Source organism: Myotis daubentonii, chromosome 12 (assembly GCF_963259705.1).
Source record: "Myotis daubentonii chromosome 12, mMyoDau2.1, whole genome shotgun sequence".
Taxonomy (NCBI): Eukaryota; Metazoa; Chordata; class Mammalia; order Chiroptera; family Vespertilionidae; genus Myotis; species Myotis daubentonii.
Window position 1 is genome coordinate 21,012,297 of NC_081851.1, and position 70,959 is coordinate 21,083,255.

Consider the following 70,959-nt stretch of genomic DNA (forward strand, 5'->3'; position numbering starts at 1 on the left):
GTCCATCTGAGGGGAGAGAGGAAAGAGCACTCCCAGGCCTCACACAGCATAGGGGGAGCGCGGTCAGGCTCCTCCAGGAACTCCTCCAGGGTGACCATCCTCTGCTCTGGGGGACCCAGGGCTGCCCCAAGGCCTGGGGCTGGGCCCCACCCCTCTACTGGATGCCTCCTGGTGGAGAGGCCCATCCTGGGTGGCGGGTACTCCTGGAGGCTGAGGGTAGTGTGGCCTGGGGTGCTGGCATCGCGGGGCGGGGCAAAGTGCTGTGTCCCTGCTGGGCATCAGGTCCTCACTGCTCTTGGGTTTGTGGTGGAGCCGGCCGAGTCGGAGGAACCTGGTGTCAGGGCGAGGGGACACAGAGGGACACACGTCAGTCTCTCACTCTCGCTCACCTACCTCCAGTGGGCTCTGTGCTGCCTCCGGCTCACAGAACACAGGGAGCCCCGCTGGGGAACCCAGAGCACACTTCTCCCAGGCTGGCACTGGGATGTCAAGGACATGCTGGGATTCTCTAGAAGTTCACAGTGGGGTTTAAAAACAAAATAACGTGGGAGGGAAGCACAGAGCTCCTGCTAAAGCTGAAATTAGCAACAGCTGTGAGGCACCATTCTCCTTAGCCCTTGGGACAGCGTAGACAGACCATCTTCTGCACCATTAACAAACTTAAACGCTGTAAAGGAATCACACTCACCCGTGTCCTCTGACCACGATGGACCAGAACTCCCAGCCCTGTCCCCATCTGGAAGCTGCAGGAACCCACACTTGGAGGATGGGTGGCTCGCCCAGGTGCCCAGAGCTGGTCAGTGAGGAGAAGGGATCTGGATCCAAATCCGTGAAAACTCTCAGGTCTGAGCCTGAAACTGCATGATGTGCCCTATGGAGGCAAACCCATCATGCTGTGAAGAACTTGCGAATTGTCTTCTTTAAATCACACAAATAACATAAAGCCCAGAGCCCAGATCCAAGGGCACTGGAAAGTGCCCAGAAGGAAAGCCGACTTACCCTTCAGGCCACGAGGTGAGCTGTCACTGGACGGATCACTAGGGCTCTCCAAGATGCCTGATCGATACCCTGAGAGGAAAGGACAATTCTTTTATTTATTTATTTATTTATTTATTTATTTATTTATTTATTGCTTACAGTATTACAAAGGGTATTACATATGTGTCCCTTTTTTTCCCCCCGCCCTTGACAATCCCCTGGCCTCCCCTACCCCCCAGTGTCTTATTCCATTGGTTATGCTTATATGCATGCATACAAGTCCTTTGGTTGATCTCTTACCCCCCTCCCTCCTGCCCCCCAACCCTCCCCGGCCTTCCCACTGCAGTTTGACAATCTGTTTAAGGCTTCTCTGCCTCTGTATCTATTATTGTTCAAAAGTTTATAATGTTCTCTATTATCCATGACTGAGTGATATCATGTGGTATTTTTCCTTCACTGACTGGCTTATTTCACTTAGCATAATGCTCTCCAGTTCCATCCAAGCCGTTGCAAATGGTAAGAGTTCCTTCTTTTTTACAGCAGCATAGTATTCCATCCTGTAGATGTACCAGAGTTTTCTAATCCATTCATCTACTGATGGGCACTTAGGCTGTTTCCAGATCCTAGCTATGGTGAATTGTGCTGCTATGAACAGAGCGGTGCATATATCCTTTCTGATTGGTGTTTCAGGTTTCTTGGGATATATTCCTAGAAGTGGGATCACAGGGACAAATGGGAGTTCCATTTTTAGTTTTTTGAGGAAACTCCATACTGTCTTCCATAGTGGCTGCACCAGTCTGCATTCCCACCAGCAGTGCACGAGTGTTCCTTTTTCTCCACATCCTCTCCAGCACTTGTCCTTTGTTGATTTGTTGATGATAGCCAGTCTGACAGGTGTGAGATGCTACCTCATTGTTGTTTTGATTTCCATCTCTCGGATGATTAGTGACTTTGAGCATGTTTTCATATGTCTCTTGGCATTCTGAATGTCCTCTTTTGAAAGGTGTCTATTTAGGTCCTTTGCCCATTTTTTGATTGGATTATCTTCCTTTTGTTAAGTTGTATGAGTTCCCTATAAATTTTGGAGATTAGGCCCTTATCAGATATGACATTGGCAAATATGTTTTCCCACGCAGTGGGTTTTCTTGTTGTTTTGTTGATGGTTTCTTTTGCTGTGCAGAAGCTCTTTGTTTTGATGTAGTCCCATTTGTTCATTTTCTCTTTAGTTTCAAGTGCCCTAGGAGCTGTATCAGTGAAGAAATTGCTTCGGCATATGTCTGAGATTTTGTTGCCTTTGGATTCTTCTAGAATTTTTATGGTTTCCTGTCGTACATTTAAGTCCTTTATCCATTTTGAGTTTATTTTTGTGTATGGTGTAAGTTGGTGGTCTAGTTTCATTTTCTTGCATATATCTGTCCAATTTTCCCAACACCATGTATTGAAGAAACCATCTTGGCTCCATTGTATGTTCTTGCATCTTTTGTCAAATATTAATTGAGCATATTGGTTTGGGCCGATTTCTGGGCTCTCTATTCTATTCCATTGATCTATATGCCTGTTCTTGTGCCAGTACCAGGCAGTTTTGAGAACAGTGGCTTTGTAATACATCTTGATGTCTGGTATTGAAATCCCACCTACTTGTTCTTTTTCAGGATTGCTGCAGCTATTCAGGGTCTTTCTTTGTTCCAGGTGAATTTTTGGAGAGTTCGATCTAGATCTATGAAGTATGCCGTTGGTATTTTAATGGGAACTGCGTTGAATTTATAGATTGCTTTGGGTAGTATGGACATTTTAATGATGTTGATTCTACCAATCCATGAACACGGTATGTTCTTCCATCTGTTTATGTCTTCCTCTATATCTTTTTTCAACGTCCTGTAGTTTTCTGAGTAGAGGTCTTTTACCTCTTTAGTTAAGTTTATTCCTAAGTAGCTTAATTTTTTTTGGTGCGATTGTAAACGGGATTGTTTTTATAATCTCTCTTTCTGAAAGTTCACTATTGGTGTATAGAAATGCCTCATATTTCTTGGGGTTAATTTTGTATCCTGCTACATTGCCAAATTCATGTATTAAGTCTAGTAGCTTTTTGATGGAGTCTCTAGGGTTTTGTATGTATAATATCATGTCATCTGCAAATAAGGACAGTTTTACTTCCTCTTTTCCAATTTGGATGCCTTTTATTTCTTCTTCTTGCCTAATTGTGATGGCTAATACTTCCAGTACTATGTTGAACAGGAGTGGTGAGAGTGGGCATCCCTGTCTTGTTCTTGTTCTTAGGGGAAATGCTGTTAGTTTTTGTCCATTGAGTATGATGTTGGCTGTGGGTTTGTCATATATGGCTTTTATTATGTTGAGGTATGATCCTTCAATTCCCACTGTGCTGAGAGTTTTTATCAAAAATGGGTGTTGGATATTGTCAAATGCTTTTTCTGCATCAATTGATATGACCATGTGGTTTTTTTCTTTCAGTTTGTTTATGTGATGTATCACGTTTATTGATTTGCGGATATTGTACCATCCTTGCATCCCTGGGGTAAATCCTACTTGGTCATGGTGTATGATCTTTCTGATATACTGCTGGATCCGATTTGCTAAGATTCTGTTGAGGATTTTGGCATCTATGTTCATGAGGTATATTGGCCTGTAATTCTCTTTCATTGTGTTGTCTTTACCTGGTTTTGGTATTAGGGTGATGCTGGCTTCATAGAATGAGCTTGGAAGTGTTCCTTCCTTTTGAATTTTTTGTAGGAGTCTGAGGAGGATAGGTTTTAGTTCTTCATTGAATGTTTGGTAAAACTCCTCTGTGAAGCCGTCTGGTCCTGGGCTTTTGTTTGATGGAAGCTTTTTGATGACTACTTCAATTTCTTCCATAGTTATTGGCCTATTGAGATTTCTGGATTCTTCCTGATTGAGTTTTGGAATGTTGTATTTTTCTAGGAATTTGTGCATTTCTTCCATGTTGTCTAGTTTGTTGGAGTAGAGCTGTCCATAGTATTTTTTAACAACCATTTTTATTTCTGTGGGGTCTGTTGTTATTTCGCCTCTATCGTTTCTGATTTTGTTTATTTGGGTCCTCTCTCTTTGCTTCTTGGTGAGTCTGGCTAGAGGTTTGTCAATCTTGTTGATCCTTTCAAAGAACCAGCTCTTGGTTTCATTGATTTTCTGTATTGTTTTTTTGGTCTCTATGTCATTTATTTCTGCTCTAATCTTTATTATCTCCTTCCTTCTGCTCACTCTGGGGTTTTCTTGTTGCTGTCTTTCTAATTCTTTGAGTTGTAGAGTTAGATGATTTACTACCATTTTTTCTTGTTTTTTGAGATAGGCCTGTAGCGCTATAAACTTCCCTCTCAGGACTGCTTTCATTGTGTCCCATAGGTTTTGGTTGTTGTGTTTTCATTGTCATTAGTTTCCAGGATATTTTTGATTTCTTCTTTGATCTCATTGGTAACCCAATCAATATTTAATAACATGCTATTCAGCTTCCAAGTGTTTGAGTATTTGGGGTTGTTTTTATTGTAGTTTATTTCTAATATTATGCCATCATGATCTGAGAAGATGCTTTTTATGATTTCAATCTTCTTGAATTTGGGGAGACGTTGCTTGTGACCCAATATGTGCTCTATGTTTGAATATGTCCCATGAGCATCAGAGTGGAATGTATATTCTGTGGCTTTGGGGTGAAGTGTTCTGAAGATGTCTATTAAGTCCATCTGATCTAGTGAGTCATTTAGGATTCCTGTTTCTTTGCTGATTGTTTGTCTAGCGGACTTATCCAGTGATGTCAGTGGTGTATTTAAGTCCCCTACTATAATTGTATTGTTGTCGATCTCTCCTTTGATATCTTCCAGGAGTTTTTTTTATGAATTTGGGTGCTCCTGCATTGGGTGCATATATGTTTACCAGAGTTGTATCTTCTTGTTGTATTGATCCCTTTAGTATGATGAATTGGCCTTCCTTATCTTTTGTTATGGCCTTCACTTTGAGGTCTATTTTGTCTGATATAAGTATTGCTACCCCAGCTTTCTTTTCCTTTCCATTTGCCTGAAAGACATTTTTTCAACCCTTACTTTCAGTCCGTGTGAGTCCCTTCTAATGAGGTGTGTCTCTTGTAGACAGCAGATGTATTGGTCATGTTTTTGTATCCATTCAGCCACTCGATGTCTTTTGGTTGGAGCATTTAGTCCGTTTACATTTAAAGTTATTATTGAAAGGTACTTGTTTGTAGCCATTTCTTTTTTAGTGTGGCTGTTTTCTTTCTGAGCTTTTTATTTCTTTTTTTACACCAGTCCCTTTAGCATTTCTTGCATTGCTGGCTTGGTGGTGATAAACTCCCTTAGCCTTTTTTTGTCTGTGAAACTTCTCATTTCCCCTTCAATTTTGAATGATAGCCTTGCTGGATAGAGTATTCTTGGATTCAGTCCTTTGCTTTGCATCACTTTGTAAATTTCAGTCCATTCTTTTCTGGCCTGATGTGTTTCTGTTGAGAAGTCATTTGATAATCTAATGGGAGATCCCTTGTATGTAACTTTCCGTCTCTCTCTTGCAGCTTGTAAGATTCTTTCTTTGTCCTAAACATTTGCCATGGTAATTATGATGTGTTTTGGTGTGGGTCTTTTCGCGTTCACCTTGTTTGGGACTCTCTGGGTTTGTGTGACTTTTTTCTTCCCCACCTCAGGGAAGTTTTCTGATATTATTTCTTCGAGTAGTTTTTCTAATCCTTGTTCCTCTTTCTGTTGTTCTGTCACCCCTATTATTCGTATGTTGTTTCGTTTTATGTTGTCCCAGAGCTCCCTTAGGCTCTCCTCCTGTCTTTTAATTTTTTTCTCCAATTGCAGTACAGTTTGGGTGTGTTTTGCTTCCTTGTCTTCTAATTCACTAATTCGGTCCTCCGCTTCTCCTAGTCTACTGTTGATACTTTCAATGGTGTTTTTTATTGCAGCTATATCGCTCTTCATTTCTTCTTGGGTCTTACTTAAGCTGTTGATTTTTTCATCTGTTTCTTCTAGCTTCTTGCATATGTTATTGATTTTTTCCTCCGTCCAGTTTATGAACTCTAGGACCCTTATTCTGAATTCTTTTTCGGTCATGTTGCATGACTCTGTATCACTTAGCTGCTTTTCTGGCGAGACCTCTTTTTCTTTCCTTTGGGGGTTTCTTTGTCTACCCATGTTTGATCTCACTGACATATCTAGAAGTTGAGTCGTTCAGTGGCTGCTCCCTGGGTGGCAGTGACTCCTCGGTCTGTGGTTGCTCTTCAGGCGGTTGCGGTAGCAGCTGCTCTTCAGTTGGCAGCAGCTCCTCTGGTGGGTGCTGTTCACAGCTGTGGTAGTTCTTCTGGCTGGTGGGGGTAGGTTTCAGGTACAGCTGCTGTTCCTCAGACAGAGGGTGTGGTGCTCAGGAGGCTGCTGTTGTTTGGATCTGCTGCATTGATTTAAAGGCACAAAATACAACACAACAAGGCACCACGTACCAGGCACCACTCTGTGTTGTTGCTGGGATTGAAAATCCCTCTATAGTCCAGACCCTGTTAACTCCCAGGGACTGATCAGATTATTTTAATCCTTGATCTCGTTCAGGGTGGAATCTGGGTGTGGTTGTGCTCCTTGCCTGGGGGCTAGGTAGGGGAGTCCCACCCTCTGGAAAGGATGGCTGCCCTGATCCTGGGCCCAGGGGTGTCTCAGGACTCAATCCACTGCCACCTCTCCCGGCCCCCCCTCTCTCCTCAGTCTCTCCCCAGATTGCACTCGTCTCCACCTTCTCCCTCTCTTCAGCACAGGTGAGTGTCTGTATCCGGAATGTCTTACAAACAGGATTCAGTGAAAATAAACAAGTAAATGCCAGCCGCGGAAACAGGGAAGGCTGACTTTCTACAAGCTCTTCTATTGCTGGCACTGCATGCTCTGGTCAGCTCTTCAGGCTGCTCCCCTGTAGGCTCAGTCCTCCGTGATCACAGAACCCAGCTCTCAAATCCCCCGGCGGTGCCAGGAATCCTGCGGATCTCCTTTCCCCAGTCAGGGGCTGTGCCTGTCCCAAGGGACGTTGCTATCTGCCACGCGGTCTCCCTCTAACCCTCTGGGCTCAGAGGTCTGGCAAACTTTCCTGCCCAGATCCCTGGTTTTTTACCTTTCCAGGGGAGCTCTGCCCTTCCCGGCTGCAAACCGTCTCACCAGCTGAGTAGTTTCGGCAATCTGGCGTGGGCGTTATTAGTTTCAGCTGCTCACTCCATTTGCTCCAGGAGACGACCTGGGACCCCTCTGCCTATATCGCTGCCATCTTGTTGAATCTCTCAGAAAGGACAATTCTTAACTGAAAGGGCCGATGACCCAGTCTAGCCCACACTAAGCCCTCCAGACTGACAACAAGGACATAACAGAGCGATTCTGTCACAGCTCAGGGGAGCACCCCCAGGAGCACAGCTCGGATTCTGGAGACGCCCCAGGAGGGGTCCTGCCTCCCCTGAGTGCCTGGCCCCGTGCACAGTGGGCATGAGCTGTACGGGATGACAGCCTGTGTTTCTGTGTCTGTGAGGTCTGGGGCTGGGCTCAAACAATTTTGTTAACAAAGGAAATTTCACGCAGAACTCCGGTACAGGCCAAACAGGGCGGCTCTGGGAAAGCGAAGGGTTGGAGGGGTGTGGAGCCCACCCTTACTACACATGGAGCTTTCTAGAACACATGGAAACACCCTGCCTAGACCAGGACAGTGGCACCTGGTGAGGGCGGGAGGCAGCACAGGGCAGAGTGTGTGCGCCACGTGTGCACAATGTAGCCTGTGCCTGCTCCAGGGCCCGCTTCCCCTCGGTGGTCCGAGGGGCGGGTGCTGGGGTCTCAGGAGGAAAGAACGTGCTGGCTTTCCATGGCTGTTTGCTGTCCTTCAGCTCCTTCTCTTTTTTGTTTCAAATTGACATCTGCTCCGAAGGGAAAAGAATCAGACCTCCCCTGTGACAAGTGTGGGGCAGCTGCCCTCCTGTCTGTGGTGTGTGCCCGCCTAAGCGTGCCTAGGGCAGCCCTCCCTGCCTCCCTAGGTTCACAGGGGGAGCACCTGCTGCAGGGAGGGCGGCACCTCCCGGTCAGGGCAGGTGGTCCCTTCCAGGCCTGCAGACCTCCCCTCCTGGTCCACGCCTCCAGCACACGCAGTCCCACGGCGCAGCCCCTCCCCCCCCCCCTCCGGTATCATCAGACTGGTCCTACTGCACAGTCACAGCTGGGGACAGGGACTCTGTGCTCGTCGTCCCTGCACACAGCTGGTGTTGAGCTGAACTGCACTGATAACCAGGGACACACTAGGAGCGGATCTGCTTCCTGCCCCACCAAGCAGTCTGCTCTGGACTCACTGGGGCACAGGGCTCCCAGGTCCCCAGCCCTGGCACGCTCCCCAAATAGCAGGCACCAGAAAAAGCCTCTTAGCAGCGGGGTTTGGGGGTGAGTCAACAAGTACTTGGTTTCCGTGAAGAGCACAGAAGCAGAATGAGCCCCCTCTTTCAGAAGGAAAAACTTGAACAAAAAAACCCACCTTCCTCTTGGAAAAGGATGTGTCATTGAAAGGCAACTGTGATACAGATCAGCGGCTCCCAAAGCCTCCGTCCATTCCAGTCCTGCTCTGCCCACCCCTTTGCCTCTGTCTCTTGATGAGAGAAGCTCGAGGAATCAGAACACTTAGGAAGACAATCCCTTTCCTCAGCGGATTCAGCATAAATCTGGCCCCTCGGTGACACTTCCAAGAACAGTGGCCAACTCCTCCTGTCGTGTTACCCTCCACCCAGTGTGAAGAGGGTGGGCTCCGCAGTGTCACACTGCCCCCCACAGAGCCTGTCTCTGCCCATAAGTTGCAGGAGCCCATGCCAGCACCATGGAGCTTTCTAGGCAATGGGAGGGTGGGAGATAGGGCTCCTCCTGCACTTATTGTTGATACTTCAGAAGCCGAAGCCAATGTAAACACTCTCAGTTTTTGTTTTAATTAAAAAGTTAGCTCCCCACCCTCCTAGGATTTTGTTCTTTGGAAATTATAAAGACCCGAAGCGACTGTTAATGGTCGAGAAGGCTGGTCTCATTCCCTGATTCCCTTCTGCCTCCATGAGATGGCAAGAGTTTCCACCAGTTTCTAAGATGAAATTTACCACTGGGAGCTGCTCTGGGCAACTCCAATCCAGGTGAGGAAAGTGAGACCTTCCTGCAATCAGTGCTGTCTGCCTGGGCCACTAGGCCTTCCTTCAGGAAAGGGCAGTCCAAGCCTCCAGAAGAGTGACTCCCCATCACGGAGGGATGGAAGCAGGAGCTGCATGCTTAGGCCCCTCGGGGAGACAGGGAAGGGGTGTTGAGGAACTGCGGGTCCCCATTCCCGCTTCAGCATAACACCTCCACTTTCACCTCCTTTGTGTGTGGGACTTGCACACAGGCCTTAGCTTGAAGGAAAAGCACTGCTGATGGAAACAGGTCTGAGAACACAGGCTGAAGGGCACCACGCACCGCCCACTCCCCGTGCTGCCTGTGGTGGGGAACTGGAGCTCCAGGGACTGCTCACAGGGGCTGTCATCTGAATTCTAGCCCGTGGAGAACATAATGCTGGTGAGTCAGCGGACCTGGAACATCCACGGGGAACCTGGGCCTTTTGCCAGACGGCCACCTCTGACTCTGGCCCAGCCCTGAGTCGTGGTCGTGTCCAGCTCCTGGAGGAGGGAGGGGTGGGTGGACCCTGCCCTTAGGGAGTACGTGCCCTGCATGTCCTATATCTCCCCATTTCTCCTGCTGGGACAGCCTCACACTCAGTACTCTCTCTGACTTAACTTTAAATCACTCTTCCGCCTGCGCAATGACTGGGACTCCAAAGGACAGAAGTGTCCTGGCCTAAGGGCCATGCAGCAAAGGCAGCTGATACTTAGTATCCTGGGAGCACCTCCACCTCCAGGGCCAGCTGCACCCAAAGCAGGGCCCTGAGAGCAATCCCCTCCCAGGGGCCTGGGCTCTCCGGCGGGGGGCGGGGGGGGTGTTGGAGGAAGGTAAAGGAAAGAACCACCACCTGAGGGAGGAGGCGGGTTCCCTAGAGAATGAGCCTGCACCAGCAGCTCCTCATCAGCAACATCAGGAATCCATGGGCCACCAGTCACTGCTCTTCCCTGAGAAGGACTAGGATGCCCTGTGCCTCAGGCCTGCCAGCTGCTCTCTGACAGCAGCCCTGGGTCCCCTCCAAAGGGACACCAGGGTCTCCATTTTGCAGACAGTTCTAGGTCCCCCTGAGCGTGAGCACTGGGCTGCCAGGAATCGCCGTGGGCAGTGCTGGGCGTGCAGTATGGGGGGCCCTGGGGCAGGCTCCGCAGGCATCTGAACAGGCCTGGGCTCTGGCTCAGGGGGGATCCAGGCTGAGGCAGCCAGAGGGTTCGCCTGGAGGGCCAGGCCTAGAGCCACACAGCCTGCTGGCAGGCCCAGGGGAGGGGGTGCTCCCGGCTCCTGCTGGAGCCCAGGCAGGGCTTCTGCTCTGCAGAGCCTGGGAGACTGGGCCGACTGCTGAGTGGCCACAAGGAACACAGAGCGAGCCCGTCCCAGCTGCACAGGGCACAGCACCCTGACACCCAACAGTCACTGGCTGCCATTTCAGTGTCTGTCCAGGAGCACAGAGGGACTGCCTCCTGCCCTGTGCTCACTCACCTCACCTTCTCCCAGGGGTGCTCCTGATTTGTAAACCAGGGGCCAGGTCCTGAAGCTGAGCCAGGGAGTGTTGAGAGCCGGGGCCCTGTCTGTCTTTGCTGGGCTTGTCAAATTACAGTTATGCTTGTCATAGCTCCCAGGGTCCAGTGGGAGGTAAGATGATGAAAAATCATAACCCCTTCTCTTCTTGTCAGTTTCTAACACCTCCGGGGCGGTCATTTCCAGCTCTTCTGCTGTCCTCAGATGCTGTCATCTCTAGGTCATAAGCAGAATGTCTTTTTAAGTTTTAAGCTGTATTTCTCCCATCTGTTGCACATTTTAAATTTCCCAGTGCTCATCCCCAGATGCTCCTTTTCATAGCATCCTGCCCTGGTTGCACCGTGCAAAGTGGTTTACTCTGCTGTCATGATGAGCATTTTAAAGCTTTTGTCTCTGCCCAATGCCTGCTGACCCTGTTGCTCTCACATTGGTTTGTCTCTGGTGTTGCAGACGCTCCTCAGGTGTCCGGGAACCCTGACCTCTCATGGGCTCCCCCTGGAACATATGACCCGACTACCCTGCTGGGAGAGTCTCCCGCTAATCAGATGCCTTGAAGAGGACCATAATTTCCCATGTAAGGTGCGAGCACGCAAGGCTACTGGCATCTGGGAGGCATCCAACCTGTCAATCCTCCCTGAATCCCCTTGTTTTTCAGTCTAGGACACCTGCCCTCCTCGCCATGGACTGGCCTCCAGGGCAGGGACCCTGTCAAGTCTCCTCCCGGAGAATAAACCTCCAATGTTGCCTGAAGTTAGCCCAAACTCTGGTTCACCTCTGTTCAGGAGCCACTTGTTGCTACCAATTTCTGAGCAGTGGTGTGGGTCCCAGGGCTCAGGCCCAGCCGTCCAGATGGCTGAGTTACCCTCCCAAAGTCGCACAGCTGTAGGCGGAGCTGAGTTCTGAACCTGTGACTGTGGGATGCCAAACCTGTCCACAGCGTCACCCACCTGCTGATCACCTCTCAGTCTGGGAGGCGCCTCCTGCCCCTGTGAGCCAGGGTCTTTGGGAAGGACCTCAGGCCGAGATGCTCATCCCTCTTGGTTCTGGAGCAACCCGTGACTCACCGTGGGTGCGGCCTGGGTGCCGGGAGGTGGAGGTGGAGCTGGAAGGAGCTGTAGTGATGGCTGAGGATGAACAGGCCCCGGAGCCCAGCTCTGATGGCCGGGGCTTGGTGGCTGGGTCAGCAGAGGCATCTCCTCGAGTGTGGTCAAGGCTGCCTCTGTGTGGGGCCACTCCCTTTGGTATTGGGTCCCCAGGGCCTGGGGCAGAGAAGGACAGTGAGAAATGAGGCTGCAAAATCCCATGCCAAGTTGGGGTGATCACCTGAGGCCTAAAAGCAGAGGCAGCAGGGCCAGGGAGCCCAGGGACAAAAGCGGGGCTGTGTGCCTCACTGTCTGTGGTCTAAGGGGGGGCCCTGGCGGCAGCCTGAGTTGGAGGCCCCAGGATGCCGGCCCTGGCTCTAACCATGGCTCACAGTGTGAATCCCCAGCAGCCGGGAGGAAATAAAGGGTGAGCTCAGGAAGCTCAAAAAAATGTTGGTAAAAGTCCAACACATTCACTACTGGCCCCCCTGCCGTGTCCCTCAATCCCTGATCACTAGTGAGTAGACCTGGCCTGTGGCTGCTCAGGACCACTCCCGACCTGGGGCCAGGCCCTCAAGGTCCGGGATGTACACCCTGCAAACGGGCTTCCCTTCTGATTTGAGAAAGAAGTTCACTGCCACCCTAATAATCATCTGTTTAAGAAGTTTTCATCTCTCATGGTGACTGCAAGAATGAGTTTTACCTTGTATGTTTGGCAATCTCTGAGTTTTCTACTGTGAACATATACTCTTGTCCAAGTTAAATAAAACCCCAATGAAAACAGCAACATTGGGAGCAAAAACAAACCTAAAAGACCTTGGACTACCTCGTAGTAGGAAAGGGGATGGCTCTCCAAATACAAATGAAAAACGAATGTGGTTGGAGTTCCTCAGAGCATCAGGACAAGGCTGTTTTGCACAGTGTCCTGCTCCAGGCAGCCGGAGGGCTATGGTCCCGGAGCCACGCCCACTGTGGGGATTCTGGGCTCTCCACTCTCCGAGGACCTGCTGCCCTTGCCCTTCAGCCACCCAGTGTCTGGACTCACGGGGAAGTTTTAAGCACCCAAGCCTTGCAATTGAAACCAAGGGGAGATTTGGATTCTGAAAGATAACCTTGATGAGAAGCAAGATTCAAGTCTGGTGGGATGAATCTGACAGGCGTCCACTGCGTGAAGTCAGAGTGAGCAGTAGCCGGAGGCGGATGCGCCAGACAGCAGCCAGGGCAGAGAGCGCGCGTTTCCAACAGCATGCTGGGCAGGCAGGCAGGGGACCAGCACACGGCAGCCCAGGAATCAGAGGGATGCATGTGACAAAGTCAGTGCCACATCAACTGACAGGAGCAGTGTGAGAATCACCCGTTTACTTTTACGGTGACCTTGTGTTTATATGATAGTGGTTTTCCATTTACGGTACGGATAACAATCTTTTAAAATAAAGTGGAAACTGCAAGTCGATTCAAGGGGAAGTATGTAAGTATCACTCAGGTGAAATAGACTTTGCAAAATCATGGAGATGGTATGAGGATGGCTGAAGACAGAAAACAATGCAGTAGCTAAAGGCTTCTGTGGACCAGCGCTCCCAGCTGACGCTGACTTTGAGCTGATGTCCTGTCTGTCCACTGCTGCCCTCACAGCAGCATCCAAGACGTCAGAGGACCTCAGCACAGTCCTAAAACGTCACTTTGGGCTGAACCCCGGCTGAGCAACATCGATCCGATTATTTGAGATGCTGAGTGGAGCAGTAAATTCTTCAAAACACAGAACACATCTAAAAATGGACTGCTCTGCAAAAGCCAAGATTCTGTGCTCTGACTCAGAAGGTGGAGACAAGGGCAGCAGATTTAAAGTTAGCGGCCCAAAAATGAGTCTGAAAAATCTCACTTGACAGGAGGTGCGCAGTTTCGGAAGCATAGCGACCGCTGATGAGTTCTGCACTGCACAGGGGCATGGTCTACAAGCCTGCAGGTGCGAGAGAGGGGGCGGCACTGGGCCCGGGGCCTCACTTAGCACAGACACCCTGGCCATGGATACCCCAAACCTCCCCTAACACTGTGCTGCGCTGGAGTCAGGTCCAGAGTCTGAGACAACTGGTCTCCTTTAAAGTCAGAATCCAGGTTGGCTACTTTAAGCTTGGCTTGGAATTTGGGTCAGGAGGAAGGGTCCACTATGGGTCATCTGGCCTTTAGCTACTGTTTTTCTGTTTGTTTTTTGAATTTCAGACATGAAGGCAGGTACATTGTGAAGACACTGATGGATTTGAAATCCCCACTGTCTGAGAAATGGAGGGGCTAGTGAGAAGCAGGTTTGATGTCAGAGGAGGTCCAGAACCTCAGGCGTTTACAGAAAGCCGGCCGGGCTGATGAAGACTTGGCCTTGTCCTCACTTCCACTTCTGCAAAAGCGACTCTTTATGTGCCGAGTTGCTAAATTGTGATCCCCCGATAACCCAAGAGAGGAAGGAAAAACAAAACAAAACAGCAAATAAATGAAATGAATAACAAATGACTGCGTTAGCTAAATGTTCTTGGGAAATCAGAGTCCTGTCCTGCCCAGGAGAGTTGGAAACAATACCCACAGCACAATCAGAATCAGGACTCGATGAACCATTACGCTCTGACCCCACTTAATTAATTTAGTGGCATCCTTGTGCCCAGACTTTACTTAGCACGTGAGGAGGATTCTATATTGCTCTAGGAGCCAATGCCTTAGACTATTTTTCAATTTCAACGTGTTAAATTATTAAATAAGAATGTTTATTGGTTTAGGACCCAGTTTTTCTTAGTCCTCCACCCTAGTGACAAGATCCCTGGCAACTTGGCTCTCACACAACTAATTCCTGCTCCTTTTCGAACACCTTGGGACACTTCCTGGTGTGCTTCTGGCTGCTGCAATGGGACAGGCCACCTGAACTGCTCACTAATAGTCCTTGTGCATCTCAAACAGCCTCTATGGAAGGATGAGTTTGAAATTCATCTTTTTCAGACCAAAATACTGTCAACGTCAAGAATTATTCCCATTTAGATCCCTATGCATCTTCTACTGCAAACCTACACTTCATGACCTTTAAATTATGGAGTCTCATCAGAGCAGACAATTGGCCTAACTTCCTGAACATGTCATGTACATGAGCGTAACTGACTTATCTGATTTCTGACTTAGGATTCAAGTTCATAGCAGGTCCACCATTATTTCTCTCTCCACAGCACCACCTGGTGGCCACAGCTCACACCACAGGAGAAGGAACCCACTACCAGTGATGGTGAACCTTTTGGGCTCTGCCTGTCAGCATTTTGAAAAACCCTAACTTAACTCTGGTGCCGTGTCACATATAGAAATTTTTTTGATATTTGCAACCATAGTAAAACAAAGACTTATATTTTTGATATTTATTTTATATATTTAAATGCCATTTAACACAGAAAAATCAACCAAAAAAATGAGTTCGCGTGTCATGGTTTCGCCATCACTGCACTATGCAATGCTGGTGCCCCAGGCTTGGTCAGCACCTTCAGGCACCAAAGCAGCCTCAACTGCAGGCAGTGCTCACAGTGTTTAAGAGTTCAGGCTCTGTAATCTGTCAGGCACAGGTTCAGATGCCAGCGCCACCCCTTATTCTCTGGGCAAGTGCTTAACCTTGTCAAGCCTCACTTTCCCAGCCCTGGAAAGGGGATAGGAATCGTACCTGCCTCACATGGCAGTTGGAACTAAAGGAGAGATGTAAAGTGTGAAACTAGCTAAAGGGTGCTGAGCCCAGAAAGAGCCCCCATTACATGGCTGCCGTTACTAATATCTACCACTGACCTGCTCATTCATGGATCCAAACAGTTGTTTCTTTATCTTTTTTTTTTAAAAAAATTTATTTTATTGCTTAAAGCCATGGTCGGCAAACCGAGGCTCTCGAGCCACATGCAGCTCCCTGCCCTTCCCCTCCAGCCCCCGAGTGTGCCTCCTCCACAAAACACCACGTGCGGGCATGCACATACAGTGCGATTGAGACTTTGTGGCCCATGCACAGAAGTCGGTTATTTTGTGAAAGAGCCTGTATTTTGTGGAAGAGCCACACCCAAGGGGCCAAAGAGCAACATGTGGCTCGTGAGCTGCGGCCCGCAGATCCGCAGTTTGCCGACCACTGGCTTAAAGTATTACAAAGAGTTCTACATGTTTCCTTTTTTCCCCATTGACCTTCCCCTGGCCTACCCTACCCCCCAGTATCTTGAGTCCATTGTTTATGCTTATATGCATGCATACAAGTCCTTCCGTTGATCCCTTACCTCCCCCACCAACCCTCCCCAGCCTTCCTGCTGTAGTTTGACAGTCTGTTCCATGCTGCTCTGCCTCTGTATCTATTTTTGTTCACCAGTTTATAATGCTCTTTATTATCCATAAATGAGTGAGATCATGTGGTATTTTTCTTTCATTGACTGGCTTATTTCACTTAGCATAATGCTCTCCAGGTCCATCCACACTGTTGCAAATGGTAAGAACTCCTCTTTTCTTTTTTTTTTTTTTTTTTTTTACAGCAGCATAGTATTCCATTGTGCAGATGTACCACAGTTTTCTAATCCATTCATCTGCTGATGGGAATTTAGGCTGTTTCTACATCTTAGCTATGGTAAATTGTGCTGCTATGAACATAGGGGTACATGTATCCTTTCTGGTTGGTGGTTTTGGTTTCTTGGGATATATTCCTAGAAGTGGGATCACTGGGTCAAATGGGAGTTCCCTTTTTAACGTTTTGAGGAAACTCCATACTGTTATCCACAGTGGCTGCACCAGTCTGCATTCCCACCAGCAGTGCACGAGTGTTCCTTTTTCTCCACATCCTCGCCAGCATTTGTCCTTTGTTGAACTGTTGATGATAGCCATTCTGACAGGTGTGAGATGATACCTCATTGTCATTTGAATTTGCATCTCTCTGATGATTAGTGACTTGGAGCATGTTTTCATATGTCTCTTGGTTTCTGAATGTCCCCTTCTGAAAAGTGTCTATTCAGGTACTTTGTCCACTTTTTATTGGATTGTTTATCTTCCTTTTGTTAAGCTGTATGAGTTCCCTGTAGATGTTGGAGATTAAACCATTATCGGTGATAACACTGGCAAATACTTTCTCCCATGCAGTGGGTTTTCATGTTGTTCTATTGATAGTTTTTTTTTGTGTGTGTGTGTGTGTGTGTGTGTGTGTGTGTTTGCTATGCAGAAGCTTTTTATTTTGATGTAGTCCCATTTGTTTATTTTCTCTTTAGTTTCTATTTCCCTAGGTGCTGTATCAGTAAAGATATTGCTACCACAAATGTCTGCTATTTTGCTGCCTATTGCTTCTTCTAAGATTTTTATGGTTTCCTATCTTAAAGTCCTTTATCCATTTTGAGTTTACTTTTGTGTATGGTGGAAGTTGGTGGTCTATTTTCATTTTTTTTGCAAGTATCTGTCCAGTTTTCCCAACACCATTTATTGAAGGGATTCTCTTGTCTCCATTGTATGCTCTTGCCTCCTTTGTCAAACATTAATTGAGCATGCTGGCTTGTGTTGATTTCTGGGTTCTCTGTTCTGTTCCACTGGTCTTTATGTTTGTTCTGGTGCCAGTACCAGGCAGTTTTGAGAACAGTGGATTTGTAGTATAGCTTGCTATCTGGTATTGTGATCCCTCCTACATTGTTCTCTCTCAAGATCGCTGCAGCTATTTGGGGTCTTTTTTTATTCCAGATGAATTTTTGGAGAGTTTGTTCTAGATCTCTGAAGTGTGCCATTGGTATTTTAATGGTGATTGCATTGAATTTATAGATTGCTTTGGGTAGTAGGGGCATTTTAATGATGTTGATTCTACCAATCCATGAACATGGTATATTCTTCCATTTGTTCATATCTTCCTCTATCTCTTTTTTTTCAATGTTGTGTTGTTTTCTGAGTACAGGTCTTTTATGTCCTCAGTTAATTTTATTCCTAAGTATCTTAATTTTTTTTTTTTTTTTTTTTGGTGAAATGGTAAATGGGGTTGTTTTTTTTTTTTTTTCGCTTCTCTTTCTGTGAGTTCATTATTAGTGTATAAAAAGGCCATAGATTTCTGGGTGTTAACTTTATATCCTGCTACTTTATCAACTTCACTTATTAGGTCCAGTAGTTTTTTAATGGAGTCTTTGGGGTTTTTTATATATAGTAAGATGTCATCTGCTAATAAGGACAGTTTTACTTCTTCTTTTCCAATTGGATGCCTTTTATTTCCTTTTCTTGTCTGATCACTATGGCTAGCACTTCCAGTACTATTTCAAACAGGAGTGGTGAGAGTGGGCATCACTGTCTTCTTCCCATTTGTAGGTGAAATGAGTTTAGTTTTTGCTCATTGAGTTTGATGTTGGCTGCAGGTTTGTCATTTAAGGCTTTTATTATGTTGAGGTATGGTCCCTTTATTCCCACTTTGCTGAGAGCTTTTATCAAGAAAGGGTGTTGGATTTTCGCAAATGCTTTTTCTGCATTGATTGATATGATTATGTGATTTTTGTCTCTCAGTTTGTTTATGTGATATATCACATTTATTTATTTGTGGATATTGTACCATCCTTGCATCCTCGGAATAAATCCAACTTCGTCATGGTGTATGATCTTTATAATGTAATGCTCAATTTGATTTGCTAGAATTTTGTTGAGGATTTTTGCATCTATGTTCATCAAGGATATTGGCCTGTAGTTCTCTTTTTTGTGGTGTCTTTATCAGGTTTTGGAATTAGGGTAATGCTTGCTTCATAGGAAGAGCTTGGAAGTGTGCCTTCCTCTTGAATTTTTTGAAATAGTCTGTGGAAGACAGGTTGAAGTTCTTTGAATGCTTGGTAGAACACCCCTGTAAAGCCATCTTGACCAGGGCTTTTGTTTGCTGGAAGATTTTTGCTCACTGCTTCAATTTATTCGGGAGTCATTGGCCTATTCAGGTTTTTTGATTCTTCTTGATTGAGTTTTGGGAGCTTGTATTTTTCAAAGAATATGTCTATTTCATCTAGGTAGTCCACTTTGTTGGAATAGAGTTGTTCAAAGTACTTTTTCATAATCATTTGTATTTCTGTGGGATTGGTTGTTACTTCATTTCTTTCATTTCTAATTTTATTTGGGCTCTCTCTCTTATCTTCTTGGTGAGCCCGGCTAGAGGTTCATCAATCTTGTTTATCCTTTCAAAGAACTAGCTTTTGGTTTTGTTGAACTTTATTATTGTTTTTTTGGTCTCTATGTCACTTATCTCCATGCTGATCTTTATTATTAGCTTCTTTCTGCTTACACTGGGATTTTCTTGTTGCTCTCCATCTAATTCTTTGAGTTGTAGGGTTAGATAATTTATTACCATTTTTTCTTGTTTTTTTGAGATAGGCCTGCAAAGCTATGAACGTCCCCCTCAAGACTGCTTTCACTGTGTCCTATAGATTTTGGATGTTGTGTTTTCATTGTCATTTGTTGCCATGATGCTTTTTACTTCTTCTTTGATCTCTTTGGTAACCCAATCATTACTAAAAAGCATTCTATTTAGCCTCCAGGTTTTGATTTTTTAATGGTTTTTATTGAGTTGATTTCTACTTTTTTGCCATTGTGATCTGAGAAGATGCTTGATATGAATTCTATCTTCTTGAATTTGAAAAAAAACTTTACCTGTGCCCCAATATGTGGTCTATCTTTGAAAATGACCCATGTGAACTTGAGAAGAATGTATTTTCTGTGGCTTTGGGGTGTAATGTTCTGAAGATGTCAATTCCATCTGATCTAGTGAGTCATTTAGGATTGCTGTTTCTTTGCTGACTTTTTGTTTAGGGGATTTGTCCAGGGTGTTAGTGGGGTACTAAAGTCCCCTACTATGACTGTATTCCTGTCAATCTCTCCCTTGATATCCTCCAGAAGTTTTGTTATGTATTTGGGTGCTCCTCTATTGAGAGCCTCTATGATTACGAGAGTTATATCTTCTTGTTGTATTGCTCCCTTTAGTATTATGAAGTGGCCTTCCTTATCTCTTGTTATGGCCTTCACTTTGAGATCTAATTTGTCTGATATAAGTATTGCTACCCCAGCTTTTTTTTTTTTTCATTTCCATTCGTCTGAAAAAACCTTTTCCAACCTTTCACCATCAGTCTGTGTGAGTTCTTTGTTCTAAGATGAGTTTCCTGTAGACAGGAGATATATGGGTCATGTTTTCTTATCCACTCAGCTACCCTATGTCTTTTGTTTGGGGCATTTGATCCATTTACATTTAAAGGTACTTGTTTGTCACCATTTTTATTCTTTATGCCTGTGTTCCTTCTTCCCTTCCTATTTCTTCTTTTTTATAGCACACCCTTTAGCATTTCTTGCATTGTTGGTTTGGGGGTAATAAACACCCTTAGTCCTTTTTTTGTCTGTAAAGATCCTGATTTCACCCTCAATTTTAATTGATAGCCTTGCTGGATACAGTATTCTTGGATTCAGACCCTTTCTTTGCATGACTTTGTATATTTCATTCCATTCCCTTCTGGCCGATGTGTTTCTGTTGGGAAATTAGTCAATAGTCTGATGGCAGATCCTTTGTAGGTAACTTTCTGTCTCTCTCTGGCAGCCTTTAAGATTCTTACTTTGTAGTTGGTGTTTGCCAATTTAATTATAATGTGTCTTGTTATCAATCTTTTGGGGTTCATCTTGTTTGGGACTGTGTGAGCTTTTTCTTACTGATATCAGGGAAGTTTTCTGTCATTATTTCTTCAAACAGATTTTCTATTCCTTGTTCAGTTTCCTCTTCTCCTGGCACCCCTATTACGCAAATGTTGTTTCTTTTTGTGTTGTCCCAAAGTTCCCTTAGGCTCTCATCCTGTTTTTTAAGTTTCTTGTATAGATGCTGCTCTGCTTGGGTATTTTTCCTATCTTGTCTTCTAGCACACTGATGTGGTCCTCCGCTTCTTCTAGTGTACTGTTGATGCTTTCTATTGAGTTCTTTATTGCAGCGATGTCATTTTTTCATTTCTTCTTGCTTCTTCTTCATTTCTTCTTGGTTCCTACACATATTGTTGAATGTGTCTTCCATCCTTTTAAGTGACCTTATGACCACTTCTCTGAATTCTTTCTCTGTCATACTGCTTGCCTTCATTTCATTTCCTTCCTTTTCTGGTTAGTCCGCCTTTCTTTTGTATGCGGGCTGTTTCTTTGTCTCCCCATGATCTCTCCTCTCAGTGCTTCTGGTTATGTAGCTCTCTGTCTCCTGCACTGACTTTCTTCAGGCAATGCCAGCTGTGTTTACTTTGCCAGTTCCAGGTGAGTGCTCTTTGATTCAGCTGTTCCTTCTGCTCTGTGACAAGGCACAGGGCTTGTCCGTGAGTTCGCACATTTGTCTCCCTCAGAGAAAACCTGCCAGGTGCCCGTGGTCGGGGAGGTTGGAGTTCTGGCATTCCTAGATTCGCAGCTGAGATAACTGGTCCCTGGAAGTCTTGGTTTTAAAGTCCCAGGAAGCATCTGAGATCTCCCCAGTTGAAGGTAAGACTGGGGTTCTGATCACAGTCCGTCTCTAATCACAGCCATCTCCCCTACAAGATGGCTTGGTCTCTACAGCAGAGCTGGCCACTCCAGAAGAGATTTCAGCTGCTGTAGAGTCTGCCCAATCATGGGCGGCCAGTCCGCCAGTCCCAACAGTCCCTTGGAGTATAGCTGTCCCTCACTCACAAATACTGATACTCCATGCACTCTCCTTTCGTTCTCTCACTCTCACACTATCTAGAAGCCTGCAGTCCTGTCAACAGCCATCTTACTTCTCCTATTTTTTTGTTTTGTTAATCCTCACCTGAGGATATTTTTTTCAGAGAGTGGAAGGGAGGCACAGAGTCAGAGAGAAAAACATCTTTGTGAGAGAGACACATTGATTGGGTGCCACCCACACACCTTGACCGGGCCAGGCATTGAGCTTGAAACCCAGGTACTTGCCCTTGAACAGACTCGAACCCTGGACTCTGTGATATGAGAGATGATGCTCTAACCACTGAGAAAAACCAGCCTGGGCAGTCAAGCATCTTTTCTCTGAAAGGGTTGCTAAGTCAATTCGGCTGATTATCATTAATTAACTCAACTTAGACAATAACACAAGGGGAGGTGTGAGTGTGAAAAAAAATATGTATCCTGTATGAAAACCAGAGGCAACAGATACCTCTAGATAAATGTTAATAAGTTTGTTATCATTTCCCTGCATGTGAGGATTTTACCTAATTCACCTCCTGTAAAGACTTGGAATGCAAGCATTAGTCCCCAAACACTAGTATGGATGCATGTACACATTGTGTTTTATGAGTTTCGAGGGACACACCAGGTCCCGAAGTGGTGAATGTCACCCAGAAAGGCGTGTGCACAGGTCACACTCAAGAGGCGGCTTGTCAGGGGCCCTGGTGCTGCTGTCACAGCTGCCCCTGAAAGGGCATGAGTCTCAGGCCTGGGTTGGTCTTCAGGAAGTCCTGGTGTCCTTCATAAAATTTAAATGCTCAGGATGCACGTTTGGCAGGTTTATAGGTAAGTCATGTAGAACATGATATTTAAAAGTAAATTGAAAACTAAGCCATGTTTAAGGCAAGTAAGATGCACTTTCCCCCTCTCCCAAACCTTAACATCTCTGAAATCAGGATGCAGCTTCGAGCCTGTCTCACAGTCACTGTCGACCAGGTGGCAACTGTGACAAAATCGTCACTGCCACAACCCATTTATCTTCTTCTTATGTGAGCACCCTTGTCTGACAGCCTCTTAGATTCGATGAAATACATACAGCACATGCAAGTAGGAATCCACTTCAAAAGCTCTGGAAATTCCACATGACAACCCTGAATGATGAGGTACAGTGCACACTGTGGTGGCAGGACTCAAGGCCAGATCAAGTCAGAGAAGAAAACTGGACCCGCTTGTCACAGTGACAGGAAGATCAGAGCCACAGGAGGCCTCGCTGAAGACCTTGCAGCTGTCCATCACTTGTTAAATGCACCGGGGATCTCCCTACAGAAGTGGCCTGGAGGAAACATCCGCTGTGGAGCTATCTCTGCAGGAACTGTGTGGAGATCAGTTCTGGATATTGGAGTCCCTACCACAGTGTCCATGATTTGTGAGGCTCCTCATGCTGAAGGACCTGAATTGTTCTGGGAGAACATGCAGCCACACTGACGGGGGTTTATATTTCCTACTTGGGTGTTCACATACCAAAGGAGACAGATGTGGTGTGTGTGGCATGCCCCCTTCAGGCTCCTACACACACACACACACACACACACACACACACACACACACGCATGTACACACCTAGCACGCAGTCTCCTTGGTTCTCCCATCCCTGAGGGAGACCTGAGATCCTCCCCCCTTCACTTCCCGCCTGCAGCCAGGTAAGCCCTTCCTACCTTTTCCCCTGGGCCCCCTGCAGGTGTCTTGCTCTTCTGTCACCTTTGAGCAGCATGGGGTGGCCTCGAGGGGTTCCCGCTGCGATTGAAGAGGCTGAGAAGTACTGGGCGAGGCCTGGTCTGAGGACCCCAGCGGCCAGGGAGGCCTCTGTGGGGTTGACTTTGGTCGTTCTCTGGATCCCCCTTTCTTTAGTTTGATGAGTTTGACTAAGACTTTGGCTCCAATCCAGTGCTTTTTCCTGTAAGAAGTAGGTTTTTAGGACACAACCAAGCCTCACTGCCCCTCCAGCAGGTGTCTGGGTGCCCTACTCAAGGTGGGATTTCCATCACCAGCCTGAGAAGGTGGCGCTTAATTTGGTTCAGAATGAGGGTGCTCGTTTCCATCACCATGCTCATCCCACCTGAGGCTCAGGAGGTGGCACACAATGTGCAGTTAATCTGCACAGACCCAGGGGTGGTGGAGGCCTTCAAATGGCAGGAACCCACACTAGCCCCTCGGGAAAACAGAACTTCACACCCAGCTCTCAGCTCTTGATTACTGTGCCAAGTGCAGGAAGTGGTGCCGTGCTGACCTAATCATGCTGGTTGGCAAAATTCCACCAAAACGCCATTTTCAGAAAGAGTCAGGGACCTCCTCATTTTCTGCTAGGTGTAATAATACAAGAAATTGGCTGGCATACTCTGCCCATTCTCGTCATTGAGGAATCTGGGTGAGGGGAAGAGGGTAGGAGAGTGGGCCGTTTGAATTAAAAACAGTGAGCCCTGGGTGGTGTTGCCTGGTGGTTGAGCGTCGGCCTGAGCACTGATGGGTGGTGGGTTTGATCCCCCAACAAGGGCACATACCTGGGTTGCAGGTTTGATCCCCGGCCCCGGTCAAGGTGTATGAAGATGGACACCAATTGATGTGTCTCTCTCACATAGATGTCTCTCTCTCTCTCTCCTTCTCTCTCTCTATCTCTCTCTCTCTCTCTCCCTCCCTCCCTCCTACCCTGTCTCCCTCTCTCATTTCCCCTTTCCCTTCCTCCCACCCCTACTCTCTCTAAATCTCAATGGGAAATATATCCTCGGGTGAGGATTGGAAAAATAACTAAATAAATGAAAATAGTGAATGTAAAAGGTAATTCACTGCAGCTAACAGGAAATGAAGCATTCTAATGTAACAAGGACCACAGCTGGGTTCTGGTCCTGGCTCTGCCATGAAACAGCACTGTGCTTACACAAGCCACTCAATTTCCTCATCGGTGCCTCAATTTCCCTGTCGACAGAAGGGTCAGGCGGAGGTTCTGAAATTTTGTGATTTCTACAGAGAGGCCATGCGGGACTCATGGTGATTTGACCTCAAGCCTGGGCTGGGACAGGACAATGGGAAGGCCTGCTCCTGGGCTCAGGCCCGGGCCCAGGGGGAAGCCCTGCTGGACGGAGGCTGGCAGTCCTGGGGGTCAAATTGGCCCACCACCGGGCTGCTGCTCTCTGGGGAAGGGAATGTGTTTGTGAACCTGCCCTGGGGAGGTCCAGTGAACCCAGAGGAATGGAGGGCAGAACAAAAGGTTCCTGTGCTTGAAGACAGGGGTGCTGGTCCAGGTATCCGCCCCAAGCTTCCTTCCCAAAACAGAAGCATGATTTTCTAGGTCCGGCAATCTTGAGACAAAAGCTGATATGCCTGCTTTAGTGGCTCTAAAAGCACCGATTCTGCCCTTAAACAGGCTCCTGGCCAGCAGCATTCACCATCCCTCATCGGATAACCCTGAGAACTGAGGGCGGGACTGAAAGAAACTCTAAATTCTTTCCATGCTGGGATGGACCTGCACACAGGGACCTGCCATACAGCGGAAGGTACGGGCCCAACAAACTGGCCACTGCTCTAGGTGCTACAGCTTCCCCCACTCGTGAAAAAGCAAGCTTTCTGTCCTGGGTGTAAGCTACTGACGCTTAAATCAACTCACTTCTTTGGCGCTGGATCATGGAACTTGTGCTGAGCCATGCTTTTTTCTTCCAGTTTTTCATTTTGTCTCTGTAAGGCATTGAATTTGTCTCTAACAGAGGAGAGAGAAAAACAGTCTGTTTTTTAAAATAAAACACATAAATTGACGCATCACCCTGCCTGGGACCTGGCCCAGAAGGAGCCAGTGTGTTTCTGGGACTCAGACATCACGGTGCTCATGACCACCATGACCCCTGAGCTGGGAATATGGGGAAGGAAGCATGTGACGTGGGTCCAGGAGCCTAACACGTCGAGGAGATGGCTGAACACCGAGGGTCAGGCTGGACGTCACCTCAGGAGAGAGACCCCGAACCATCTGACACTCAAGCTGGGAAACCCCGAGGGTTCCTGCCATGTCAGCTCAGGACGTTGGGCACTCGGGTCAGACGCAGGGCTAGGCTAGCTCCTGCGGGTGCAGCCCAACGATACCTTTAGTGGTGGGGAGGGGTCTGCCCTCGGTGACTTAGACGCACATCAGATTAAAAAGGTCAGTTTAGCAAAGTCAGACCTCCGACCAGGGCCCACTCCAATGTTGGGCTTCTGCTAACACTTCTAGTGAAGCAAACTCAAAGCCTTTTGGGAGCCAAACAGATAAGATCAGGAGCAAAGCGGCCTGGGAGGACCTGAGGGAGGAGTGGGGGCTACGGCGAGGCTGAGCGCTTGGTGCCACCTGGGACCTAACGCGGGGTCTGCAAATGAAGCGCCGCTCTCCATGTGGCGGAGCTTCTGACAGCTTTTCCAGAAGGATCCAGAAGCCCCGGCTCTGAAGCACAATCTCTTAATTCCTAAACGTGGGAAGTCAGTTCACATTTTTAAAAACACAGAAAGGACCAGAGAGACACCTCTTAAACCTTGGGCTGCCAGAGGGCACCCCTGCTCCTGGGAGAGGGAGCCTGGCCTTCCTGAAGCAGAGGGCATGGCATGCTTTCCTGTTGTCTGTCTAGGACAGTGATGGCAAACCTATGACACGCGTGTCAGAGGTGACACGCGAACTCATTTTTTGGTTGATTTTTCTTTGTTAAATGGCATTCAAATATATGAAATAAATATCAACAATATAAGTCTTTGTTTTACTATGGTTGTAAATATCAAAAAATTTCTACATGTGGGAGAACCAAGATGGCGGCATAGGTTAATGCCGGAGTTTGCTGCTTTGAACAACTACTTCAAAAGTGAAACTAAAAGACGGAACCGACATCACCCAGAACCACAGGAACGCTGGCTGAGTGGAAGTCCTACAACTAGGAGGAAAGAGAAATGCATACGGACACTCAGAGGAGGCGCAGTGCTGAAGTCAAATTCTGAGGTGCGGAGTGCGTGGAGCCCGCTGGTGGTGGAGGGCGCGGTTGGCGTTTTCAATCGGGAGGGAGTCGCAGACTCTGAGCTCCAGATACAGGCGAGTCTTTAGGGACCCAGACTCAAACGGGAGAAGCGGGACTGTCTGGCTTCAGTCAGAGCGAATGCAGCTTTCTCTCCCAGCTTTGCAGCGGGTGCTGGGATTCAGAGAGGCAGAGCCCCTGGGGACAGGACTGAGAGCCCCCATAATTGCTCTCTCCGGCCCACCCTGTTGATCCTGTGCGACCCGCCCTGCCCAAGCCCTGCACAGAGGCATTTGCCGGATAGCCTCAGGCAAAGGCTAGATTAGCACCTCCCTAGAGGACAGAAGTTCTCTCACTGCTGACACAGCTGATTCTCATAGCCACTTGGCCTGGAGGTCAAACTCTCCCTGGTATTAGCTACAACAATCAAGGTTTAACTATAAGACTGCGAACAAAGACCACTAGGGGGTGCACCAAGGAAGCATAACAAAATGCGGAGACAAAGAAACAGGACAAAATTGTCAATGGAAGATATAGAGTTCAGAACCACACTTTTAAGGTCTCTCAAGAACTGTTTAGAAGCTGCCGATAAACTTAATGAGATCTACAAGAAAACTAATGAGACCCTCGATGTTATATTGGGGAACCAACTAGAAATTAAGCATATACGGACTGAAATAACGAATATTATACAGACTCCCGACAGCAGACCAGAGGAGCGCAAGAATCAAGTCAATGATTTGAAATGAGAGGAAGCAAAAAACACCCAACCGGAAAAGCAAAATGAAAAAAGAATCCAAAAATGCGAGGATAGTGTAAGGAGCCTCTGGGACAGCTTCAAGCGTACCAACATCAGAATTATAGGGGTTCCAGAAGATGAGAGAGAGCAAGATATTGAAAACCTATTTGAAGAAATAATGACAGAAAACTTCCCCTACCTGGTGAAAGAAATAGACTTACAGGTCCAAGAAGCGCGGAGAACCCCAAACAAAAGGAATCCAAAGAGGACCACACCAAGACACATCATAATTAAAATGCCAAGAGCAAAAGATAAAGAGAGAATCTTAAAAACAGCAAGAGAAAGAAACTCAGTTACCGACAAGGGAATACCCATAGGACTGTCAGCTGATTTCTCAACAGAAACTTTGCAGGCCAGAAGGGACTGGCAAGAAATATTCAAAGTGATGAATACCAAGAACCTACAACCAAGATTACTTTATCCAGCAAAGCTATCATTCAGAATTGAAGGTCAGATAAAGAGCTTCACAGATAAGGAAAAGCTAAAGGAGTTCATCAGCACCAAACCAGGATTATATGAAATGCTGAAAGGTATCCTTTAAGAAGAGGAAGGGGAAGAAAAAGGAAAAGATACAAATTATGAACAACAAATATGCATCTATCAACAAGTGAATCTAAGAATCAAGTGAATAAATAATCTGATGAACAGAATGAACTGGTGATTATAATAGAATCAGGGACATAGAAAGGGAATGGACTGACTATTCTTGGGGGGGAAAGTGGTGTGGGAGATGCGGGAAGAGACTGGACAAAAATCGTGCACCTATGGATGAGGACAGTGGGTGGGGAGTGAGGGCGGAGGGTGGGGCGGGAACTGGGAGGAGGGGAGTTATGGGGGGGAAAAAAGAGGAACAAATGTAATAATCTGAACAATAAAGATTTAATTAAAAAAAAAATTTCTACATGTGACACAGCACCAGAGTAAAGTTAGGGTTTTTCAAAATGCTGACACGCCGAGCTCTAAAGGTACGCCATCACTGGTCCAGGAGCCATGCACGCAGTGCTCGCTATACAGCGCCCCCCACTGGGCCGCCGGCGCCTGTCCAGTTCCTGCCTCTCCTCACCCATGTGGCCTTGACATCTCAGACCCCAGCTTTCCCTGCTTGAAAATGAGTCCTCGGCATCCAGGCAGCTGCTCAGGCTCCTTCAGTCAAGAAGGTGCCCAGGCCCCCTAATCCAAGGGCTTTCCCCCGAGTTCACCGCAAAGTGAGCACCCATGAGAAATGATCGCTTGCAAACCACTGGGTCCCTGGCCACGAACCTGCTCTGCTCCCAGCGCCCTCATTTCGGACTCTGTTCTTCTAGTCTGTGTTATTCTGTTCCCACAGTCGTCCCCTAGCCCCACAAACTCATGGCCTAGCTATCCCAGGGCTGGGGAAGACTCCGCTTGGAGCAGGCTCAGGAAGCCTGCCCACTCTCTGACCTCCTACAGACACTTTCTAATGCAAACCCATCACCAGATCATCCCCCAGGGTACCAGGTCCCTACTCTTCTAGTTTGCACCTGCCCAAGCTCTGCTGGTAATTTTTAGCAGCTGCGTTATAGAGAGCCCACTTCAGGGTACAAACTCTCACTTCTACCCCAAAAGTACAGTGAGGTTTTCCATGTCAACCATCCTTGGTAGGTGTTGAGCCCCCTGTAGATGAGCAGACGAATCTGGGAGAACAGTGAGCAGAATCGTCACCCTGGGGAGCTGGGACAGTGCCCCAGTGGTCACTGTGGCCATGTCCCTCTGTCCCACACTGGCCAGCCATTCCCGATCACAAGGAAGGACAGTCCCAGCAGCACAGCACCGAGGGGTGAAGACCACCCTGGACCCACAAGATGCATCTCAGATGACTTGACTTCCAAACCACAAGGTTTCCAGCACCAAGGCTCTTCCTCCTGCCCTCATTTCTGGCAGCTTCCTAGGCCCTGTACACCAGCATCCCTTAATCACCCACTTCCCAGTGAATCCGACTCATTAGCCAGGCATGGAAGCCTTCCACAGCTGAGCACTGCCTCCCCCAGCCTTCCTTCTTGCCCCACCTTCTTGCCCCTATCCCCCCACACACACACACTGGCCAGCCTTCTTCCCATCCATGTCAGCAGCAGAACCCCAACTCCTACCACTATGCTTCCTTCTACCTCCATGGTGCTCCTCAACGTCTGTGTGCACATAGCTCTGCTCACATCCCATCACTCCTACTGGTTCATGGAGACCAGGTAACTGGTTCTGTGCACTTTGCAGGGCCAGGCCTGTTGTCAAACACAATGTCCGCAGAGGGAGGACAGCCACTGCGCACCAACAACCCACTCTGCTGCCCATTAAGGGAAAAACCGAAGCAGAAAGGACTCAGCCTGCGATCTGAAGTCCTTCCCTAGGGGCCTCTCTTCATTACTGTTGTATTTTTCAAAGTGAACTTGATCCCAAAAGAAGATTAAGAAGCGTCTGGCAGGGGGCAGTGTCTCTGAAAAGCCAACAAAGCCAACCGCCCCTATGTGCAGAAATCTAGAACCATTCCCGGGAAAACGAGAGAAGGATGTGCTGGTAGGATGGTCCGTCCCCTTGCCTGGGACACCAATGCACCCAGGGGTTCTCTGCTGCCCAGAATGGTGCGGTCTAGTCGTGGAGCTGGAAGCCACGACCCCTCTGTTGACGGGCGTCCGTCAGCCCACACCCCTCACACGTACAGCTGCTGCTCCTCCTGGTGCTGGTCCTTGTCCTCCACGTCCTCCTGGAGAAGCCTCTGGTTCTGCTCTTTCAGCCTTTGGATTTGGCTCTGCAGGTGACGGTTTTCTCCCTCCAAGTTGCCCTTGAGGCGGGAGACCAGCTAAAACACAGATGGACAATGTCTCAAACACCACACGCTCCCGTGATTCCACTGCTGGGAATCGACATCCAAAAGGAGAAAAAGGCCACGTGCACAAAGGTGGTCATTTTGGTATGATCTACGTCAGCTGGCATGACCAATACGGCCAATGCCATGGGGATGGCCAAGCCTTCTGCCGCTGCACCGTCCAATCAGGCAGCCACTGGCCACGTGTGGCTGCTGAGCACTGAAAACACAGCCAGTCTGAGCTGAGCCATAAGTGCAAAATATATAATAGGTTCTGAGGACTTAATAACAATTAAAAATAATGTAAAGTATCTCATTAATAAGCTGCCCGGTGTGTGTGTTTCTCAGTAGGTTGAGTGTCCCATTCACTAAGAAATCACCAGTGTAATTTCTGAGTTGTGGTGAGCCGGCACGGCCATGGCATACTCAGCCCCAGGCTGCCTTATGTGCCAGGCCAGCTCAGCCTGGTTCAGTGACCCTGAGAGGGGTCAGTGAAGGATTAAGAAAAGACAGCAAGAGAATGAAAGCTGGGTCTCAGTGGGATGCTGCTCCTCTGACATAGAGACAGCGCCAGCGTCCACAAGCCGTGTCTTTATTTTATAGCAGATGCCACGAGGCAAAGGAAGGGCGTGATCAAGATGTTGACAACATTCTCGTGGGTTTCAGTCCTACTCAACTACATGCACATGAACTCTATCACTCAGGCATGTGGGGCCACGTGTTCGGACCACAGGTTCAAGCTTACCACTGTAGCTGTTGGCTATAATTGTGCTGGGAAGGCTCTGCCCTCCAAGCTGGGCCTTGCACGTCGCAATGAGAGGACTGTGCCCTTTCATCAGTCCAAGGCTTGAACCTGTCCAAACACTGTAGCTGCGCCCCACACTGATCAAGGCACATGCCTGGGTTACTGGCTCCACTCCCCAGTAGAGGGCATGCAGGAGGCAGCTGATGGATGTTTCTCTCAAAAAATCAATAAAAAATCATATTATTTTAAAAAATCTCATTAATAAGCTTTTGGGGTTACATGTGATATTTTAGATATAAGGGTTAAATAAAACAGACCCCTACATTAATCCCACCTGATTCCTCTTACTTTTTGAATATGGCTACTAGAAAGTTGTCTGAACACAAACACGCATGAAGCTGGACCTGAATTTTGGGCTGAGGCTGGCCAGCTCCTGCTCTAGAATATCATCGTGGTTGGTGTAGCAGGAAAGTCCCAAGCTTTGGCTTCAGACAAACGGGGTTCCAACCCGCTACTTCAGAGGGACAAGGATGGGAACCCCAGCTCACAAGATCATTGTGAGAATTAAATGAGATGACACAGAGAGCAGAGTGCTCAGTCGAGAGGATGGAGATGAAACGGTACTTGGATGCTTCCATGCACCTCCCCGACAAAAAGCAAATATCAGGTGAAAGGTGTTCTGTAGCACACCCCTGCCAGTCATTGTGTTCATCCCAGTCAACTGCCTCTGGCTTCCTCTCTGCCTCTGAGTGACATTCACACACACCCTTTGAGCAGAGATGCCAATGAGGACCCATTCCCACCTGGCTGAGCCCAAGGCATCAGCCCAGGGAACAGGCCCACCCAGGGTCCTGAGGCCCTCCAGCCCCAGGCCTCACCTGGCAGCGGTTGTCCAGCTCGGTCAGCGAGATGTCCGTGCTCTGAAGCTCCTCCCTCAGCCAGTTGCACTGGTTCTGCCAGCAGTTCACCTGCAGCTGCGTGTCGTTCAGGGAGGTTCGCAGCTTCTTGTTGTCTGTGAGCAGCTGGTCCTGCTTCCCCTTCAGCTCCTCATACCGGCCCTGCCAGCTGTTCACTTCCTGCTGCGTGTCATTCAGGGACAGTTGCAGCTCCTTGTTGTCTGTGAGCAGCTCCTTGGTGAGGGCATACAGCACCTTGGTGAGGGTGTACAGCTCCTTGTTGAGGGCGTACAGCTCCTCTTGCTCTGCCTTCAGCCCCTCGTACTGGGCCTGCCAGTGGTTCACCTCCAGCTGCGTGTTGTCCAGGGAGGTTTGCAGCTTCTTGCTGTGAGTCTGCAGCTCCTCCTGCTGCCCCTTCAGCTCCTCGTACCGGGCCTGCCAGCTGTTCACTTCCCGCTGCGTGTCATTCAGGGACAGTTGCAGCTCCTTGTTGTCTGTGAGCAGCTCCTTGTATTCTGTGAGCAGCTCATTGGCGTCAGCCTGCAGCTCCTTGTTGAGAGCGTACAGCTCCTCTAGCTCCGCCTTCAGCCCCTCACACTGGGCCTGCCAGTGGTTCACCTCCAGTTCCCTTTCATGAAGGGAGGTTTGCAGCTCACTGGCGTGGGTCTGCAGCTCCTTGGTGAGTGTGTGCATCTCCTCTTGCTCCCCCTTGAGCCTCTCATACTGGGCCTGCCAGTGGTTCACCTCCAGCTCCCTTTCATGAAGGGAGGTTTGCAGCTCACTGGCGTGGGTCTGCAGCTCCTTGGTGAGTGTGTGCATCTCCTCTTGCTCCCCCTTCAGCCCATTGTACCGGGCCTGCCAGTGGTTTACCTCCAGCTCCCTTTCATGAAGGGAGGTTTGCAGCTCACTGGCGTGGGTCTGCAGCTCCTTGGTGAGTGTGTGCATCTCCTCTTGCTCCCCCTTCAGCCCATCGTACCGGGCCTGCCAGTGGTTTACCTCCAGCTGCCTTTCATGAAGGGAGGTTTGCAGCTCCTTGTTGTCTGTGAGCAGCTCTTCCTGCTCCTTCCTCAGGCAGTTGCACTGGGCCTGCCAGCAGTTCACCTGCAGCTGGGTGTCGTTCAGGGAGGTCTGCAGCTTCTTAGTGTGGGTCTGCAGCTCCTCCTGCTCCCCCTTCAGCTGCTGGTGCAGGGAATTGGCCCTAGGGGTAGAGAGACACAAGGCCAAGGGCTGAGGTGCACTCCCAGGCACTGTCCCAGTTGTGCAACCTTAATCAAAACTGCAACCTCTCTGGGCCTCAGTTTTTTTCATGTGTTAATGAAGGGTTGAACAAAATCAGCGGTTTTCAAACTCTGTTCATTGGGGTTCGAGGAGGCTACCCCAGGTACCCCACTGCCAGCTGGGGTAGAACGACAGGCAGGCTCGGACACCACGGCAACAGAGCATCCCTGTTAAAGTCCTTTCTATCTGAGGCTTTGGCACATCTGCCTACTTGGAAAAAGGGTTCTTTGATTCAAACATTTAAACACTGAATCAGAACATTACTGCTCTAAGACTCTGTGTCTATATCCAGCTCTTCTCCCCAATTCCAAGCCCCTTTCTAATTTCAACTACTGAGATAAATAAAATAGAAGATTCTGGAGTGTTACCTATATCCACTTAAATCATCATCATCATCATCATCATCATCACCATTACCTGGGATTCCTTGGGGTAGATTATACCAAAAAAGATCATATGACCAGAGGCTCATGGACTCAATGTGAACACAGGTGTGTGAAGTTTGGCCCACACAGCTTTTAATTTTTTTTTAACATTTACTTATTTTATTCTATTTTATTTCATTTTAAAGTGTGTATGATTTTATTAATTGATGTCTCTCCAATAAAGACAACTAAAAAAAATCTAAACTAATAAAAGAGAAAAATGGTAATTGGCATATGACGATACCCTTTTCATTGGCTAATCAGGGCTATATGCAAATTAACTGCCAACTAAGATTGGCAGTTAACTGCCAACAAGATGGAGGTTAATTTGCATATGTAGGCACAATGCAGGGAGGCGAAAGGGAAAGCAGGAAGAAGCACCCTGCCACTGACAGTGATCAGAAACCCAGCGGGGAGCTAAGAGCTGGGGGGCAGGGCAAAGGCGGCCCTGGGGCCGCCTTTGCCCTGCCCCCCAGCCATGATCGGAGAATCAGGCGCCTTTGCCGCCCTGGCCAGTGATAGCAGGAAGTAGGGGTGGAGCCAGCGATGGGAGCTGGGCACGGTCGAAGCTGGCAGTCCCGGGAGCTAGGGGTCCCTTGCCTGGGCCTAAAGCGGAGCCCACGATCACGGGGCTGCTGCAGCTGCGGGTCCCCGCTGCCCGAGCCGGACGCCTCAGGCCTGGTCAAGGGGCCAATCCGGTGATTGGTGATTGGAGGGTGATGAGGGTCAACTCCTCTGGCTGAGGCATCAGGCCTGGGCGGGGGGCTGAGCCAGGGATTGGGGGGATATGATGGTCCCCTTGCCCAGGCCTAAAGCCTGGGTCAGAGGCGTCAGGCTTGGGCGGGGGCTAGAGCAAGCGATCAGAGGGAGATGGGGGTCCCCTGCCCAGGCATGATTCCTGGGCCAGAGGCCTCAGGCCTGGGCAGGGGCCAGAGCCAGTGATCGGGGGGAGATGGGGGTCCCCTGTCCAAGCCTGACACCTCTGGTGGAGGCGTCAGGCCTGGGCAAGGGGCCGATCAGGTGATCAGAGGGTGATGGGGGTCTACGCCTGTGGCTGAGGCATCAGGCCTGGGCAAGGGGCAGAGCCAGCAATCGGAGGGGCCTGGGGGTCCCCTGCCCAGGCCTGATGTCTGGGCCAGAGGCATCAGGCCTGGGCTGGGGGCAGAACCAGTGATGGGGGGAAATGAGGGTCCGCTGCCCAGGCCTGACGCCTCTGTCAGAGGCGTCAGGCCTGGGCAAGGGGCCAATCCTGCGATTGGAGGGTGATGGGGGTCAACGCCTGAGGGCTCCCAGTATGTGAGAGGGGGAAGGCTGGGCTGAGGGACACTCCCCCCCACACACACACACACCCAGTGCACGAATTTCGTGCACCGGGCCCCTAGTAAAATAACATAAAAAAGAAACAGAACAAGATAAAAAGATTCGCCATTGTGGTCCTGTGAATACTCGCGGGTTAGGTTTAAGGGTCCCTGGCCTCAAATATGTCTCCAGGTCCTCCCATTCCTCTGTCCTGCCCAAAAAAGCAGATTTAATAAAAAACACAAACAAAACAAAAAAATAATTACTGTATCAGCATTCCAAACTTTTAAGGTACCCATCAACATTCAGATATCTTTTAAGGTACCCATCAACATTCAGATATCTTCTTCTCAGGGAAAAAAAAACAACAAAAAAACAAACAAAAACAACAACAAAAAACAACAACAAACATACAGAAGGAAGACCTGGCAGCCCCGCCTGCCTCCCAGCTGACAGCCTCTATAGCTGGGCTGTATTCTCCACCAGGGCCTGGTCTATTGCTGACTCTCCTGCCCCACCTGCTGGACCTGCCCGTCCACTGCAGGCAGCTGAGTTTACTCAGGGCTGTAGGAAGGAAGGGTTCATATGGTCACGCCTCTGGGTTGAGGCAAGACTTGGATTCGAATCCTGCCTGTGTCACTAACTAGGAGCATTGACCTTGAACAAGTTGTTTAATCTCCCTGAGCCTGTTTCCTCCTCTGTTGCTGTGGACTTTTTAAAGGATAACAATAGCTCAGTCAACTCTTGTGATTCACAGTATAATGTTCTGCCCAACCACGTGAACCCTGAATTAGTGAGTACTGAAACTATTCCCACCGGTTCCTGGGAGTCTCTGGTCACATTTTGTCAGCTCATCAAGACATAAAGACGCCTCGTGTAATACACTCAGAGCCAACAGCACCATACCTGGGCCCGAATGATCCTTGTGTGCCACTCGAATATTCCCCGTGAGGCCCAGCGCAGCCTTGCACTTGGGAACACTAGACAACACTTCAACACTCCATTTGGGGGCCATTTCAAACAGCGAAATCGCCTCCAAAGCACACAAAATAGAACACCATGGCACTCAGTGGCCCATGAAGAGGACGCTGGTAGGTGAGAGCTGAAACAAGTCTGGGGTCAAAGGCCTTGTTCAACCTCAGCTGCAAATGTGCACATCAGGCAACTCCAGTATCTCCCACTCTGGGCACGTCCATGACAGGCCACGGGCACTGATTTGGGGGTCACCAGTGCATTTCTGCCAGGATGTGAATTCACAAATGGGAATGCGTGAATGCTGAGGACCACGCCCCCTCCCTCATGGGATCGCTGGTGTGAGAGGATGCAGGTACCCCTGCCCGACAGTCATCAGCATCATAACTGTGGGAGGGGAGACTGTCCAAACCGAGACAATGCCCCATCCCAGCTGCCGAGTCCTTCCTTCCAGCCACCAGCTGGAGGCCCCTTTACCTTGTTCCCACCAGCTGCTTCCAGTGCAGGGTTGGTAAAAATGCACCATCACCAGGGGTCTCACTTGAGCTCAGCTCAGCGGGTGCTGAGTGAGTGGGTCTGAATGGCATCCCGGCAGAGGCGCTGCAGGGGGCCTGGTGGTTACCTGTCCAGCTCTCTCTGCAGCCTCTGGTTCTCCTCGGCGGCCATGGTGCTCGTCCTCTGCTCCTGCTGCAGAGCCTCCCGCTCGGTGGTCAAGAGAGTCCCCAGCTGCTCCAGCGCCACCTTATGTTGGAGCTGGTCCTTGTATCTGTTGAAGGGAAACACACCCGCTAGGAATGGAAACCCAGGGAGACCTCAAAGCCTGGGTGAGCGGCTTCTCTCTGCAGAGCTGAGGGAGAGGGGGATCCACGTGGGACAGGGCTGGACAGAGAGAGGGGACAGTCACTGGGCCACCTCCGGGGGTCTCCTCCAGCACAGGAGGCAAGTCCTCCCTCCTCCCACCCGACGTGTCTCCATGGTCCCTTCCAGTCCCTGTCAAAGCAGCCTCCCTCCTTCATCCCACTGGGAACAAAACCATTGTTTTATGAACTCCACGCCCTTCTCAAAGAAACCACTGCAAACACAGCAGAATTCCACCGCCCATAACAGCTGATCCCCCTCAATGGGCCCTGGGTGAGCCCTCCGCCCGAGCTCAGGAACACGACTCTTCTTGCTCTGATCCAGGCAGCTTGGGGGCCAGAGTCTTGCCTGGTGGGGCCCAAGCAGCCATCATGGGCAACTGCACACCCTCATGGCTCCTCAAGGCACCCCCAGTCCAGCCCTTGCCCTCGCTCTCCCACAGGCTCCCTCTCAGCTGGGGCTTTTATTTCCTTCCTGTCTCAGTCTGCAGAGGGTCCCACACAGTCTCTCCGGAGGGCAGCAGAGCACAAGAGGGAGCCCCTGACCAGCCCCAGGCTGTTCCTCCTCCTGCAGGAACCTTCCCTGTTCAGGTGACTCAGGGGCCTCCCCAGGTCCTAGGTGGAGACTGAGTCATCACCTTTCAATCTTCCCCAGGCAGGCAAAACCCTTTCCAGACCCCCTTCCTGAGGTGTCCACACCCAGAGACAGGCTGACAGAGTCCACCCAAGTTCCAGGGTTTCAGCCCCTGCCTGCAGCCCTCCATCCAAGCCCACCCCATATCAGCTGTACTTGTACCATCTGCCTGGAGCCAAGACTTGTGCGGACTCAGACACACACACACCTGCTTGGTCGGCTGTTGGAAGACAAACATTCCTTCCTGTGGCCTTTAGCCACAAGTGGAGGCTGCCCAGACATGGGTAATGGAAGGTGGGGGTGATGGCTCTGCTGGGCTTTCAGGGCGGCGATCTTTCTCATCCAGGTTTGACAAACAGGGCTATGGACCATTAGGATCCCCACCTCCTGCTTCCCTGTTGTGTCTTGGAAAAGCACAGGATCAAGCATATCGCAACCATCAGTAACCACCCTCCTGCAGGGCAGAAACTGCGAGTGCTTCTCCCCACTGAATCCCGGGTACGAGGCTTGACACCCAGTGCATGTGCACCAGGGGAAGGAAGGAGCGAGTGTCTCAGTCAAGTGTCAGGTGAAATGAATACAGAGCCCCCGGCCTGTGTTCCAGACACCTCCACCTCTAACCTGCAGCCCTGCTGCAGACACACCAAGGGCCTCCAGCTATCTGTCCAACCAGCAAAAACCACTGAATCACACAGTAGGTCCACCAAGCAAGGAGTCATAGACAGAGCAATGAACTCCTCCCTCAGACCAGTCAAATGCCACCTGTACAAACCTTCCCATGTTAACAGCCATAAGAATATATCCACACGGTTATCATTGAGGGGAGGGCCCGCAGCACCTGGTGAGGGGTGGGCACCACAGGAGGCTCCCATCAGTAGTCAGCTGGGTGCATTCAAACCATGTTAGACAGCACCAGGCGCCCAGTGGGTGCTCACTAAGCATCTCGTGAACACAGGATGGGTGCGGAGGAGGCAGAGATGGAGATGCCAAGAGTCAGAAGATGCTCATTCTGGCTGGAAGAAACGAGAGTCTGATAGGAGCAGACATCTCGGCACCATCGAAGGATGGGCATCTGGGTGGAGAAAGGGGTGGAAGGCTCTGGGGAGAGTCCACAGGAAGCACTGGGTGAGTGTGTAAATGTATGTCATCTCCCCCAAGTTCATGCAGCAGCAGGCGCCCTCCGCAGGCTCTGCAGGCTCAGTGCCCTCCTGGTCCCTGTGATGCCAAATCCCTGCACCTCAGCTGCTCCCAGGGAGCCCCAGCCTTTGCCTAGCATCTTGCTGAGGCAGAGGCCTGGGAAGAACTCAGCAGGGACAACTCACAAGCACAGGAAGTGGACAGCTCCCTCCTGGGCTGCTCCAAGTGTGGGAGAGCCTCTCTTTAGTGCATCTCTCCCTCTCTCTCCCCACCACATTGGAGTCCTCTGTACATCTCACTTCCCCCAGGCTCTGGGTCCCGGTGCACCTGCTGGGGCCATTGCAATCAGGGATCTGCCTGGCAGGAGCTCAGACGAAGTTGGCTGACAACATGCACACAAAGCCCTGATTTTGAAAAAGTGCAAAGTTAAGATTTATGCATTTAAGGTACATCAATTTTACCTTAAAAAGGTATATGGAGAGTCAGAGGTAAAGGTGACATGAGAATGGCAGAGTACTGATAATGCTGCTGCAGGTGAGGGGAACACGGGGTTTTCACTATACTAGTCTGTACACGTCCATATATTCAAAACTTTCCAAAATTAAAAGTAAAAAAAGAAAATCAGAAGTGCAGACTTTGAGACTTGGACAGGGAAAAGGCCTGGGGAGCTAGATAAGGCACGCCCCTGAAAATTGGCAGCTGTGGTGACTTCTCCTCCTGGTCCTTGGTTTGGAGAGGAAAGGAAGAGGGGGTAGGAATCCCCCAGGAGCTGGGACCCCAATGCTGACACCTGGTTTCCCTGAGCCGGGATTAGTGGGCACACCCTTCTCCCCTGGGGGACCCTCCTGCCCCTCAGTCTCCAGCCACACCAACTCCACATCGCTGAGGGTGAAGGTGGATTTACTTCTCTTCACTGTGAAGCAGCGGGACCAGAGGAAACATGAGGGGCCAGAGTGAAGGGGGGACAGGAGCCCGGGGAGCCTGTCCATCACCCCCAGCCGCAGGCACCCACCTGTCACTGAGAGCCTTGCTCTCCAGCTTCAGGGTCCGACTCAGCAGTGTCTTCTGGCGGCGGTACTTGTCCAGAAGGGCCTTGTGCTCCCTAGTCAGGTGCTCGTGGAGCGCGCCCAGGCATGCGTGTTCCTGCTGCAGGGCCTTGTGGGCTGCCGCCAGCTGCTGGTGCTGGAGCTGCGTGTTCTGCTCTGTGAGCGCAGTGAGCGAGGCGCTCTGGGAGCTCAGAGTGGAATTTTCCACCTGCCGGGAGGGAGAAGGGGATGATGCCTCACCAGGTGCAGGCCCAGGGGGACCACAGACTCCGGATCCCCATGTCCCCACACGGAGTGAGGGGCCAAGAGCAGGTCAAGTGTCGACACCAAAATAGCAGGACCCTCAGGAGAGGCAGCACCCAGCCATGCTGAGGACAGTTCTCCCTGCACTCAAGGAGCTGCTCTGGGAAGGCCCACGGCAGAAACGGACTGCCCCATGGGCCTAAGCTTAGTCCTGGGCCCCTCTCTGCACATGTGACCTTTCTTGGCAATTTGTGCCCTTTCTCTGGATAAGCTCCATGTGTACCCTCTCTGATCACTTTGAAAAGTGCATGGAAAATCAGTGAGGACATAGAGAACCTGAACAGCACTACCAACCCATTTCTCCGATATTTACACAACACCCATCCAACCGAATTCAAGCCACCAGAAAGTTGACCGGGGAGGAATCCGTCCTAACTCATTCTGAGGCCAGAATTACCCTGGTGTCCAGCTGCTTGTCCTGCTCCGGGTCCTCGGGCTGCAGGGTGTCCAGAGACGTCTGCAGCCTCTGGTTCTCCAGCAACAGGTCCGGGCTCTCCCGCTCGAGGGCGTGGACCCTCTCGGGGGCTGTCATCAGGGCGCTGACCTCCATGGCCAGCTTCTCGATCTCCTCCTGCAGGCGATGCAGCTCCTGCTCCAGCTTCTGTGTCCGCACCACGTGCTCCTTCACCCGCACCTTCCTGTGCTCCAGCTCCTGTGCCTGCGCCGCCTGCGCCTTCACCTGCTCCAGGTCCCAGCACAGCTGCCGCCGCTCCCACTCCATCATGGTCACTTTCCTTTTGGTGTCCGTCACCGTCTGGAGGAGCACTTTTTTCTCAGTCTTCTGGCCCTTCATGCGGGCCTTGCTGCTGGTCTGTGAACTATCCCGCAGTGAACGCACCAGTTGTTTAAGATCCTTGAACTGCAGGAAAACACAATGGAAATGACACAGGCGTGATTTCGGTCCAAATTGGAGACCTAAAGTGTAGGCCTGAAATGCCCATTTCATCATGGACCCAAAGGACGTCTTAACGTTTCCCAAAGGCCTAATATGGACAGAAGGTGAAGGCACGGAGATCCCCACCCAGACAGTTCCAGTCTAAACACTTTCACAGAAGCCAAATGACTTAGAAACAAAAACCACATCTTCTTTTAAACAATGAAAGTGATTTCCTTGGTGCTTTTTACCCTGGTTCACAGTGGCTCGAGAGCTGACCGCCCACCTCTGTGGCCGCCCCTCACGCCACTCTCCCCTGCAGACATTGCACATGATCTTCCCTCTGCTGTGAATGCTCACCTGCCTCCACCCGCGGCCTCCAGCATCACTGGCTCCTTCTCATCCTCCAGGGCTCAGTGTGATTGACAGCTCCTCAGGGAAGCCCTGCACCATGATTCTAAATGTCCTCCACCTAATAAGACTCTCCCTGGACCCACGTATATTCCCTCAATAGCACACATCTCAAGTCACCTGTCGTTCCACCTCCTAGACTGGAAGCCATATTGGGGGAGGGTAGATGCATGCCTCTTAAGTCTACACAGCACCTCCCCAAGCCCCTTTTCTGCAATACTAGAGAGGCTGAAGAACTCAAGTACCTGATACCCAGCCTCCCTTGCAGCTAGGGTTAGTCATGTGTCAGGTGTGGCCAATGAGATGTCCACAGAGGATCCCGGGAGGCCTTCCCTCTGTCTCTTCACACTCCACATTCTTCCTGCCCACTTCTTGGTGAGGTACTACAGTCACTGCCAAGACTGGCAGAGCAGGAAGACAGAAGCCTGGTTTCTGGGTGGCGTCCCTGAGCCGCTGCCCCAGCACTGAGCTGCCTACCCTAGGACTTCCTGTGGGGTGAGGCAGGTCGACCCTGGAGGTTATCCAGGGCTCTGAGTGTGAAGCTGGACATTTGAAGGGGGATATTTTTCCTACGGGCTGTCCCATGAGCTGCAGGACATTTAGCAGCATTCTGGCCTCTCCCACCACAGCCTGGAGCACAGCCAGGAGCACCTCCCCTCTCTTCCCCCAAGTCATGACAATCATAAACAAGATGGCCAGTGATCTCCAGCCAGTGTGGGTCAATGCTTGAGCATCAACCTATGCACCAGGAGGTCACGGTTCGATTACCGGTCAGGGCACATGTTCAGGTTGCTGGTTCAATCCCAGTAGGTGGCATGCAGGAGGCAGCCGATCAATGATTCTCTCTCATCATTGATGTATTTATCCCTCTCTCCTTCTCCCTTCCCCTCTGAAATAAATAAAAAATAGATTGAAAAAACAAAAAGATTGCCAGTGTCCCTGGGAAGCAATATCTGTCCCCGCGCCCCTGCTGTGGCTGGAATTGCTGGTGTGAGCTGCAGCTGAGGGAAGAGACTGGTAACCCGCAAATCACTGCTGGATTCCCAGGACAGCCTATGGTCCTGGACTCTCCCTCTTGCAGGCAGGGGCGCCAGGGGAGGCATGGCGCTGGAGGGCCTACCTCCTGGGCTTCCTCAGCCTTCAGGGTCTCGATGTCATGGAGCAGCTGTTCTCTCTCCTCCACCAGCTCCTCACAGAGAGTCGCCAGATCCAGGCTGGTCTGCTTTTCTCTTTCCATCTGGACTTGCCAGTCTTCAATCTGCGGAGCCAAAGACCCAGCCCATGCAAAAGTCCGTTTCAGGGAGTGAACTGTGTTTTAAAGCAAACCCGAAACCTGTCAGCCCCACGGAACACTTTATCAGGCCTTTTCTCAAGGGAAACCTTCTTGCCCACTTCCTGGGGAGGTGCATCAGCCACTGCCAAGGCTGCAGAGCAGGAAGGGAGAAGCCTGGCTCCTGGGTGGAGTCCCTGAGCCGCTGCCCAGGTCAGGTCTAGTTGTGCAGTGAGCTCCCCATACCCTGGACCATCACCTCTCAGCCCATGGTGTACACTTCTAGCTCATGGTAGAGAAAAAGGCCATGGACACCCATCGGTCAGCTTCCCTCCCAGCTTTCCACTGCTCACTCTCAATGCTTCCGTCTTAGGCCGTGTCCACTACTGTCCTGAGGGTTAGGCCACATTCCTGGGCCAGCAGCCACCACTGGATGTCCTACAGGGACTTCACCCAGTTGGTGACATTCCTATTCATCCAGCTGCTCTCAGGGGTCCTCTGCTATCTCTCTCCCTCCTCTCCCCTCCAAGTAAATGGACCACCAAGGCCTGTCCTCATTCCCCATGTGGCTCCCCCTCCACACCCCACTGCTGCCCAGGCCAGACCAGCTCCGTACTGCCTGGACGACTGCCCAATCAGCGGCCCGACATGGAGCTCTTCTGCGGGAACCACCAGTGCCCACTCCCTGAACATGAACTGCCTGGACCTGCACGTCCCACACTCTGTGCCTGACACCTGAACACCGTGATGGATGCAGATTCAGACTCAGGGTGGGCCCTGAGGTGCGACTCCCAGGCGAGGCCCGTGCTGCTGTCCCTTCACACTGACAACAAACTCATGACCACAGGGGACAGGAAGAGGGTCATTCCCTGCTAAGGATGTGACTGTGAGCAGGTGTCCTTAACTGACAGTGCCAGCAAGCAGCAGGCATGGGCGCCAGCTTCTGTCAGGGTGACATGCTCAGCTCACACCTGGCAGGGGGCAGGTACAACAAGAGCTGACCCCTCCTGAGAGCGCCAGGCCCCTCCCACCCTCAGAGCTTCTGACATGGTCATTCTGGGCTGGGGCCCAAGAGCCTGCATTTGACTTTTGACCCTGATGCTGGTTTGGGATGATGGCTCTAAAGCTAAAACAGAGGAGCCCCACGATCCAGATCAGGTGGCTCTCAGAGCTTTTAGACACCTGAGACCTCAGGCCACTGACTAGAACCTCTGGGGGCAGGACCTTCAGACACCCTGCAACCCAGTGAGCAGCAGGACCGAGAGCTGGCTCCATTCACCGGGCTGGGGGTGGCCTGGTACAGGCAGGTTGACAAACTCCTGGAAGGATCGCTGCTCTAATGCCAGCTCTGCCTACTTTTCCTGGGCCGAGGCCGCCCTGCCTTTATCTCACAGGTCTGGGCACTGTCTCCAGACTCCTAGGAAGTATCAGGCAGGGAGCTTCTTCCCCATGAGGGGGAGGGCCAGGCACAGTGGGGCTCATATCCGTGCCCTCACAGCACCCTGTGGGCACACCCAGCCCCCTGTCCCAACATGGGGAACCGAGGACGGGGCAGCCCCACCCAGCCAGGGTCAACAGCAAAAGGCGCTGCAAGGAGCTATGTGTCTGAGTCTTTCTCACAAGTGAGAACACCTTTCTTCTCCTTCCTGATCGCTGCCTCACTTCCTAGCACCAGGTCTGGGCTCAGCAGGAAGCAGGCATCTGCCCTGATGGCAGCGCCTGCTCTGGAGCTGGCCCTGAGGGGGAAGGCCCTGCACAGCTGTCAATCCCCCTCATTCAGAGAAGGACACCAGCCCAGGGAGTCCAGTGATCTGCCCAGAGCCCCACAGTGAGGATGCGGCAGAGCCGAACGCACCGCAGTGGGCCGACCCCAGGCCTGCTCTCTCAGACGGGGCCTGGGGTGTGTGCCCCCCAACCTCCTGCCTTGTTCACCCCCCTCCCTGTCTTACTGTTAATCCTTCTCCCTGCTGCCCCCCATCTGTCCCAGTGAAAGGAATGTTATGTCCAACCTTTGCATATCTGGCATGGCTGCTTCTTGTCTGAAGCTGTGATTGCCCCATGCCCCCCCAGCACCCTCCACCCGCTGGACACCCCCATCTTTCTCTGCTTCTGTTTGCCATGGAACTGGAACTCTCACTCCTGTCCTTCCCTGAAGGCCCTCCCTTCCCCTAGGGCAGCGGTTCTCAACCTGTGGGTCGCGCACAATGAAAATACATCCTGCATATCAGATATTTACATTACGATTCATAACAGTAGAAGAACTACAGTTATGAAGTAGCAATGAACATGATTTTATGGTTGGGGGTCACCACAACATGAGGAGCTGTATTAAAGGGTCACGGCATTAGGAAGGTTGAGAACCACTCTGAGAGCTCACTGGGCGGAGATGGTTTCCTGTCTTCCTCAAAGCACCAGGCTTGGGCCGCGGGCTCCTGTGTGGAGGCTCCAGGTCCCCAGAGCACGCGGGTGCCAGGGGCCTGCCATCAGCCCCTGTGCTGCGCTTGTGTTCCCACGATAGGCCCCAAAGGGCTGCCCTCTTCCTAAGAGGAATGCAGTCTGAGGATGTCAGTGCCAAGTGAGGGTGGGGGGCGCACCCTCTCTAAGGTCCACAGAAAGGTCATGAGTTACAGGGAAGGACGTGAACTTCGGGAACTAAGGTTTACACAGACCGAAGGGAGCCTACATCCTGGGCGACACTGGGTGGTGGGAGAGCCGAGCTGGCACTGGGGGCCTGGGACTCCAAGCCGCCTGTCCTGGCTGACCCTGGTCCCTTCTTCTCAGACACCTCCCAGAGGGCCACGTTGTCTGGACGTGTCCAAGATGGGCCTGTCCTGGCTCCAGGGAGGTCAATGTCAGGCCACGTCCCCTGTGGTTTTTAGCTGATGGCCCAGATGCACCATCGATCCAACATTAGGGAGGACCCATGATGCAGCCAGGCCCCAGCGGGCTGAGCAGGACAGGGAGGAGAGCAGAAGGGCCGCCTTCGCAGGGCTCCTGGCAGCAAACAAGGGACAGTGCTAGTCTGGGAACTGTGGCCCCTCCCTCCCACCAGGGGCTCAGAGCCAAGACAGGTCTCTGAGGGCTGTGGCAGGACTGCCCTGGGGTCCTACAGGGAACTGATCAGGAGAGGAAGTGGGGATGGGACCCGAGAGACAAGGCTAAGGAGTCATGTGGGGAGGCGGCAGCCACCACCTGTCCTGTGTGTGCGGAGGAGGGACCAGAGTCGACGCCGAGGGCAGGAGAAGCATCAGAGATCATTTCTCAGCCCTGCGGGGAGCTGGGCCAGAGGCTACAGCGCAGGCCTCTGCAGCTCACCCCTGAGGACCCGCCCCGTTGGAGGTTCTCATCTTTCTAAAGGTCAAGCCTTTCTATGTCGGCAGAGGTTGAGCTGCCATTTACAGAGACATTCACTGTGCCCGCCCACATGAATCTAAAACCCAGGCTGTCTGGTGGCTTTCCCTGAGCTGCGCTGCACAGAGTGACGCGGTACGAGGAGGGCCTTCCTCCGGGCCCCCAGGGAGAGGACACGCTGCTTGGCCGCTGCTCTGCTGCGAGGCACACGGAGCCTCAAAGGACGAGAAGCGTGAGTCACGGAACCTCGGACGCCCCACGAGAGGCCTGGAGAAACCACTGCACAGGAGGAGGGGCGGTCCCAGCCTCACCCAGAGATGAAGTTCCAGCAGAGTTGTGACCAGCGGCACCCAGGTCTCCGGTCTGCAGCCCACGTCCCTTCCATTGCCAGGGCAGCCTCAGCAAATGACGCTGGCAGGACCCCTGGGCCGGTCGGGACAGACACTCAGACACCTGAAAGCACCAGTCCTGCCAGGTGGTCAGCAAGCAAGAGTGACCTTGCGCCTTCCTCACCCGGAATCCGGGCACCCGTCAAGGTGTGCTCAGAGCCCGTGACGCAGCTGTGTCACCCGTGTTGGCTACATGGACTGAGGCCCTCTGACCCAGAATGAGCAGCACAGGGAGGCCGTCACTAGCTTCTCAGGGCCCTTCTTGCCATGTGAATGGGGTCCTGGTAACTGTAGGATGAACCTGGCTGGTAAGCCTGTCTGTCCTCCCAGATGTCTGTTCTACTGTGCTACTGGGAAGACCTGGTTTGTCCAGAAAGGCAATGCAGTCCAGCCATCTCCTCTTCCTCATCCTCTCGACCGAAAGGAGAGAGTGGGCACTGCACTCCTGTCACCAGCAGCCAAGCCCTGAAACGGCCCATCCATGGTCTCCACACGGGAGCGAGTCTTCCATCGCTGCTTCTCTCCCGGGCCCGCCTGATGGTTTCTAACAGGGCGCTGCTCTCCTTCCATGAGGCATTCACCACGGGATGGACCCTCTGCCTGCACTAACTCACACCATCCTCACCACACCTACTGGTGGGTGCATCGCTAACCCCATTTCACAGATGAGGGCAACGAGGCACACAGAGGTCCATCGTGTGCGGTCTCACTGCTGCAGGGACTCCTCATGCTGCCTCGTGACGCCTCTCCAGGAGGCCTCCTGTCCCCCTACCATAACAGTGGCTGCACTGGACTTTGCCTGTCCCCCAACTGTGCATGCTCACCGACACCTGGGTGCTCCCCCTGGCCACTTTCATGCCTGTATGTTCTGGACACCACCCACGGGTACCTGCTTTCTGAGCTGCTGGTTCTCCTTCTCCAGCTCCTGGCGCTGGAGGCTGCTCTCCTGCAGGGCCAGGGAGGCGTGGCGCAGCCCCTGGACGGTGTCATGGAGGCTCTGCTTCTCCTTGTCCAGCTTCAGGAAGCAGCTGGAGGCTGAAGAGCAAAGTGGAGTCAGAGCCCATATTCCAGGGGCCTCAGCTTCTGCTCTCTGCCCCCGGCGCTGAGAAAGCCATTACCCTGAGCCCTAGGCTTGAGGGTCTGGGATGGTCAGCTGGGTGCCCTTCCTTTTTCCCAGGGCGCTGTTGCTGTCTGCACCTGAGGGTTCCTTGGGCGGTTATGGCCCCTCTGCTGGCTCAGCTGGGTTTGTTAGGGGAGCAAGCAGAGCTTAAGAAGAAAGCAGGTGATGGTAGAGAGGAGCCAATGCAAACGTTCAAGACAGTGGAATTGCTGGCACCACTTTCTGCCACATTTTAACCTGACCGTCAAGCCAAGGATTTCAGAGACTAATGGAGATGGCAAAGAGAGTGAGCTCTCTGTGCCAGACTCAGAGTGGTGGGAATCCAGGTGGCTCAGCCGAGGGTGTAGCGGGGACACGATCATTGACCGCATGTCTGTGGGTGGAAGAGGCTATGGGGCGCATATGCCCAGTACTCGCCATCTCTGGGTAAGGTCCTTCAGTCAGAGATTTCATTTTGTACTTTCACAGTTGCATTGAAAGAGAATGAGACAGTGTATCCAAATTGCTTTTAAAATTCTAAGTGAGATGAAAACATAAGGTAGAAAAAGGCAATGTCCTCCTTTGCTTTTAAACAGCTTCAATGCGGAACAGAAAGGGAGCACAGACCTGAGAAGAATGGGAGTTCGCGGCCCCTCCCTGCCGCCAGCAGGTGTGTGACTTTGGGAAAGTCCCGGGGCTTGTTCAGGAGGAAACCATGAATGTATGAGGGGTCAGGGTTGTTCCCTCGCCTGTCTCTCCAGGCCACACACTCAGCTCTGGGAGCCTTATCACACTGTACTGCTAGTAGGGCTGCTCACGAGCACCCCAAGAATCAGAGCAATGGGTATCTTTGGATAAGACAAGGGCGAGGAGAACAGCGATCCTTTGTTGGCGCCCCGTGGGCCAGGCACAGCCTAATGCTTCACTGCCTCCTCTCACAAGATACCCATAGCAATCCTGTGAGGCAGCTTCATTACCCCCATTTTTCAGATAAGAAAACTGAGGTGCAGAAGAGGTCACCTGGCTAACACGTATAGGAGCCAGGACTTTAAACCAGGCCTTTCTGACTCAAGAAGCCACCACCCCAACCACACAAAGTACGTTCACGCTTTGTTCGTGAGCTGCCAGCTGAGCAGTAGGAGTTGGGAACACGAAGAAGAAGTCAGTCAGTGAAAGGCCTCACAAGCTGCACTGAGCATCTGGATCAGGGAGGCTTTCCAACCCCATCAGCCACCTTGGTCTCTAACAAGCACATCTGGTCTGAGCCAGGCCCTGCCAGCTGGCACCACTTCTGTGTCCCACCAGGGGGCAGTGTGCTCCCCAGGAACCTGAACTCCCAGAGCCTGGATTCCCAGGACTGGGGAGACACCAAACCACGGAAAGAACTAACTTCTCACACAGACTCGCAGTTCAGTGAACTGATTTTAGGTTTGGAGTGGATGGGACGCCTTGAAGAGAAGGAATACCCAGCTGCTTTCAACAGCCTTTCCATGACGCTGAGGAATGTTGCTCAGAATTGAAAAAGCAGCCCCTCCCCAAACCAGCCTAAGGCCCTCCTGGCTCTGCAGAGCTCTAAGCAAACCCTAACCTGCACTCTCAGGTGCACGTGTGCTATTATTGGACACAGGAACTGGCTTGTTGTTTGCCGGGTGCTGAGGCTCCTGCTGCACTGCCGGCCACCACACCCACGTTTCCTGGCCACCCCCTCACCTCCTCTGAGGGCTGGGAGGGGGCCAACACCAGAGGGAGTGGAAGAGGCCTGGGTCCCCTGAAGAGCAGCCACTGAGCAGCCCCAGCCCAGGAAGACGGAGAGCAGACCATACCCATCTGTCCGATGATGAAATCAACGGAGGAAACCATGCCCCGGGTACAACTATCATGGAGGCGAGTGACCACTGGGGACACCTCCTGCATCCCGAGCTTCCACTCCTCCCCCGACAGATCGAAGACCCCCCTGGGCATCAGCGTGCTGTCACCTGGACGCTCCTGGCACTGGCTGAATGGAAGCTGAGAAAACTGGCAGCACTTCCTTCGCATTTCGCGGCCTGACTCAAGGTGGCCAGGCCCTTCATGTTCTTGGGGAGAATTGCAATGACACAGTTCCAAATGGCCCTTCAATAAAACCCTATTTACTTGGGTAGAGGAAGGGCTGACACATGAGTTTCAGAGCCAAGGGCTCAGCTCCCTGGGTAAGAGAGGATCCACAGCCAGGCTGGCTCTCAGCCACCAGGGGCTGCTGCTTACCCTCTGACAGCTGCTCCAGCTCCCAGTGCAGGTGGGCGGACTCCTCCACACTCTGCCCTTGTGCAGTCTTGAGGGCCATGATCTCTTCCCGCAGCTCCTCAAGGCATTTCTGGTCTGTGTCCCGGGCCTAGTGCAGGAAGTGGGGGTGGGGGGTGAGGATGTGGACTGGGGCACGCTCTGGAAAAGCCCCGGCCCCCGTGCATCTGTCCTCATTCCCTCAGGATGAAGGGCCTCCATGCCCCTGCTCAATTCCAAAAACACAGCTGCACAGAAATGACTCCAGTACATGGCCCAGCTGTGAGACTTACAGCCACTAAAAGGTATGCTGACCCAGTGACCTAGGGGATGAAGACACCCGAGGTCTCTGAGGGGTGTCTGAACAAAGTGACGTACAGCGCAGGGCTTTAGAGCAAGTGCTATGGTGACGGCAGCTCTGTGGCCCCTTAGCAGGCCTAATGCCTTGGAAAGGCCGTAGGGACTCACATCACAGCTCAACCCACATCATAAACGCCAGGGAGACCCTTTTTTGCAACAGAGGCCCAACCCCTCCATCCTCACAGGAAAGCAACACAGCATCAGGCCCTCTCTGTGTTGGAGGCTTCAGTGGTGCCCCCACTCAAGCCACTGAGCTTAGCAAGCGACTCTCTGCCCTCAGAGTGTCACTGGGTTGGCAGCAGCACCGACCCAGTAGCTGAACATCAGAGAAGGGCACAACATGAACCTAAAACTGCCCCCATCTCTGCTACACGTGGTGACCACAGCTTGTCCTACCAATTGTAGGTGGTGCAGCCTAGATTTCAGCTGCACATTCTCCTCCTCCCGCTCGAATAGCTTATCAATCCAATACCAAATCCAATGGTCCTGGAGATGGCTCTCAGTGTCCATGGAAAAATAATCGTCTCCAGTCGGCACCTGGTCAGCAAGAACACACATGAGAGCCATCAGGTTAAGGCCCCTGATCATGACAACAGTTCTTCCAGTCACTGGGCCCAAACCAACAACCTAGGGATGACCCTGCTGCCGCGGGAAGCTCTGTCTCCACTTTTGAGCCCCTGCCCTTCTCCATTAGGCCAGGCCAGATGGAAAAATCCCCGCAGCAAGACACTATTTAAATTCGGGAAGGGAACACTGTGAGAGTGTCTGACATGTACAGCTGCCGTGGTTGGACGCGTGCACCTGCTGACAGGTGTGGGACGTGGCTGAGCCACTTTCTTAAACAAGGAAGGGGTGGGGCTGAGAGTCTGTCCTGGCTTTGAGGGCCGAGTCTAGGCCTCTCTCAGTCACTCCACTGATCTGGGTCATGGAACAAAATTCAGAGGAGCTTTTGTTCAATAGCAGGTCCTATTTGAACATGTCACACACCTACTCTTAGAGAAACAACAGCTCTGGGCAGTTTCCCGGCAATGAGGGTCTGTAAGACACAACAAGCAAACCAGTACTATGGCCTCTGTGTGCCAGGCACATGCTGGGGGTGGAACACAATGGTGGGGCCCCTACAGGCAACCTCATGGGAGGCGTCCACTGCACTCACTCCTGTCCCAGTGCCCAGCACACACCAGGGAGCTGTTCAGCTCATCCCCCTCATCTCTGGTCCCGCCCCACCCCCACAAGCCCTCCCAGCGCCACTCAGTCTCAGGGCGACTGAGTCTCCCCTGAATGCACTCAGAGTCTGCAAGCATGCATCCACGGGGACATGCCCATTTCTCTTGGCGGGCTGTTTTCCAAGGCTTGCCCCACTCACGGGTTCGAATACCTGGGAGCGGGCCAGTAGCTCCTGCTTATCCATCACGTGTTCATTTCCCTGCACGGGCCAGAACCCCGGATTCTCGGTAGAGGGGAAACCATGCACCTACCACCAGTGGACACGGTTCTGGTCAAAGCCTGGCAGCTGGAAGGGTTTGGTCAGTGACTCTGGCTTAACCTCGCAGCCCCCTTCCTGCCTGTTCCTGGCCCTGCACTAGGTGCACTCTGTCTCTGCCACATTCACTCTTCACAACAGCCCCCAGAGGCAGGCAGGGACAGTCCCTTCTTACACACGAAGAGGCTGACTTGGGTCAATTAAGGAATGAACCCCAAGTCACAAAGCCAGCCAGGTGTGAAGCTGGGCTTGTATTCAGGCAGGAGAGGTCCAGTCCTGTTTCTTCACTGCCCTCAGCAGCCTTGCACCTTATCCTTAAGGAGCCCGCGTGGGTAAGGAGCCCCAACCACTATCAGAGCTGTGAGCCAGAGCTCATGGAGGGGCTTCTACAGGAAGGAGGCCCATCTCTCCCCGCTTGGCCACTGCCCCCAGAATTCTCATCTTGTGTCTACCCACCAGTACTTACCAGTCTCACCATATTCTCAGGCCTTGAAGGATCCCATAGCACAGCCTCTCGGTCATCCTTACAACCAACTCCTACTCAGCCTTCAAAACCCAGCCGGAATTGCCCACTCTGAGGACTTCAACTCCACTCTATCCCACCCACTGAGTCAGATGCTGGGCACCCAGAGTGCCCACTATGAGGCAACACTGAACTGGCCTGTGAGCCCGCCCCCCGCAAGGCTATTCCTGCAGGGCAGGACTATGCCACTCCTCTTCTCATGGGCCCCCAGAAGTGTTCAAAGACACTTGTCAGCTGAATCATACCATGAGGGGGAGTCAGAGGTGCCATGTGAGTTGGGCCCTGAAGGACCTGGGGAAAGGCAGGATGGACAAGTGTCCAGAAGCAGAGTACAGCATGGAACGAAATGATTTACAGCTATTCTTCCAATGGGCCTCAGTTTTCTGGGGGTGTCAGCCTTCCCCATGTATCAGGCAGCAGAAACATCTAAACCTGCTTTGCACACCCCACCACCGCAGAAGTGAGAGACCAGACCCCGAGAAGCTGTGCCCAAGTCCTAAAGTGGCAAAGGCTGGGCCTGGAGGAGGCAGAGAGTGTGAGACCACCTGCCCCGGGGCCCGATCTTAAACCCAGCTCCTACCTGCCTTACCACCACCCGCCCTGCCCCTCCCTGCAAGATCGGATCCAGGGGCCCCATCTGTGGACAGAACGTCACGTTATAAGCTCACTAGAAACGTGTTCCTATCGGTGCCAGGGCACGAGGGGCTCAGAGGTGCCTCGACCACCTCTTCTGTGATGGACCTCTCTATTTCTCTTGTAATTCATTTACTAATGGAAAGTGTAAGGCATTACTAGTTTCACAGCAAAATGATTAATTGACTAGAGGCCCGGTGCATGAAATTCCTGCTGGGTTGGTCCCTAGGCCTGGCTGGAGATCGAAGTGTGAGCGCCTGGTGTGGAAGGGCAGGTCACAGCTGACCTCTGGGCCCCTGGCCCCTATGCACCCCCCTCCCCCCCATACCTGAGTCATGGTGCCCAAGTCTCCATACGGAGATGTGGTGAGCAAGGCCAGACACTGTGGGCCGGAGAGCAGTGTAGGCCTCTGGTCCACCCAGTGGTTTCCCACGGAAGCACGGCGGGCAGCACGCTCTCTCCTGGCCGGCCTTGCAGACCAGCTCCTGCTCGAACCCACCAGGAGCCCCACAGGCCCCTGTGGTCCCGGCTGCTATGGCCTGGCTCACCTTAAAGAGGTTGTGCGGGTGCAGGGTGGGCTCCTCCTGGGCACCCAGCACCTGAGCTCAGGGGCTTCCCTGGTGGGCGAGCCCTGGCGTCCTGGGGGAGGGTTGCAGGGGGAGTGAGAACGAGCTCGCATTCTTACAGCACTTCCATCCCTGTCACCCCAGCTCCAGGTTAGCCAGCAAGAGGGCGCAGCGCATTGCCAATGCCAGCAATGTTCCACGCCGTCCCCTGGTGGTCAGCGCATGTCATAGCAAGCAGTCGGACTCCTAGCCTCCCTGTGGAACTCCCATCCAAGGGGACAATTTGCATATTAGGCTCTTATTAAATAGGATATTAAAAATGTTGCTGCTGTTATCCAGAGGCATGCACCTTGAGAACACGGAACAGGGGTTCCCACAGGAAACCCTGCAAAAGCCCAGAAGCTCCCCAGTGCCAGGAGTGAGTCTCGCTTTGTGTTAGATCCCCTGCTCCTGGCGCAGGGCTTGGCGCCACACAGGCCTTCAGTCACTGCGTCTGCATGACTGAGCGAGGCTGCTTGGACAGGCCCGGAAAAGACACGGAGACAGAGGCTGAGCCCTGAAACCTACCCCCATCCACGGGGCAGAGTGTTGGCTGAGATGTGGGCCTGCCTTAGGTTCCCCGTGTGCAGGAGGCTGCGGAGGCGGCAGCCTGGGTAAGCTTGCACATGACCTTCCGCAACCCTCCTACCTGTGAGTGAGGGTGCCCGTGCCCCACACCTGTCTGTGCTGCAGATTGATGCCCTTCATCACCAGTAGGGCCAGGGGACCATTTCCAGAACAAAGCCGAGAGCTGGCCTCCCACCCAAACCCGTCCTGGGCTGGGCTGCTTGGGCACAGCACCAAGGGTGCCTTCTCCCCAGGGGGCAGAGCAGTGAGCCACCAACATTCCTGCGGGAACAACCATTCCCTGAGTAGGTGGGAGGAGCAAACAAGACTGGAAGAGAGGGTCCTGAACCCACTGCTCACATGAGGCAGCTGGGTGCATGGTCAGAGCATCAGTAACCCTGCCTGGGTCTTGGTCTCCATCCCCCCTCAGCCCTGACACCCTCCCCTGAACAGGCCCATAACCTCGGGATCTGAGTAGGCTACACCACGGAGAGCTTCATATGGGACTTGCCCAAATACCAGGTATTTTACCTCTTTTATTGTATAAACCTCACAGACTAGTACATTTATCTCTGTTTTATAGATGAGGAAACAGTCCTGGTAAGATTTAGCCATAGAGATTACAAGGAGTCTTAAAGAAAAAGATCAGTGAATAGAAAGTCATCACTATAGCATGAAGGAGGAGAAGGGAAAGTCCTAGAAGAATCAGGGCCTTTCAGCCACAATCCCAATCCTATTCCTTCCACTACCAGAGGGAGCCCAGGGGACTGGCAGACAGTCTGGGGTGCAGGGAGAGGGCCAACTGGGGAGGCATCACGGCCCCTCTCCTCTCTACCAGGAAACAAGTGCCCGCGGGCTGCCTGACCCTGCTGGGCTCACTTCCATGGGGCTGCATAGAAGTCTATGTCTTTCTCCTTCTGCCTGAGGCCCATCGCCTCCATCTCCAGCCTCTCCACGTGCCTCGCCTTCTCCCTCAGGGAGTCCAGCTCAGGGAGGGGGGCACGGGCAGCCTGGGCGCTGGCTGCCAACTCCATGTTCTGGGAGGTGGGCAAAGGCAGGGGACCTGGCTCAGGGCACCCTCGGGGCTGGGGAAAGGCCCAAGTCCCTGCAGCCCTAGGAGAAGCCAGGGGCGGCCAAGCTGGTCCATGTGCAGGCCCCTGTGTGGGGGCCCCACATGCTGTCACTGCAGCATGTCACCCCCCAGAAGCTCCCAGGACAGCTGGCTCTCAGGCAGCGCTGCTTTGAGCGGGAGGGAGAGGTGTCCCAGGTCACGTTCCTGGACCTGGGGCCCCGGTGACTGGGGCGTCGAAGCCCCCTACCCCCGGCCCATATGATAGGCCTCCTGCTCACATTGCGCCGGGCCTCCTGCAGCTCCAGCACCAGCTGGTACAACTGATGCCTGGCGTCCGCCAGCTGCTTCGTCTTCTCCTCCCTGCGGGCGATGAGAACACCTGGTGAGGGCTCCTCAGAAGCACCCGGAAAGCCCACCACCTGGGAGACCACAGCGGGGAAGGAGGGGGTCCTGGCTTCTAGGAGTGAGGAGGGCGTCTGCACGTGGGGCTGCAATAACGCTCTGGAGTCCAAGGTGAGCTTTAAGTTGTCACTGCAGCGCTCAGACTACACCACAGGCCTGAGCTTTACTCTGGGGGTGCGGACAGGGAAGGAGCCCCCAGAGCCACTGCTCCCTCCACAGTCAGACAGGCAGGGAGGCCCCCTGGCAGGGAGGTGAAGGGGGCAGCTTCCCAGGAAGTGGGCATGGTGCCATCACCAGCTGCAGGAAAGGGGGAGCAGGCCCACCGGACGGGATGGGAGAGACACATCCTCCCTCCAGCCAAGAGCACCCACACTGGGCCCTAGGCTGAGCGGCAGGCTGCTGCTCTGAGTCTGCCAGGTCTGGACTGGCCGGAACCCTACAGGCCCAGCAGAACCCTGCTGTGCAGGCCCGGGGAGGGGAGGGAGCGGGCTAGCCCAGGGCCCAACAGGGACCCAGCTCACAGCAGAGCCCCATCACCCCAGGGCACTGTGAGAGCTGCCCCGTTTGCTGCACCGCATGGCAGTGAACCACATGTGCGAGCAACGTGGGTGACACAGGGCACAAGAGCAGAAAGACCGGGTCACTGGGGGACTCACAGCTCCTGCCTGACGCCGCGCAGTGTGGCCTTGGTGTCCGCCAGCTCCACGGCCAGGGGCTGCGTGTCCTCGCTGGGGCGGCTGCTGGTGTTCCACTCCTGGGTCATGGTCACGACCAGCTACAGCAGGGCAGACAGAGGGGTCTCACCGGCGTGCTTCTGTGCCCGGCACAGTGCCCGCACTAGAACGTGGTGAAGAATGACCAAAAGACGGAAGAAAGTAAAAGAGAAGATGGCAGCCGAGACTGCAAAGCCAGGAGGGAGGCAGGAGAAAGTGGGGAGTTTTTAAGAAGCGAGGATATATTTAGTGAGAAAGAAGGGCCGAGGGAATGGAGCAGGCTCCCCAAGCTCAACCTCTGAGCTCACACAGTTGTCTCAGGGGACTGTGCCCTGCAGGGAAAGTGCCCACACCCTGCCCCCTCGGAAATGGGCCAGGAGGACAGACAGTGCGCAAGCTTGAGGGGAAGTCAGGATGAGGAGTGAGACCATAACTAGGGCCCCAGACCCAGGCCCCTCCCCACCGTCCCCCAGGCTGTTGAGCCACCCGCAAACGCAAACACACCTCCCTGTAACTGTCTTGCTCAATTAAGAGCCTCCTGAGGCGACAGGTCATGTTGCTGGAGAGAAACTCCAGCTCCTCCAGGGCCATGTCTGGGACCTCCAACCTCTGCAAGTTAAACAGGGTCTCCTGGTGGCGGGTCACCTGAGGGCACACAAGGGTAAGGTGCTGCAGAGGTCGGGCAGGGAGCAGCGCTGGGGTCCCCGAGAGCACCCACCTCCCAAGGCCACGCCCCCTGGGACCTAGGCCCACTCTCCCACAGCTGACCCACCTCACTGACATTATTAACCCTCAGCCACCAAGTTCCTGTGGGGGCGGGCAGGCTCCTCAGCAAGTGCAGCCACACTCTGCAGCCCAGCTCTTTCCTCACACACCACTGCTGCTGTCACACTAGCTCGAGGAGGACACTGACTTCCCACCAGACAGCACTCCTCCCAGTGTGGGAGCTCCCTCAACTGTCCAGGGATTGCAGTCGCACACCACCCATGTGTCACACAAAGCGGGTAAGCCTGGGAGGGGAGGGTCAGGAGGGATGGCATCTTATTCTGCAAATAAAATCTAACGCGAAGATGGCAAAATATCAGAGCGCTTATGTCAGAAGGTTGGGTCCATGACAATCTTATATTTTGAGGAAACCATTCATAACCTGAAATACTTCTCAGGAGAGCCTGTATCTCATCCCCACTGGCCACACAGGACCACCTGGTTCCCCTTTCTGCCGGGTGTGAGCGCAGGCCCATGGCCTCATCCTCACTGGGCAGCCTCTCCTCCACCTGCCGACATCACCTCCTTCAACCCAGGGACATGCCCTTGACGGGGAATCAAACCTGTGACCCTTTGGTCGGCAGTCCAACAATCTAAACCACTGAGCGAAACCATCTAGAGCCTGGACCCGCAGCCTAGCCCGCTGGCAGGAGCAGTGAACTCATCTCAGTCCAGGGCTGGAAGCGCCAGGGGGTCCTGCACCTGGTGCATGGGCTCCAGTGTAGGAAACACCTCAGGTTCCCAGGCCAGGACCCCCGCCCCCAGTTTGGAAACCTGTGAAGACCCCTGAGTCCCAGGACTGCTAGGGTCCAGGAGGGTGGGGTCTGTGGAGACCCCAGGGGGGCGGGAGAGGAGCCAGGGCACCAGCAATGGGACAGGGAGGCAGGTGCACTCACCCCCGCCACCAGCGTGCTCTGCAGAAAGAGCTCCATGAGCTCTCGTACAGTAACGTCCATCCTGAGGCTGTGTCCACCGTCCATCGCTATGTACACAGGCTCTGGGCCCACCGTCTCTGAGCCAACCAGCTCTGCGCCAAGCAGTGCCAACGGCTACTCGCCCCACATTCCAAATGGCTCATCACCCCACATTCTAAACTGCTGTTTGCACCACATTCTAAACTGCTATTTGCTCCACATTCGAAAAAGGCTCTTTTCCCCAAATTCTAAACGGCTCTTGAGCCTGTATTCCTAACAGCTCTAGGACCCATATTCCAAAGGGCTCTAGCAGGGAACACAGCTGGGTCAGAGGCTGTGGCAGCTCCCGGCCAATGCTAAGTGCTTTGGAATACACAAAAATTATGACACACTCCCTGTGAAATTTAAAATCATTCTGGGCACATAACATATGAGGAAATATAAAAGGTCTATGTCTACATCCTATGTACTTATAAATGTAAATTAACCACTTCAACATAATTTTGCCAATCTCCATTTTTAATTATTTTTTCCATCAGCCAAATTGCAGAAATTTGATCAGTTCCTTTGAAGTAGCCATTCCTTTTATTTTGTTAAGTCTGACCTAGTAGCTCAGCTTGGGAGTTCTCTTTCCCATCACAGTGAACGGAGACCCTCCAGTTGGTAGTTCATACATTACAACACCTAAACCCACCAATTAGCTGCCTACAAAATGATTTGATAGAATATTAACTAGTAAGTAATTTAGAGGAAAGAAAAATGAACAAAATAAAGCTGCGTATTTGGGAAATATTTTAGCAAAAAGAGCCTGTGCATAGCTTTCTGTGCAAGGAGCATTAAACTAGCACATGCAAGAAAGACATTTAGAGAACAGATATGCAGGTATGTCAGAACAAATTTAAACATCTAGGTTGTTAATCAATGAACTAGAACTGTTTTAATTACTTTCTAAACTAGTAATCATTTTATTTTGGTTAACTAAAAATTTTATTTTGATTTAAAATAAATTTAATTTTTTAAGTAAATGAAATCTTTGGACTTATGATAGAGGGGGGACAAAGTACCAGTTAGCATTTTTAGTAACTACCCAGCTCCAATAAATATTACAAATTCCCTAAAGTCAAAGAACAAAAATGAAAAAAAAAGCCCACCTACAGGTGTTATTTTTTCATACTCACCTAAATCAATTCCTCTTATAAAACCTACCAAAAGTCTAATAGCCTTCATTTGTGAGAAGCATGATGAGATTTAAAGTAATGCAAAACAAAATGTGACCAAAATGGGAAACAAATTTATAAATGCAGTTACCTGAACTGAGAACACAGCACATTACATATAACTTAGAGATTCTTGATAAATTTCTTTAATGATTATGCAAATCAGGATTTGAATAACGGTTGATTATATGAGCTTATGCCAATGAGATATTAACTGGATACTAAAATTTTAAACTCTCTGCTTCCAAATTTCAGGGCCAAGGTTTCAGAGAAATGCAGCACAATTTATGGGACAAGAAGTGTTTTAAAGAAAACACGTAACAGTGACATAGAAAACAGGGTCAGGCAGACTGAAACCACAAGAGTGAGTGCAAGCCAGGCACAGTGATGAGCACGTTGCACACATTATAGCTCATTCAATCAACTCAAAGGCCTCCAGGTGTTCCATCAACTCCCACTGACTTAGCTGAACTTTGGACCTCAGGTATGCAGAAATTCTAGGAGTAATATAAGGTTTTCTATCCTGAAAACCGGTTCCATGCCCTGGCTGCTATGGCTCAGTTGGCTGGAGCAGCATTCCATACACTGAAAGGTTGTGGGTTTGATTCCAGTCAGGCCATATACCTAGGTTGTGGGTTCAATCCCCAGTCAGGGTGTATATGGGAGGCAACCGATCAATGTTGCTCTCTTACTTAAATGATTCTCTCTCTCTCTCTCTCTCTCTCCCTCTCTCTCTCTCTCTCCATCTCTGTCTCTCTCTCTCTTCCCTCTCCTCTCTCTCTCTCTCTCTCTCTCTCTCTCTCTCTCTCTCTCTCCATCTCTGTCTCTCTATCTCTTCCCCCTCCCCTCTAAAATCAATAAGCATATCCTCGGGTTAGGATGAAAAGAAAATGGTTCTATTAAATCTTAGAAAACTTAGAAAGTAATTTTCAAATTTTAATAGTTATAAATTCCTATCAAAATTTCCAATAGTTACAGAGAATGCCTTGACTCGAACTAAACCAACAATTCAATTATTTTATTATACAAGCAGTTTTACTGCCATCTGAGTCAGACCCTCAGAACGTTCTGCCGTTGGATTGGAAATCAATAGATACAGCTCTACAATCAGATTCCTAGTTGGGAAAAGTTTAATAATAGTCTTTAAACATACGGTGAGACATTAGCAAACACCTCTACACTTAAGATATGTGGACTGTACATGTGGGATTTTGCAAGGGAATGAGGAAGAGGGGAGGTGAGAAACAAAAAAGTCAGAATCCCTTACTTGGAGAAAGTTATTAATAAAGCAAAAGTGTTAACAACTGGACAGCCCTAACTGGTTTGGCTCAGTGGATGGAAGTCGGCCTGCGGACTAAAGGATCCCTCTCTGGTTAGTTTCCAGTCAAGGGCATATATCTTGGTCGCAGGCTCGATCCCCAGTAGGTGACGTGCAGGAGGCAGCTGGTTGATGTTTTTCTCTCGTCGATGTTTCTAACTCTCTGTCCCTTTCCCTTCCTCTTTGCAATATCCATAAAATATATACTTTTTTAAAAAGATAAAGAACTGGACAGGTGTGTACCTTTTCATTCATGAAATAAAAATATGTGACCTAGATTTTATAACATAATTACTTAGAAAGCCTCTTCCCAGCCTTCATTTTGCAAATACAAAGAAAGTGGGAAGGAAAAAATTGAGCTCTTTAGAGCAGCGGTTGCCAACCTTTTGGACCTCACGGACCACCAGTGGTCTGCGGGCCACTGGTTGGTGACTGTTGCTTTAGAGGGCTTAGGAGAACAGAGACTATCTTGGATTTTCTTTCTCCAAGGAGTGTTCCAATGATTATTTCTGTGGGAGAGATAATCAACAAAGTCTCCAGTATGTCTACAAAGTTAAAAGCACAATTGGAAATGAAAAATAGGAAAGATTCCTTTTTCAATCCCCTCTTACAAAGCAAATATCAACCTAAGGTGACACAGCCAACGATATGTCCCGTGTATTTTTCTAACAAAAATCAATAATGCCTAAAAGCGCTGTCCAAAATCATCACGGGCGACTCAGACAGGAGCAGTGGACAGTCTGCGCATTCAGTGACTCCTCTGCCCTGTGCTGTGGCTCAGCTGAGTCCTAAAAGAGCAGGCCCCATGCAACAGAAAATGAATGATTTTGGTTTTATATAGAGTTACCACTGGTACTTTGCTCAAGATACAGATTCTTTTCATGGAGATAACGTAAAAATTATTATATGAAGAATTAGTTGCTTTTGAAGTTTCCTTTAACAAAGTGTTACTCTATAAAACAAAAGATGATCCTCAGCAGTAACCCTTGAAAAAAGGGAAATCCAGAATGTCCTAACTTTTCTATTATCTTTTCCCTCACAACCCTAGATACCATAATGTGTTCATGTATACAAAGCAAAGGAGAGAAAAAGTAAAGATAAGGCAACACCAGAAAGAGGACTCTGTTAAAAACTCTACCTAAGTTATTAGCTACGATTCTTATTATACCATTTATAGCGATATATAAAGATGTGTCAAAAACAGAACATACCTTGTCATGTCCTGAATCTCCGCCTCTGACAGTATCTGGTGCCATGTGTTCAATAGTGCCACAGAACAAACACAACAAATCGAAAAGGTATGACAGGCAACAGTTTCTGGTGGGAGACAGGAAATTTTGTAGGTCATATTTTATGAACTACTAGAGGCCTGAGCCATGCCTGCACCCTCTCACAGTCTGGGGCTCCCTGTGGGCAGCTGGACAGCCTTAGCTTTGCTGCAAAGGCAGGCTCCTGCCACTGTCACTGCCCCTGCACTCGCCAGCTGTAAGCCAGGCTTCTGGCTGAGCTGCTCCCCCTGTGGTAGCCCACTGACCACCAGAGGGCAGCTCCTGTGTTCAGCATTTGCCCCCTGGTGGTCAGTGCGTGACACAGCATCATAACTTGGTCTTTCTGCCATTAGGTCGATTTGCATATTAGCCTTTTATTAGATAGGATGATATAATAGACTAGGATAACATAGCTAAATTCTATTGTGATTACTGTTTATTGTAGCACCTAAAAAGAAATAAATGAAACACAGACCATATTTTATTTTTATTTATATATGTATATATCATAATTAAGTAGTTTTAATATACTTATTAGCACCTACCTATGACACCAGGAGGTCTCAGTTTGATTACAGTCAGGGCACATCTAAATATCCTTTTTTTTTTTTTTTAGGAAAATCTTTATTGCTGAGAGCATTACAGATGCCCCCCTTTGCTCTCCAGGGCCCCCATCCACCCAGATCCCACCTCACGCCAGACCTTCACCACCCTATTGTCTGTGTCCTTAGGTAATGCATATATGCATATAAGATTTTTCCTGAATATCTTCCCATACCCCTCTCACTCCTTTCCTCTGAGATTTGTCAGTCTGTTCTGTTTTCATGCTTCTGATTCTATTTTATTCATCAGTTTATTTTGTTTGTAAGATTTCTTGTTCATTTATTTTGATTTTTAAATTCAGTTGCTGATAAATATGTATTTATTGCCATTTTGTTGTTCATATTTTTTCTTTTTTTCTTCTGCCTCTTCTTCTTCTTCTTTAAGAATACCCTTCAACATTTCATGTAATACTGGCTTGGTGGGGATGAATACCTTTAGCTTCTTCTTGTCTGTGAAGCTGTTTATCTGATGTTCAATTTTAAATGATAGCTTTGCTGGGTAGAGTAATCTTGGTTATAGGTTCTTGCTATTCATCTCTTTCATTATTTCTTGCCACTCCCTTCTGGCCTGCAAAGTTTCTGTTGAGAAATCAGCTGACAGTCATATGAGTGCTCCCTTGTAGGTAACTAATTGCTTTTCTCTTGCTGCTTTTAAAACCCTCTGTTTTTCTTTAACAGTTGCCACTTTAATTAGGATGTGGACCTCTTTGGATTCACCTTGTTTGGGACTTGCTGTGTTTCCTGAACTTGTAAGACGATTTCTTTTACCATGTGGGGGAAGTTTTCTGTCATTATTTATTCAAATAATTTTTCAAGATCTTGCTCTCTCTTTCTTCTCCTTCTAGAACCCCCATAATGGGAATGCTGGTACACTGGAAGTTGTCCCAGAGGCTCCTTACATTATCTCCATACCTTTTTATTCTTTTCCCTTTTGTTCTTCTTATTAGGTGCCTTTTGCTTCCTCATGTTCCAAATCATTTATTTGATTCTCAGAATCCTCTACTCTACTGTTGAATTCCTGTAAATTATTCTTTATTTCAGTTATTATATGCTTAATTTCTCACTGGTCCTATTTTTATGTCTTTGGCATTCTCACCAAGATCCTTGAACATCTTAATAAGTCCCTTGAATCTCTCATTAATTCCCTTGAAGCTCTCATTAAGTCCCTTGAACCTCTCATTAAGATCCTTGAGTGACCTTAGAACCATTGTTTTGAACACTGTCTCCAGGAGTTTGCTTACTTCCATTTCTTTCATTTGTGACATGTTTCATTGTCTCTGTATTTTGGCAGCTTCCCTGTATCTGTATTTGTTTCTATGTATTAGGTAGAACTACTATGTCTCCTGGAATTGGTAGAGAGAACTTGTATATTAGGTTTCCTGTAGGGCCTAGTCCCGGTTCAGACTCCTCAGTCACCTGAGCAGGGCACTCTGTGTGTGCTCCTGTGTGGGCTGTGTGCACAGTCTTGTTGTAGTTGATAATTGACTGCTGTTGGCATCACTGGGAGGAATTGATTTCCAGGCTGATGGGCTGTGAGGACCAGCTGCATCCCAAATGGAAGAGCTTCTGTGCAGGAGACACCCATATGGAACAGGACTTGTTTCAGTGGGGCTTTGGTGCTCACTGAGTCAGCTCCTTGAGTGTGTTGCTTGTGGATGTGCAGAGCTGTAATCTGTTATGATATGAAGCTGTCCACCAGATTCATTGGCTTTGGGGCCTCCAGGAGGTGCAAAGTCAGCCACTGCCTGGGGCCACCTAGCAGGAGCTACAGAGGGATCTGCAGATGGCTGCTATTTGTTTTGGGCTAGGAAGTGCCCAGGCAAGACCCAGCTGTAAAGCAAAACAGGCTGGTGATAGTACAGAGTCTTCGGCCTTTTATTGATAGGTTCGATGCCAGCTGTTGCTTGTTTGAGATTCTAGCAAAGTCTGAAGCCTGATCCAGGATAGGCCACTCATATGGAAAATTGGCTACAAACAGCTTGGGTAGGGCTGCAAATTGGATGGGGTGAGGTCTCAGGGAATAACCAGGGTGGAGAAAACAGTGAGAGCCACACTGATGGAAACTCAGATATGGTTGCCAGTCAGCTTTGTGACTGGGGAGGTCCCAGCACAGGAACAATGAACCTTGCAAGCACACACTTGACAATCATGCTGGCAAGTTACTCTCAGGGATCCTTCTTTTCAACAAAATTAGATGTTTATGTTGAAAGAGTCAGTACTTTAAAAATTAATGCATAAGTCGGGCCAGTGTCGCTCAGTGGTTGAACATTCAACTATAAACCAGGAGGTCACAGTTCAATTCCAGTCAGGGCACATGCCCAGGGTTTCTGGCTCAATTGCCAATAGGGGGCATGCAGGAGGCAACCCATCATGTATTCTTTCTCATCATTGATGTTTCTCTCTCTCTCTCTCTCTCTCTCTCTCTCTCTCTCTCTCTCTCTCTCTCTCTCTCCCCTCTCCCTTTCTCTCTGAAGTCAACAAAAATATATTAAAATTAACACATAGGTATACATATGATAGGATGTACACTACCACAGGGCATAATCTTTGCAAACCAGTCTGAGTGTACAGTATTGATGCACAACAGCATGGACTGGTGAATGAAGCACAGAGCAATCTGCCACAGCTCTCAAATCTCCCCTGTAAGTACACCCCCTCGTCTCCTACAAGGTGGTGTGCTTTGGCCAGCAGCCATCTGGTCCCCTGGCAAAATAGCACTGTTACAAGTGTTCAAACGCATCTCTGTCTGTAACGCTGCACAACAATGCATATCTAACAGCACTCATTCTGAATTGCAGGCTGAGACTGGAGGAGGAGGAGGTAGAAGTAGGATGACTTGGATGGATGTCAACGGTCCAGTCAGGAAGTGAGACCCAGACCTGGAGGAACACAGCTGTGCCGGACAATTAGCAGGTGTGACCAGCCACTCAGACACTTGATGGGAAGGTTTAAACGTTGGGGAACAAAAGCTGGAAAAAGAAAATGGGGGGAGAGCAGATTAGTGGGGGCTAGTTAAAGTGTGGGTGCAGGTGAGCTCAACAGGATATACATGTGTCACTGACAAAATGCAAACACTAAATGTTAGAAGACCCCAGAGAAAGGCACCGATGGGCAGGATGGTACAATGACTTCACAGAGTCCAGCTCCTATAGACTTGGAATATTCTTTAGTTAATAAATAAATGTAACCAGTAAACTCCCCATTTGAGCCCCTTCACTAAAGATAAACCTTAAGTGCCACTATATTATGTTCAAATATAACTTAAAAAAGAGAAATTAGAATTCTTTAGATATCAAGAAAAAATCATGCATAAAAGCCACTCAGGTTGGACGTTTTAAACACAGGAATGGTATTATTTTATTATATCAAATTTTATCAAATTTTAAATTCATTTGATGTCTTCAAAATAAATATAACTTAATATAGCATTTAAAAATAGCAATGCCGTTTATGTTAGTGAAGTTATTTAAGCACATACATTCATTCGATGGGATTTTAACCCAAATCAGCAGAGACCTGGTTTTATTTTTAAGTGACTCAAGGGCCACTCAGTGACTGGCGCCAAGGGCTTCGTGCCCCTCTCATCCCGGGAGGCCCTTCCTGGCCCCACAGAACTGGAGTTCTATGGGCGCAGCGTCGGGAGAGCTCCTCGCTGGGCACAGGCTTCAGGGGCTGCCCTGGGCTGAGGCGCCGCAATGGCTTCCCTGGAACCGTCATTGCTGGTGCCCTTCACGCCACGAGTGAAGGTGAAGTGAGGAGTGGCCATCACCTCCCGTGTTCCCGTCAGTGAACTGACCTGCTAGGTGGTCAGGCCCATGGCTGTCCCCGCATCTCCCTGCAATCCTGTCCTGGTCAGAACCGTGTGGCTGTGGGGGGGTCCCAGTCTGACAAAGGGAGGGGGCGGGGCTGGGAAACTCTGGATCCACACGGGCTGGAGGAAGGCCCTGGCTCCTTTACACCCTGCAGGGAGCAGCGGGCCTGGCGAGGTGAGGAGGGAGGGAATCCCGACCTTAGAAGGCGGCTCCCTACGCAGCTGGTGCCCACAGAGCGGGGGCTCAGCTGGGAGGACCAAGCCTGGCCTGCCCTGCCCTGCCTGGCCCTGGCCACCTTCTGGGGAAGGAACGGACCACCTGCAATGGGCGCTGCTCCCCCGCGGGGCTGGCTTCTGAGGCCCCAGCACAGACTCCTCACCAAGGGCTTAGCTGCTCCAGGGCCCCGCCCACTGCCCTCTGTGCTCCAGCCCATGCCTGCCTGAGGCCATGAGCCCTGGAAAGCCACCATCTTCCAGAGACAGGAAGTCCAACTTCCAGCAGGGGCGGGACTTCCTGAGGAGAGCAGGCAGCAGGGAGGGGCGGAGCTTCCTGGGGAGAGCAGGGATCAGGGAGGGGCGGGACTTCCTGGGGAGAGCAGGCAGGAGGGAGGGGCGGAGCTTCCTGGGAGAGCAGGGATCAGGGAGGGGCGGGACTTCCTGGGGAGAGCAGTCAGCAGGGAGGGGCGGAGCTTCCTGGGGAGAGCAGGCAGGAGGGAGGGGCGGAGCTTCCTGGGAGAGCAGGGATCAGGGAGGGGCGGGACTTCCTGGGGAGAGCAGGCAGCAGGGAGGGGCGGAGCTTCCTGGGGAGAGCAGGCAGGAGGGAGGGGCGGAGCTTCCTGGGGAGAGCAGGCAGCAGGGAGGGGCGGAGCTTCCTGGGGAGAGCAGGGATCAGGGAGGGGTGGGACTTCCTGGGTAGAGCAGGGAGCAGGGAGGGCCGGGGTAACGCCCCCTGCTGGCCGGAGGGCCGCAGCCCCGGAAACGCGGCCACAGTGTGTCCACTCTCAGAAGCCTGGTCCCCTGATGGCAGTGAATGCAGAGCTAGGCTCTCACTTCAAGTCAGGTGGGTCTGGCTTCTCCTATGGTAACTGGCACTTAGGGAATGTCTACTTCACATCTTAATAAGGTATGACTTTCAAAATACTGTCTTGTTAATTCTGTGTTAGCACTCAAAAGCTGAATTCCAAATGTGTTTCCTTCTTTTCTGCTCTCAGAATCCTAACCACACACATTCCTCTTGCCCAGGTAAGAAAACCACCCCCTTCCTTGCCATGAGATGGGTGCCTGTGGATGGTCAGGGTTGGTCACATACACAGCAATGAAAAGATAAAGGCACCTGAGCATCAAAAATACCACCCCCATTCTGGTAATGTCTCCAGGAAAAGGGTAACATTTCACTTTCTCTGTGTACTTTCTCACGCTGCCTAGCACATAGTAGGTGCACTTGGGGGTGACCAACGTCCCACCGTCGGGCACTTTGGTCTTTGGCCGGAACAACTACTGGATTTCAGAAGGCTAGAGAAATGGCTGACTGTGGTACAAAGGTGAAAGAAAGATCTGCTCTTTAACAAAATCTTGTATTCATAGTTTCAAACTGTAAGTCATTGCTCCGTGTGAGAAACACCAGGACAGAGGACTGAGGGAGGGGTTATCTTCTAATAATGTGCAATGAAGGACATCTGTGCCATGGTGCTGGGCTCAAAGTGGTGGCGGGCACGCGATGGAGATGTCCCTCAGGAGACAAGGGGTTGTGCCCTCGACCTCTGTCAGCACCACACCGCAGTGACTTTCTCAGATGGCCCCACCACTTGGCTGGGGCCCTCAGAGTTGGGGGCTGTGTCACTGGCACCTGCCTCATAACATAACTTCCGTCCTGGCAGTCCTCTGGGAGTGACACCCTTTTCTGTGTCCTTCACAACCAGAGCCAAACTCCTCACTGACCTCTCTATACCATTTTGGGGGGACACCTTATATTTACATTCCATTGGTATCATTGTCCATCATGTGTCTGACCTCTTAGTACCTGTTTTGGGGGGACACCTTATATTTACATTCTGTTGGTGTCATTTTCTATCACGTGTCTGACCTCTTTGGATCTGTTTTGGGGGACAAACTATATTTACATTCAATGGGGACTCATTGTCCATCAACAGCCTGCCCTCTCTATATCTTTTTGGGAAACAGCCTATATTGACATCAACTGACATCAATCTTTCTCCTGGGGTCTCACCTATAGTGTGAATTTGGCTGGTTTCCTGACACATGGTTTCGTGTTTACTAAGGTGCTCTCCTGGGATGGGCTAAGCCTGGGGACTGGGGCTCTATAAAGAGGTTTTCCTTTGGAGTTAATGTGCTGAGTAAGAACTGGGTGTGCTAATGTGTTCTGTGTCTGAGTGTTTTGACACATATATTAAATACCTATTGATTCTGGAACACAAGGAAGGGTTTTTAATAAAATGAGTTGGAGTAGAATTGAGTCCTGGATTTCCTCACCGGCAGCGATGTCCGGGCTCCGGGCTCCCCGCGTCCGCCCCCGGGTCCTGGGCCCCTGGAACGCAGACATCCCTCGGCTAGGAGGCCAGAGAATGGGAAGCCAGGTTTCCTGTTTCCCAGGCAGCCGCTCTTCCCAGGCCTTGGTGTATTTTAAGTCCCTCTAAGTTGAATCCCATTTTGATTTGGGATTTCTATCACAGCAGGAGCTCAGCTTAAAATGATCCTTGGGTTTTCCAAGGCCACTCAACTAGGAAGAGGCTGAGGAGGGAGGAGGACGGCAGGTGAAGATCCCCCCTGACCTGACCTCATGGTGGCCCATCCAGCTGCCGCCTGCGTGTCCCTGCTCCCTCACCAGCCTCTTCTGTAAGGTGCCTCCTGTGGCCTCCTTTCCCCTTCTTTCCAAGGCCCTGCCCCTGGGGGAGCTGCCCCCTCCGCGAGCTGCCTTCCCCAAAGCTGGGAGCCAGACTGAGCATGTGGACCCCTGCAGGCCGCCTCCCCTGCGCCATTGCCTGTTGCAGGGTCTGAACCTGACCGGTCACCCCTGGGAGCTCTCAGCCTCTGTCCCCTGATTCTCTCCCGTCTGGGACATCTCTTCAGGGCGCAACTGGCCGGTCCCTGGGTCGCCCCTCATCCTTTCCACAAACACTCATTGAAGCTCCCTGTGTGCTCGCTCCTGGGTTCCATCGTGGAGGCAGCCCCCTCCCTGCCCCTCTGCAGGGCTGAGCCACCTGCTCCCAAGCACTGACTGCTCCTGAGCTTCAGGCCTGAGGTCGCTGCCTTAGACCCCCTGCCCGGGCTGCAGGCTTCTCCACTGTCCCTGACTCCTCTGGGCTGCCTTCTTATTCAAGGCCACCAGCTGTCAATCACAGAAGCCAAAACCTGGGGTGCAGGCTGGACCCCCTCCTCTCTCCACTTCCCACAGGTGGTCGCTCCCCTGAACCTGGGTCTGGATCTGGAATGTGCCAGCCCCTCTTAGCTGACTGTCCTCATCCCAGGTCCCCCCAACACCCTTGTCCCTGGGTCTTGGCAGGGCCTGGCCAACTGGTCTGCCTGCCTCCCACAAGTTGTCAGCTCCCTGGCAGCTCTGGCATCCACCCCGCTCACCTACCTTTGTGAACCTGTTATGGGTTGACTTAGCGAGATAGACCACAGACTCAGAATTTAAATTTAGGAAGCTTTATTAAGCTGGCCAGCTGTCTGCAGTCCCAGCACTCCGCCAAAGCAAAGGCTGAACTGCAGCAATGACTGCAAGCGTTACAGCCTATTTATTTGCAAAAACTACAAAGTTACAAAGCCTTGTTTATGCAATTTGTTCCCGATACAGTATAGCATTATCACCTTCCTATTTATGTTCTCTGGGAACAGAGAGCACAGTATATTGAGGAGGGACCATGAGACCATATCTCAAGGCCTGACCTGATGTCAGTACCTTCCTATCTGTCTGTTCCAGAAACAGACAGTACAGCGCGCCCCGATATGCAGCCCAGTACATTCCCTACTGGTCTTATTGGGAATCAAACCTTTGATTCAGCGTCCTCCTCTAAGATTCTGGAGTATTGGGTGTATAAAACCATTAACTTTACAGCCTGTATTTGATTTTGTATGAAATTGAGGAGGCATCTGGCAATGCAGGGGCCAAAGATGAGCCCTCGGAGGAGCAGAACGACTGGTCCTGCCAAGGAGGAGAGCAGGGTGGTTAGCCGGGGGGACCAGGAAAATGAATTCTCATACCAATGGCCTTTAGCCTTTCTAGCCTCTTTTTGGTCAGCCAGCCGTTTTCGCAGCTGGCTAAGGCTTTTCCTGATCACCCCGAGTGGTTGGTGTAGAAACAGCAAGACTCCCCTAGGGCCAGACAGAGGCCTCCCTGCTTCAGGAAAAGCAGATCTAGGCCTCGTCTGTTTTGTAGTACTACCTCTGCGAGTGAACCAAGGGAGTCCTCCAGTTGGCTAACAGAATTTTCCAGAGAGTTTAAATCTTGATCTATCTGTTTATTTAATTTTTATAATTCTGGTGGCCAGTTGCTAGGGCGGCTGTTCCGATGGCCGTGGATCCTGCTAGTCCTATTCCCATAAGGAGGGGGACTAGGATGGGGGCCCTTTTAACTTTTCTGGGTTCGAGGTTTAAATGTTCTCGGCCCCCTTCTCCCGAATAGTAATATACCTGTGGGAGGATATGAGTTAGAATGCATAGTCCAGGGTTCATCGGATTCTGGAGGACTGGAGAGAAGATGCAAGGGGTTATACCAGTTGTACATGGCCACCAAGTCCCCTTAGGAGCTACTAAGTAGGTGGGGGTCTGTCCTGTATAATTCTTTGGAAGTATGATAGATGGATTACATAGATCTGTATAGGTGGAACTCCTAAGGGGGTAGTTCATAGGGTATACACAAGTCCCGGGGTTTAAGATGTCCCCAAGAGTAAGTCCTTGGTGTTTGTGTCCCCACATACACAGTCCGTCTGGCAGACTTTCTGCCGAAAGGTTCCTGATGGCAGAAGTGTCCTTCCCGAGCTGGGCCCCTGCCCCTATCCTAACATAAGGGGGTTCAGGGTTGAGGCACAGCCAGCAATCCGCGGTCAGGTTTGGGGAGGTGCGATTTAGGAAAGAAAACATTAAGTCCAAGGTTCCCAGTAGCTTCCTGTTTGGTTTTCCTGCACCTGTATTTAAAAGCTGTTGCAGGTCCCCAAGGGCTGGCGAGGTCGTGGCTGCAGGTGGAGTAGGGCTGGGGCTCCCAGAGCTTTGTGCCCCAGGGGAACCAGGAGGTTTAGCTGGGGCTGGGTGCTGTGGCTGGCTCGGCCTCTCTGGCTTGTCTAGGGGACGCAAGGGGCCAATTGGGTTGAACCACCAGGGAAGAGTCTGGCATTGAATGGTGAAGAGCTGGCCAAGGTCTCGGCCACTTACATAGAGTCTTAGTTCCCACGTCTTTCCTCCTTCCCATTGGTCAGTCCACCAGCGAGAGGCAT

At 50.8% G+C, this 70,959-nt stretch overlaps 1 protein-coding gene across 1 annotated transcript; it reads right to left on the minus strand.

Annotated features, from left to right (window-relative positions):
* Positions 1-7,548: 7,548 nt before the first annotated feature.
* Positions 7,549-57,359, minus strand: LOC132213866 (protein Daple-like). The gene is given in 24 exon segments (XM_059660762.1): positions 7,549-7,585; positions 9,375-9,517; positions 9,687-9,691; positions 11,723-11,917; positions 23,095-23,333; positions 25,038-25,127; positions 29,860-30,005; positions 31,635-31,680; positions 32,605-32,648; positions 32,754-32,850; positions 36,249-36,392; positions 39,267-39,508; positions 40,001-40,225; positions 40,277-40,462; positions 42,009-42,146; positions 46,788-46,933; positions 48,821-48,993; positions 49,247-49,368; positions 50,013-50,140; positions 54,293-54,464; positions 54,778-54,859; positions 55,558-55,676; positions 56,119-56,259; positions 57,276-57,359. Coding segments are annotated over 24 exon segments (3,144 nt in total).
* Positions 57,360-70,959: the final 13,600 nt, after the last annotated feature.